Source organism: Heloderma suspectum, chromosome 1 (assembly GCF_057233095.1).
Source record: "Heloderma suspectum isolate Gila_16-S chromosome 1, 16-S_ref, whole genome shotgun sequence".
NCBI lineage: Eukaryota > Metazoa > Chordata > Lepidosauria > Squamata > Helodermatidae > Heloderma > Heloderma suspectum.
The window spans coordinates 257,744,117-257,816,205 of record NC_139458.1 but is presented as its reverse complement, the minus strand read 5'-3'; positions in this window follow the sequence as shown (position 1 = coordinate 257,816,205).

Below are 72,089 nucleotides of genomic sequence, written 5' to 3'. Positions count from 1 at the left end.
GATCTAAAGAATGAGATGGGAAGAAATGAGACAAGAAATTTTCTGGATGAAAAAAATCAGGGGAAGATAAGAGTCAAGGTGAAGACTGAGTCCCATAATGAAAGGGTAGATGATGATGATGAAGAAGAAGAGATCAGTAGGAAGGGAGTGGAAATAGCAGCAAGGTGCATCTTAAAAAGATAAATAGAATGAAATGCAAAAGAAGAAAAAGAAAGGGAAAGAAGAGTAAGAGCCTGGATGTGATACGTGGTAGAAAGAAGAAAACCTACCCTGTCACCAAAGTCAATAAGGTAGGGAAAGTGGGAGAAAAAAAGAAGAGCCGTAGGTAGGGATGACGGAAAAATCCACCACGGACTCCAGTGAGGCTGGATTCTTTAAAATCGGCCCGTGGCGGAATGGACTGCTCCCCCCCCCCGCCACCCTGCGAAGTCTGGTAGGGACGGAACCTACCTGGTGCCAGCCGGTCCGGGTCCATCCGCTGCCGTCCGCAGCCATCCACTGCCAGGCTGCAGATGCAAATGGCATCTGCCATAGCGAGCACGGGCACGATGCGAGCAGGGGTAGGGGCTTGGCGAGCAAGGCTCAGGGGTGCGGGCAGGAGCAGGTCTGTTGGATTCCTGGACTGAATCAGGCGCCTATGCCATCCCTAGGGGGAAAGCCACAAAAGAGGGCCATGAATTAAGAATATCAAAAAAAGCCAGGAGAGTTCACGATGGGTTGAAGTGGTAGAGAAACAGCGGGCCCGTTCACATGTGTCCTGCTCTAGATCGACTCTTGGCTGTTCGCAAGCAAGTACAAGGAGCGATGCAACAGAGTAGTCATGTTGGCAAGCAAATGGTCAAGCACACAAGTTTCAGTCCCAGGAGGTTTAAGCTAAGGCAGGAATGGTCAAAATCCAGGCAGAGGTAAGAATGCAGGCAGGCAACAAGGTGCAGCAGCAGTCAAGATAATAAGCAAGTGGTCAAACATAGTAAATCAGTCAGGTTTGTTACGCAGTCCAGAAGCAGGATTGTTGAGCAGTCCAAAAGGTCAGGAAACAGAGCATCAGTCACAGGGCACGAGACAGGAGGCAAGTACCTAACAGAGGCTGGATGGACCAAGTTGCTCCAATAGTGGCTGGGTTTCTAGTGAAGGCTTTTAAGCCCAAAGCCAGCTAGATCCGACCCAGAGCTCAGCTGCAGCAATCAGAGCTCCCTTTCCAGAGCCTACTCCTGAGGAGTCCCTTTCTCTTGAGGAGACCTCTTCTGGACGTGAGAAGTCCTGCCCCCCGCACCCCCCCCTGGGACGGGACTTACCTTTGCCGAATGTCCCTCCCGGCGGCAGGTCCGGCCGGCGGTTCGGCGGATGTTCATCCGGGGCGGGAGCGGCAGCCGGTCTTTTGAACGGCTGCCGCCGCCGCCATTCCAATCAAAGAAAAAAAAACAAAAATGCCCCCGTGATAGGCTACGTGACAATTAATGTAGCCTATCACGGCTAGATTTGCAAAGTCAGCCGTGATAGGCTACGTTAATCGTCACGTAGCCTATCACGGGTGACTTAAAAAAAAAAAAAAGCGCGTACGGATAATGGTGGCCCCCATAGGGAGCCGCCATTCGCGTTCCTTATTTGGTCGCTGTAGTCTACGTAAAGATTTACGTAGACTACGGCAAAAATAAGGGCAACGCTATTTGCGTTGCCCTTATTTTCGCCGTAGTCTACGTAAATCTTTACGTAGACTACAGCGACCAAATAAGGAACGCGAATGGCGGCTCCCTATGGGGGCCGCCATTTGCGTATGCGCTTTTTTTAAAAAAAAAGTCACCCGTGATAGGCTACGTGACGATTAACGTAGCCTATCACGGCTGACTTTGCAAATCTAGCCGTGATAGGCTACGTTAATCGACACGTAGCCTATCACGGGGGCGTTTATTTTTTTTAAAAAAAACTTTTTAGTTCGCGGCCGGGTGAGGCGAGGTGCCTCCTCCCCGGCCTGAATTTCGGCCGGGCGAGGTGGGAAGCCTCCCCCCCGGCCTGAATTTCGGCCGGGCGAGGCGGGAAGCCTCCCCACCCGGCCTGAACTTCGTGGGGGGAGCAGCGAAGCGCCTCCCCCCCACCGCAAAAAACTTCGAGGACAGGTAAGTGAGTTTCATCCACCCCTAGTGAGCACTCCTTCACACAGGAGCCCTGCTAGCCTGTCACTTGAGGTGATGACGCTCCCGGGGTCAGCGGGTGGCTCAGCCTCTGCCTCGGTGGCAGAGTCCCTCTCTCCTGACAGGGATGGCCCTGCAGCCACTTCCCCTGAGGGTTCAGGCTCCTGTGGGTCTGGTGGCAGTCCCTGGTCTGGGGTACTCTGGGCTTCTGGGGCCTCTAGCTCCTCCTCTGAGAAGGACTCCTCCAGTTGGGGCATGACAACACATCACGATAAGCCACTCTGAAAACAAGCCATGGTGGGTCGGTTAATTGCTCGCTAAGCCACTCTGCTGCTGACAGATGATCAGGTGCTCACCAGCTTTCCATGGTTTGTTTCCCCCTTTGTCCTCCCGCCTGCTCCCAACACGTATCCCAGGGCACTTTGCAGCACAACTTGTCTATAGTCCTGCTGTGATGAGATTCCCTCTCCCATCTATAAGAGGTAATTTCTTCCTCTTATAGCTGGAAGAGAGCAAGAAGGGGCAAGGTGCTGGCGGCAGAGGGAAGAACTTCACTGGATGGTGGTCTTTTGCAGGGCAAAAGGAACAGCATATCTTGTGGTAACATTTCGTATAAAGGAGCAAGTGGTCGAGGTAAGGAGAAATAGAAGACGTAGCAATGCGAACTCCCACACAGGTATCTGCTTGGGAAATACGTGATCAGTAATTACTCCGTTCTCAACTGGATTTTATTACAAGACTCAAATATTATGTATGCAATATTTCACATGCCCCCGAGCTTATTTGCCATCTCCTGAACCACTGTGCCAGCTCAGGCAAGAGAGGCACTGTTGGAAAGCTCAGAGGCAGAGTAATACATGTTTTGGTCTGTCTGCGACCTACTTCTTCATAGCGATCTCCACAAATGCCAGTCCCCCTTTAAAAACTACAGAGAAAGCCACAAGGAGACATGCTGGGGTTAATGCTTCAATGCCTCACAATATACCAATTCCATCTCTCTTCTCATAGGTTTTGCATCATTCCATTCTCTAACAGCTGCATTCTAAAGTTGCCTGCCAACCAACCAGCCGGGATGGCTCACATGTACAGAGGGAAGAGGACTTTGAAAAAGGGACAATCCATTAACATTTCAACCCCTGACTTCTTCTCACTCCCCAGCCTACGATTTGGCCACTTTTGTATCACCAAAGAAATCGGTGGTGCTCATCATTATCATCTCCTCTTAGATTTCTTAGGTGCCTTTCTCAAAAAAGACTCAAGGCAACTTACAACAAAATTAAAACATACAAAATGTAAAATAGTTTAAAACAATTCTCCACAAGATGTTGAAAGGTGAGGGAGAATGAATTAGGGAATACAAAGAACCATGCTTAGGGGTACCCTGGCAAAAGAACAATGATTGCTATGCCTATCAGGGTCTAACTGAGCTTTCCTTCCATTACAAACAGCAGGAGCATGTGGGTGATTGTTCTTTGCTAGCCCCACCACCTTAAGCATCGTGGTCACACAGATGGCATACTCAGGAGGATGTTCACAGTGACATACAGAAGGAGATAATTATACGTAGAGAGATCTGTGCCTTTTATGGCTGCATGGGTCAAAAATCTGTACTTTGAATTAAGATAAAAGGAACTAGTGCAAATAATTGCTTGGCTTCTAAGATAAATTAAGTAAGTTTACAGAAGGAAAGTTTCACATCCCCATCCTCTGTAGCCACCAGTACTCCCTGAAAAGCCTCTCTGGAGGGCTGTGGGCCCTCCTGAATGATGTGGGAGAGGGCATGGGGCCCTGCTGGGGGAGCACAGGTATAATGTTCTGCCTGTAACCCACCCACCCTAAGCAGAAGGTGAGCTACCAAGATCTTTGCCTGGTAAAGGATCCCTGTGGCCAAAGGCAGGGCTGGCATCAAGGGGAGGCATAGTCAGGCACTTGCTGAGGGCCCACATTCCAGCAGGGGCCCACTGACAATAGCCACCTCAAGTTGTTTCTTCTTTTCACCATTGCAACCTGCTTGTGCACCTGCCTCTTACTCTGGCCCAGGCAATGGTGGTGGTGAGGAGGAGCAGCAGATGCCCTTGCCGACTTGCTCGCCAGCTCTCTGCCAGTCAAGCAAGCAAGTGGTAGTGATGATGAAAAAGAAGATGAGGAGCAATAGCAGCTGGTGACAGTGGTGATGAGAAGGCAGACTCACTGAGGGACCAAGGGGCAGCCCCACATACAGCATATTCCACCACTCCAATTTAGAGAATTCAAAGGCAGAAATGATACCCACTAGATCAGAACCTGACAGAAAGGGATGTAGCTTCCTCACTTGTTGGACTGGAGAAAAGCTTGAGAATACATAAAAAAATATTTCACAGAAGCTCAGATACAACCGTTTACCAAATACATATGCAAAAATGGTCAGTTGGGCCTGGAAATCTGCATTTAAGGGCACAATCCTATGCATGTTTAGACAGCATGGCTGGGGCATGCTGGGAGTGGTAGGCCTTTTCTCTGTCTAAACATGCATAGCATTGCATCCTAAATCTTTGTGTATCTAGGACTTAACCCTTCCCTCCTCATATGCTCCCCCCCAAATTCACCCTTCCCCCCAGTGTGGCAATTAGGCTTGAAAAAAAGCCTCCCACTGCCTTTTTCAAGAGTAATTACTCTGGCCTGGTTTGGATGATCACTTCAGCTCACTGTGGCTTATTAGCTATGGTACGTTGCACAGTGCCTGTGGGTGCCAGGTTGACGAATTCCGGAGAACTCTTCATTGGAGTCAATGGGGCCTTTTAAAACTCCTCCATGGGAAGGAGTGGGGAGAGGAATTTTGGAGCAAAAATGGGTAGAGGCAAAGTTTAACACACACACACACACAGCCATCAGAGGGCCACACATGCTTACTTGAGAGGAAGTAAAACTATCATGTAGAGCTACACAGTGTGTGATCAGTTTGGCCCTGTTGCATTCTGGAGACGACTTGGAGATCAAGAAGAGTAAGCTGGAAAGCATAGGAAATGCACATAATGTATTTGGGCAGCCAGCAACTGGCTATAAATACACACACATACACCCCTGTAAAAGAAAAGATCAAAACCTCAACAGATCGAAGGAAAGGGGGCAAACAGAGAGAGCCTCTTGGGCTGGACTGGGGAGCTTCGCAGGCGGAATTAGACCTTTGGACTGAAGGTTCCCCATACCGGAAATATGCCCTGCATTCAGAGACCAAGAAAAGAACTTGAATGTGATCTTCAGGGTAGTCTTAAAAGCCAAAAAACCAAACAGACACCTGGCTAGTGATTAGTGGCTAATGACTAAGCTCAATCTGATGTTTAATCGCCTGTAGCTAATGGAACAGTTTCCTATCCCCTTTCCCCTCTTAGTTTCCTTTCCTCTGAACGAGTCACACACACAAGGAGGGTTGGATGCAGGTGGAATTAAAGCCTCCCACACAAACTGTTTCTCGGTAGACTAATATTTCTTTAGGCACCTGTCTCATTTAGGCAGGTCTCCTTACTTTTCAAGGGAGAACCCTCTGGCAAAGCTACTTCAAATCATTTATACTTGGGCTAGTTTCTGCTTTAACTGCCAAAAACAAACAGAGTTTCATCCTCATGATCTCATTAAAATATTCTACCAGATAGGAAAGTCCAAATATTCAAATGACTGAAATTAAGATGGCTGAAGGCATAACGACAATTTGTGCCAAAAATAAAGACGAACTGGAACTTGGTCAAAGGTTGTGTGCTTGAGTTCTAGTTCTCAACAAGAGAGCTAAGGAACATCAGGCAACAGTAACTTCAGAGCCATTCACCTGGCCCACCCAGGGAAACGCTATTTTGAGACCAAAACAGAAAAACCTAAGCTTCGTGGAGCTAGATGGTCCCTTTAATCTAACATGAATTGGATGCTGCTAAGCCTAATGTTTAATTTGAGAAAACAACCTGAAAATAGCATTAGAGGAAGTAGTGGATTTGTAGAAATCTATACTTTTCCAACGGCGTTTCTGGAAAACACTATGTTTGACCATTGTGCCTTATTCCATGAGGTTACTGAAACTATAGACCCATCACTGGGCTTCCTGAGCGATAAGGCTTGTAATTTGGTCCTTTTGAGGAATGGAGTCTAAACATTATTTGTTTTGTATTATTTAATTCTGTGCATCAAAGTTCCACCCAAGCCTATTCCTTATGATTGTGGCAGATCATTTAAAAACAGAAAATAGATTGTTGTTTTGTATGGCAGAATCAAGTTCTAGTTAAAGAGAATTTATTATTATATAAACTACACCTGGCTGTTAAGAAATAAGAGTAGCGCACCATATTCCATAGTAGCTAAGCTGCAAACCCTGTTCAAATGTAACTTCTGTCACTTCTGCCTTTCGCAAATATTTCAACCTCAGCCCCCCACCTGCAATATTTGGGTTGTATTAGTCTACTTAAGTCCCATTCATTTAAATTTAAGTAGGACTAACATTGGATAACACTCTTTATTTATTTTATCTATATACTTTAATGCAACTCAAGGCAGTGTACATGGGGTTCCCAAGGTTGTCCCCCATCCAGGGACTGATTTATTTATTTGCTTATTTATTTCAAATATCGCTATACCACCTTCAAGACAAAGACTCCTCAAGGTGGTTTACAAGTTTTTTTTTAAACCAACCAACCAACCTAAACTGTAAAATACAATTAGCTAGAACAGGAACACAAACCATTTAAAACAGCAACAGTAAAAACTCCAATTTATAAAATAAAAATGAGCAGCCATTCTTTTCAAAGCATCCAGGTCTTGAAGGCCTGTTGTAGGGTGGCCATGTGTCCTACTTTACAGAGGACAGTCCTCTATTTGAAGATTTCTATTTGAAGGTCTGTCCTGTCCAAGTCTGGTTTAAAGATACAAAACCATAACAAGAGAGAGCGAGTTTAGGAGCCTTGAAATTGCCCACCAACAGGACCTGGACAGCAGATTGAGCAGGTACGCACTGGTCTGTGAAAGTGGTCAATGTTCACAGTCTTCTCCACTATGTTGAGATATACTGTATTTCTATTTAAATTAGGGTGATTATTTATACATTTCTATTTCTATAGTAAATTATTTCTAAATTCCAAATTTGCACATATACACATTAGCTTATGCAAGTTTTATGCAAATTTGCATCCTCTTTTGTTCTCTCTCTCTCTCTCTTTCTCTCTCTCTCTCTCTCTCTCTTAGTGCTGCATTTTCTCTTTTTTGGCAATGTGTAAGTGGCCACCCCATCAGAGAGGGAGCCATGGGCACACCACAGCCAGATTTTCTTAGCCTTAGCAAGGTTCTTCAGACTCTGCCCTTGGGCATACAAGACTGACCTTCATTACAGGGTTGTTGTATGGATTATAATGGGCCAGCACGCATGATTGCTGCAGCCCACCATGGCTTATTTCAGCTACGGTGGGTTGTGGTACATGCTGGTGGCCATTTTGAATACTTACTCCATGGTGGGGAGATGCCATGGTTTGCCATATCATCCGAACCCGAGCGGGAGGGGTTGTTGGAGGGGGAAACAACCCTCAAATAACCCTACAACTGACCATGGGTTATTTGAGGGTTGTTCAACAACCCCTGCTGCCAGGGTTCAGACAACACGGCAAACCATGGCAACTCCCACTGGCGGCTGAATATTCAAAATGGCTGCTGGCATGCACTACAGCCTGCTGTGGCTTAAACAAGCTACGGTGGACTGCGGTGATCGTGCGCACCTGGTCATTGTATGTGAACCACATTGAACAGCCTAAAGTACTGCCCATATGTGAAGTATTACTATTTTAAAAAACTATTTCAGCAAAATTTCACCATTCTGGTAGTACTAACTGTGTGCAAACTGCTCTATGCTGGCCTGTGTTGCAACTGGATGGGCAGCAACATTCTCCTCCAACATTTATTATCTAGAATAAAGTGTCTAGTTATACATTTAGTAAAACACTTCAATAAAACAAATGTGTCAGTAAAATGTTGTCCTTATTCAGGACCAATTTATTTGCCCCTTGTCTTGGGAAGAAACCGGCCTTTCTTCTTATGCGCACATTTGTAATAAATCCATATAGTGTTTATTTCCAACTCCATACGCTGTTTGCAATTTGATGTTAATTTCACTCTTGCAACTATAGCCAGATTTCAATTACAGAATTATATCTAGGCATACATTACTGTTCGCTCAGAAGCCCCCACCCCTTTAAAAACTCTGTTCAACACTTACCTTGATAAAACTTAACATTTAATTGACTGAAATGATACAAGAACAGACAGGCATGCAAACTTTATAATATCCATATTGCAGATAGGGTGAGAGAATTGTGGCTTGCCTTAAGGCCGCCTAGTAATTTGTGGCTGAGGTGAGATTTGAATCACGGACTTCCCATCTCATAGATACTTAGCCATTACACCATAATAGCTCTCTGAGTAAGATTTATATTATACTGAAACTTGGGGATTGTTAAATTAAAAGGCTGGCATGTGAAAAAGAAGAAGAAGGAATGAAATCAGTTTTGCATACTAATTTACCACGAAGTGTAATCCTTGATGAGGGGAAACAATGAAATTGCAGATTTCCAGAACAAAGTCTCAAGAAATACGGCTAATAATAAAGCAATTTAGGGTGCAATCCTATGCATGTTTAGACAGAAAAAAGGCCTACAATTCCCAGCATTCCCCATGGCTGGCTGGGGAATGCTGGGAATTATAGGCCTTTTTTCTGTCTAAACATGCATAGGATTGCACCCATAATGACACTTAAGAAAAGAAAATGGAATAATTGGTGTTGGAAGCCAACAACATAATCCTATGCATGTTTACTCAGAAGTATATCTCACTGTGTTCAATGGGGATTTCTCCCAGGTGGGTGTGCATAAAATTGCAGCCCAAATTCCTTAACTATATAAATGTGTGCGCAGAAGGAAGTGAAACAGATAATTTAGTGCTATATATAGAAACCTGGTTAAAATACTTCTTCATCTTGCTAAATCAAATCTAATTGGCACTGAGACAATCTAAGAGTAACTATTACACTAACAGAGATGAACTGAAAGGAATCTTAATCATTCTCTCCATTTCCAGAGTTCAAAGGTGAGTGGCATTATGTATGTAGCCAAAACAGTGCCATCCACATATGAGGGAATATCAGCAGGCTAAAGTAGACCCCAAGGTTTCCAGACATACAAAAAAAAAAAAAATCATTAGGGAAAAACCCCAATGGGGGACGGACCCCAAAATCAGCCTAGTGAGGACTGGGCACGATCAGTGGCCGCAGCATGCTCATGGACTGTTGTCGGGGGCAACAGACCACGGAAGTTAACTACTACTCTAACAGAGATAAGCTGAAATGAATCTTAACGAAGAATTAATTGGTATGTTAGAAAACTTGTTTTTCAAATAGCTTAGGAGAACCAGCTTCAAACTCATGGCTATGTTATTGAAAGCTGTACTTATTTATTGCCTAACAGTTTAGGAAAATGTGAGAAGTATAATTTTTGAACTGCTGTTTCAGGCACTATACCTTACCTTGGCAAATGTGAGTTCCCAAATTGGGTTTGCCAAGATAACATGAATATGTGAGTGGAAGGGGCATCTGTAAAGGAGAAACTGTGCATGGGAGAAGGGCTAAGACCCCTCTTCCCCCTCCTGCTGGTCCTACTCTGCATACCTGGCCCTGGAGCCTGCATTGGCCTTATGAGGATTAACGATCCGGTGCTTTCCTATTTTGCAGTTCTGCCCTCAGACAAATGAACTGAGGATACAATGGGAGCATCTCTACACCAGCCTAAACTCCTACATTTAAAATGGGGCTTTCTGCTTCCATTTTAAATGCAGGATCACAACGACTCCCTTTTTCATGTGCTTCCTTTCCCCCCTCCCCTATCCACTTCCTTCTCCCCCATATCTGAGTCTTCCATATGTTTCATTGATCTCGCTCCTCTTCTCGCTGCTTCCCCTCATTTCATGGAGGGGACTCAAGTGGAACACAGTGGGGTAATTTGATAGCTCATTATCTGCGATCTATTTAAAAACAGGGAACAAAGGGCATTTAGTGCAGGAGACGCCCTGGAGGTTCATGGCATCGTGTAAGGAGCCAGCAAACTTCTGTGAGAGAGGCAGAGAGCCATCTCAATAGCAGGATAAAAGCTCCGTGTGAAGAAAGATTACAACAGCTGGGATTGTTTAGCCTGGAAAAAAGGAGGGTAAGGGGAGACATGACAGTGGTCTACAAAACTATGCAGGGTGTGCAGAATGTGGATAGGGAGACATTTTTCTCCCTTTCTCAAAATACTAGAACCCAGGGTCATTCCTATAAAGCTGTGGGGGATTCAGGACAGATAAAAGGAAGTACTTCTTCACACAGTGTGTAGTTAAACTATGTACAGTAATTCGCTACCACAGGATGTAGTGATGGCCACCAATTTGGATGGATTTAAAAGGGCGTTGGACAAATTCCTGGAGGAAAAGGCTATCAATGGCTACTAGTCTTGATGGCTATGTGCTACCTCCAGTACCAGAGGCATTGAACCTATGTACGCCAGTTGCTGGGAACATGGGTGGGAGGGTGCTGTTGTGCTCATGTCCTGCTTGTGAGTTCCTGGTTGACAGCTGGTTGTCCACTGTGTGAACAGAATGCTGGACTAGATGGACCCTTGGTCTGATCCAGCAGGGCTCTTCTTATGTTGTTATGTTCTAATGTTCTAAAACAAACCCACAAACCCAAGATATGGTCGAACACTCACTTGCTCCAACCAGGACCATGTCTCCATGACAACGGAAGGAGAAGCAAATGGAGGAGTACCAGACTTTTTTTTTAAAGGAATCAGCTTTGCTGCGATCCATGCAGGGCTCCACAAAGGAGTGCTCTATATCAGTAAAAATCGCTTCACAGAACATGCTTCCTGGTGGGGGTGGGGGTTGGAGTGAACATCATCTGACTGACAGGGGCTGCTCAACCAATAAGAGAGGCTCCCCCCTTCTCCTTTCCCCTGAAGGTCCAGGTGCACCTGCATTTCAGGAGCAAGCCTCACTGAGCACAATGGGAGTTACTTCTGAGTAGACACACATATGCTTGTGCTGGGAAAGATGGGGGGAGACACAGCGATGGGAAACCAGCCCCCTTTCTAACCAAACCGATACTGTGCAGGATCTGTATAATGAAGCTGTGGTTACTTCCTAAGGCAATAAAGCAAACAATGGAGAATTGGAGCCTCGAGATTTTGCTTAATTGCACTTAGGGAGTCGGGCTTTAAACTGTGCCATTTCAATTGAGGGGGATCTCTGTAAGTACTGATGTGGGCAGTCAGAGGGCAAGCCTCATTGCCCACAATGGGAGTTACTTCTGAGGAAACACTAATGGGTTTGTTGTGGGAAAGACAGCAGTAAACACAAAGATGGAAACCAGCCCACTTTTTGACACGCAGGATCTCTATAACGAAGGCTCGAAGTAGTTACTTCCTAAGGCAATAAAGCAAACATCAGAGAATCGGAACCTTGAGGTTGCACTTTACAGCACTGAGGGAATTGGGCTTTAAACTGTGCCATGTCAATTGAGGGGGGTCTCTGTAAATTCTGATATGGGCATTCAAGGGGCAAGCCTCATTGACCACAATGGGAGTTACTTCTCAGTAAACACTAACTGGTTTGTGCAGGGATGGGAAACACCCCTTGACTGGGGTCACTGTGAAAGGCACACCCCTGGGCAGGGCCAGCATACTCGAGGTCAATGTGGGGGTTTGGGCACACAGCAACTATACTGGGGAGAACTGGACTTAAGAAAAAGAATCGGACTTCAAGCAGTCTCAGGAAATCCAGTTTTTCTGTGATAAGCTCTGGGGTGGCTCCGGGATGGCCACAACATCATGTATCCCTAACATCCTCAACATGCAGCCAGCTTGGAGTAAATCACTGCGGGAGACTCCCCCTAGAGTGAATATTGGGCATGTAAACGAACATCATGATAGGTTTGTCTCAGCTTCTAGCATCTGTCCTCTTAAAGGGCTGGGAATCAGAAGGCAGGACAAAGGCCTGTGGCTTTTAGGATTAAGGATGCAACCCACTGTAATTACGGAACATAAATTAAAAACATATTACAAATTTAATATTGAATGTTCTAGTTATGTTCATGTCTTGCATGCTTTGTATTACTCATGGGTTATGGCTGACTGTCATGCTAAGTTAGGGCCCATTAACTTTCTCCACCCCACTTTGAAAATTAGCACAGCAGTGTGAGTCATATTTAAGTTTCTCCATGTGGACCAAAAGGGAACCAGCTGCCAGCTCTTTACTGGACTGAACTAGAAGAAAACTTGCTTCAGGAAACATCAGGTATCTTCAAGGTTTCCCCAAGAAAACAGGAGGAAAAGCTCTCAGGAGAGATCACCATGACCTTCTAGTTCCTTCTCCTTCCAAGTAAGCCAGTATCACGCAGTGGTTAGTCTGTTGGACTGGGACTCAGGAGATCTGGGTTCTAGTCCCCACTCAGCCATGAAGCTCACTGGGTAACTTTGGGTCAGTCATTGACTCTCAGCCTAACCTACCTCATAGGGTTGTTGTGGGGATAAAATGGAAAGGTGGAGGATTATGCATGTTGCCTTGAGCTCCTTGGAAGAAAAGGCAGGATATAAATATAGCAAATAAATACATAAATAAAATAAAACTTGTGAAGGAGTGGAGGAGCCCAGTATCAGGGAGGATTTAAGTGATGTTTCGAGACCTTGTGATCGTCTTTTTCACTGGGCTTAATGTACCTGAGCATGCTTAGGAAAGTTATTTCCAGTTGAGGTTCAAGGGAGTTGTAGTTATGCCTCCCAATAAAGCATAGAAATGAATCCTTGCAGGATAAGGCACACTTGGGCATGGTCTAGCATGTTTAGTCCAGTGAAGGAGAGCCTTGCAAAAACTCTCCAGGGTCCACCAAAAATTCTGTACTGCTGGTCTCCCCAGGGTTTCAGAGGGCTACGTTTGCTTGGAAGGGGAGAGAATGGGCAGAGCTGGCAATGGGGAGAAATGCTATTGCAAGTTGGGCCTAACTCAGTCAGTGGAGGCTGGTGGCTCCTATTTAAGTGGGGTGGTAAATCCATCCTGGGTTACAGTCAGAACTCTAAAGGAGCTATCCAAGGTGCTGAACCCATTTGGGGATAGGTTTCAGCACTTTGGATAGCTCCTTTAGAGTTCTGACTGGTTCTGACTGAGACCCAGAGCAGATTCACTGCCCCACTGAAATAGGAGCCACCAGCCTTCACTGGATTTGGTCCAGCTCGTGATGGGGTGCAGATGAATAAACTGTGGAATATGTATTTGGTAGGGGTGTATAGGAGGCAACATTTCAGTTTCAGTTTAGTTCCAATTTTTACTTTAGGTTTTTAAAAAAATGGCTTGTGTTATTGATTTACTTTAGTTTCCCACTGTTCTCTGAAAGAATAACTACAACCTTTCTCAGGGTGACTCTGCCTACCAGACTGGAAGGCAGTGGGTGGAACTGGAAATAATGGTGAGATATGCTCCCCCTGGAAGACAGCAGGAGTCAGAGGGCAGCCTTCCCACATCTAAAAAGCACCGATGGACAATTAGGGGTCTGCCTGCCTGAGGAGAGGTGAAACCTGCATTTCAGAGAATGCAAGCATAAGGAAGAAAGTTAAGAAAAGCTTGTCTGGTCTGGAATGCAAAGGGCCCCTTTCTTATGCAAGTGATTGGCAACATGTGAGCCCAAGGACCAGCATCTCTCTCTTCTTCAGGCAGGCAGCAATTGTGGGAGGGCCTGGGCTGGCCAGTTGCTCTCTGCTTCAGCTGGACAGCATCAGCGGGAGGTCACAATAGCCAGGCTCTCTCTTTCAGGCAGGCAACATCAGCATAAACTCCCCAGTGGTGAAGTGGACCCAGGGCTCACAGGGTTGAAGCACTGGGACCTTTTGATGAACAGGGATGATGACCTCATCTGCCACCACCACCCTGACTCCCCTGTCCCCTCTGAACATGCAGCGGGGGGAGGGGGCAGAATGGATTTTCCCAGCAATAATATACTGCTGTGAGCTATCCTATGCACACATATAACACACACACACACATATATAGATATGGTTCAACACAGCTAACTGCATTTTTGGCCTCTTCTTGGAGGCATGGCTATGGGGACTGTCATGATGAGCTCCTGCACTTCCAGATTTACTACTACAGCACTGGAACTCACAGTATGGCTTGCCTCTCTCCTTCAGGCAGGCAGCATCAGCATGAGGTCACAGTGGCCAGTCTCTCTCCATTATATGGGCAGCATCAGCATAGTAGGAACATTGGTCAGTTTCTCTTCTTCAGGCAGGCAGCATCAGCAGAGAGAATTTTGCGTTGGTCTCTTTCATTGAAGCAGACAGCAGCAGCAGCAGCGACTTGTGGGCAGCTTGGTGGCCACCTCTCTCTCTCTCTCTCTCTCTCTCTCACTGAAATGGGTGGAAGCATGTGGGCAAAGAAACAGCAAGCAAGGAGAGAAGAGTTGGCAGGCAAGCACCCAGCCATTACAGTGCTTCTACTTACAGCACATACCCCAGGATGATCTGGCACCAAAAGAGATAGAGATAATGGAGAAGGGTACAGGAATTTTGGCAGCACACCAAATATAATAGGGAGACAGCTTTCAGAGTCTGCCAGAAGTGGTTTTACAATGCCATCATAAATAAAACAAGTGGCAACACGCAAGAATGGGTATACTATTCAACTGGATTTTCAGAGAAGTGAGAAATCTACTCAATTTGTTCTCTACGAGAGGATCCTCTGCTTTTGAATGGATGAACGAATGAATTCAGTCAGAAATCACTATTTATGTCTCAAGTTTGTCTCAACAGCACTATGAAGGGGAAAAGAGCACCTAAAGCAAGTCCATCTTGACAACCAATTACTGGTCAGTGAGGTCAGTTGAGCACAACTGAGACTGGAAGGAATTTTGTAGCTGCAACAGTGTAACTAGTAAATTCTTTAAAGGAATCATTAAAGGTGTTAAACCAAACCTGAACCAAAAAAGAGAGTGAACCTTTACTTTATGAATCAGAACAGAACCCTAAAAAGAAATCATAACACTTATTCAGAACAAGGGCTCCACTAACTCCCCCCCCAAAAAAAACACATGATATGGTCAGAAGGCACATAATGCAGCTGCCTTGCTGAAGCGAAGTCTGCCTGGTCAGTGCCTGGATGGGAGATGGTCTGGAAAGTTGAAACCCCAAGTTTGCTGCCTTGAGTTCCATCATGGGTGAAAGGGAGGAGTGAAAGGTAATAAATAAAATGAAATAAACACTCACCCAGTCCTACCAGAATGAATTGTGAATATGTAAATCAAGATCGTTATGGGTTTTTCTCTGCTTCTGTGTCCTGCCCTCTTAAAGGACAAATTAGTTATCACTCCTATTTGACTACAACAGCAGCTATGGTGTTATTGGTTCACTTGGAGGTTCATCAAACTCCCTGTTATATAAAGCTGCCTTATATTGAGTCAGACCATTGGGTCCAGAGTAGCCCAGTACCAGCTACTCTAGCTGGCAGCAGCTCTCCAAGATCTCAAGCACAGGTGCACAACCTGCGGCCCCCAAGGCCTTAACTGCAGCCCCCTGGGCATTCTGATCCCCCACTGCTGAATTTTCCCCCTGCTGATTCCCCACTGATTGTACTATTGCTGCCAGTGTGATACATAATGCTCTTGCCAGTGAGGAAACACTGATCTCTCTGGAGCAGGGAGTGGAGAGCCTTCTGTATCAGGATTGCTGGGAAAGGAGATGGGGAGTAGGCTTTCCACTCCCTCCCCAGAGATCCTCATATGTCTGCATATATGCGTACCCGTGCAGTGTGTGTGCCCACGCAGACGTATGTGGCCCTTGGGGACAAAAAGATTGTGCAACCCTGGTCTAAATGTGGCCTTCCCCAACCTGGTGCCCTTTAGATGTCTTGGGCTCCAACTCCCATCACCCCCAGCCAGCATGACCATTGGGGCTGAGGGTGGCTTAGCAATGGCGGAGAATTCTGCCATGGACTCCAATGAAGCTGGATTATAAAGAATCCATCCCCCCTGGAGTCCATGGCAGAACGGACCACTCACCACACCTCCCCGCTGAATCTGTACGGGTCGGATCCCTCTCGACGTTGATCCTGTGGAGCCGGCCACCTTCTCCGCATCACTGGCCAAAGTCGATACGGCTGGCAGCCATTGCCATGCCGTATCTCTGTATAAGTAAGTCTTCGTCCACTACGCCATTTGCGTCCCTGTTCACATGATAGGCTATGCAAATATTTGCGTAGCCTATCATATCAAAACACAGGGACACAAATGGTGTAGTGGATGCCATTTGTGGCTGTAAAGCCAGTAGATTAACCTAAATGCAGCCGTAAATGGCTGCATTTGAACTAATCTACCAGCTTTATGGCCACAAATGGTGCCCACTAAGCCATTTGCATCCAGAGACTTACTTATACAGAGATACGACACGGCAATGGCTGCTGGACCCCTGTATCGATGAAATTCGCCAGTGATGCAGAGCTGGCGGCCAGCTCCGCAGGATCAATGCAGAGCAGAGCCGGCTTGGACGGATTCCCGGGGGAGGGATGGATCGCCTCCCCCTGCGGGCGGATTCCAATGCGGAACGACAGGTAAGGAATCCACCCATCCCTAGGCTGGCTGGGGCTAGGCAATTGGAGGTGCCAAGAACTAGACTGGAGATTTTGGGGGGTGTAAGTAAGGCAGAATGTACTCTACCACTGAGCAACATTTCTGGAGTGGGAAAAGACTCAAAGGCAAGAGTAATATCCAGCCCATCTTTGCCTCCTACATAACCCTGAAACTGGCAAGTTTCCTCAGCTCTCTGTGCCTGTGTTGAAGGAGTAAAGACAATGTGTCTGCTTTTGGGAGAAACCTGGAAAACAGTTAGTGATACAGAGGCGCAGTACCCATGGGTTACAGCAGCACCTTCACATGTCTGAGTATCTACCACACCCATCCCTTCTTTGGGCAAGATTTGCTCTATTAAAGGTACATCAAACAAGATACATTACTTGCAGCCATTAAAGCAGGCTGGGTACATCAATTTGTCATGAAAACCATCCTGATGAACTAAACTAGTTCATTGCATTATGATTAAACATGCCCCCACCTATGCAAATCCAGCAACACCTAATTCACACTTTGGTATGCAACCACTGGGAGGATGCCATCTTGAAGCACTGATCAAAATGTTTCATTTATGCTAAGTACACGTAATTAAATTGGAGTGGCTATATGTATGGCATTAGAAATGGAAAGGAACCCCCAGCATTACTTAGCCCAAGATTCACTTTGTTCAACTGCTTGCAATACAAGGCTTCTCAAGACTTCAGCATTCCACACACTCACTTAAAGGAACTACAACCATTGCTCAGTTTTTCAACTGGGCAGCATTAGCTGATACCCATCTTAGGTCTGTTCAGTTATAGTTTGAAGCCATTGCTTGTCTGTTTATTCTGCCATGGCCCTGAAACAGTTATGCTTACGCTGATGGCAAATTAACCTCTTAGCTAATTATAAAATGACAGACTTTTTCACAGCTAAACATATTCCAGACCCTTCATTCACCTCTCTTACATTATGTATTACAAATACGATTGCCTTTGTTAAAACTTCTCTGAAATGTTGCTTATTTGGCCTAGAAAATTCCTCCTAACATAGCAACTGAATCCAGACACAATATTGCTACTGAGGCATGACTGCCACCAAGAAAGAGCTACTACAACATCCTGTATCTTGCATGCAGTGTTTATTCTAATATTGCTTGAAATGGCATTTGTCCTGTTTGCACAGCATCCTGCTGAGATCCACTATCAAAACCTTCTGAGCAGTGGTGGAATTCATTTTTCTATGTATACACTTACTGTTCAATCCTATGCATGCTGGCCTGGAAGTACGTCTCACCATATCCAGTGCAGGTTACTCCCAGGTAAGGGTGCATAGAGTTGTGGCCATAGTCTTACAATGTCTTACACTAAAATAAAATACATTTTCTGCAGAAATACGTGAGGCATTGTTTTCAACACAGTATTTTTGGTTATCTGGAACATTTCTAGAAATCTTGTCTGCTATAATACTGGCAACTCCTTGCTTTTCTCTGTCACCAGCATCCTTGATAAGCACATTTTCTAGTTTATTCAAAGGGTATTAAAATGTCCTATAGCCATAGAAAACTCAACAGGCCACTATCAAATGCTTGTTGCATCTTAGCTGCTCGAGAATCATCCACTAATTGCAACTTTTTAAATGAGGCTTTTAACTTCAGTTTGTCACACAGGTTGTATCTCTTAATCCATACATTTCCACTCTGTTTACAAGAAAGTAATGGGCCAGTGTCAAAAAGTCTTGAATTCAAGATGTGCAGCATTAAACTAACCACCATAGTAAGGTTGAACTTGGTACAATTTTGACTCATGTGAAACTACATTACATAGAGCAGAGGTCCCCAACATTTTTGGGTTGGTGGACACATTTGGAATTTTGAGAGTGTTGCGTGTACTCTCACAAAATGGCTGCCATGGTGGGTATGGCCAGTCACAAAATGCTCATTTTCCAGAAGGCAAACTGCTGGGAAGTAACTTCTCCAAGAACCTAAGTACAAGAAAGAGGTGAGGCCTGAGCTCAAGAAGCCCCCAAACAACTCTTTTGAACCCAATAAAGACGGTGCTGGAGGGTAGCCTCCTAAGCCACCCTCCCAATTAAAAAAAGTTAATTTTAAAAAATAAATTATTAATAATAATAATAATAATAATAATAATTTCATTTCTATACCATCCAAAGCCTAGACTCTCTGGGAGATTCAGAACAATTCCAAAAAAATATGCAACATTAAATAATGTAACATGATAATAAAACATAGTCTAAAATATTTAATGTACAAAATTTCAAACCATTTAAATAGCTAAAAACTATTTCAGTAAATGATTTCAGTAACAGACCTGTTCAAGACAGCTGCCCTAGGTGCCCCTTCATATGCCTGGGAGGACAGTCTTAACCTGGCACCAAAAAAGATGACAGTGTTGGCACCAGGCGGGCCTCAGTGGGAAGCTCACCTTCAGGGGGCCACCACTAAGAAGACTCTCTCCCTTGTTGTCACCTTCCAAGCCTTGGAGGAGGGACTCGAAGGAAGACCCCAGATGTTGATTGTAGCATCCAGGTAGGTTCATGCTGGGAGAGGTGTTCCATCAGGTACTGTGGTCCCGAGCCGTGTAAGGCTTTATAAGTTAAAACCAGCACCTTGAATCGGGCTTGGAAACATACAGGCAGCCAATGCAAGTGGGCCAGGATTGGTCTTATGTGCTCACTCAGACCTTTTGGACCCAGTTATTAATCTGGCTGCTGCATTTTGCACAACCTACAGCTTCTGAACAGTCTTCAAGGGCAGCCCCACAGAGCGTTCATTGCAGTAATTTAACTTGGAGATTATCAGAGCATAGATTACTGAGACCAGGTTTTCCCTGTCCAGATAGGGGCACAGCTGGGCCACCAGCCTAAGCTGGTAGAAGGCACTCCACACCACTGAAGCCACCTGAGCCTCAAGTGATAGAGATGGCTCCAGGAGAACCCCCAAGGTACGAACCTGCACCTTCCAGGGGAGTGCAACCTCATTCAGATCAGGTTGAGCACCCTCCATCCAAACAGAAATCCAATAGAAATCAGAAGAGGCAAGGAACCTGGTGGGCACAAAGAGAAGTGTTTGTGAGCACCATGTTAGAGATCTCAGATATACAGAGTCAGACCATCTCAGGACTATCAGCTCTTGCAGCTGCTTTCCAAAATCTCAGTCAGAGAACTTTCCCAGCCCTGTTACCTGAGTTCCTTTTAACTGAACTCCAGCAACTGATCCTGGGCCTTCCTCGTGCAAAGCAGAAGTGCTGTAGTACCACTGAGCTCTAAGGCCTTTCCACTTGATAATATCCCCATGATTGTTAGTAGTCACTCCATTCAGAATTCAATTGTGTCGTGATTTGCTCAAGTAGTTTGCAGAAAGTAGGGGCAGTATCCAAGTCAACACTAGCCCTAACCTAAATCTTGTTGCACTAGTGTAAGTGATCTCTAGTGCTGTGGCAATAACATTTGCTGTTGCAATGGGTTTTCCAGGGAAACTCGTCACACCAGCTAACACTGTTGGGGTTGTGCTAGGGTCACAAACTGTAAGCAATTAATCAGCTAGATTAACTGATCAACAGTGCAATACTATGCATGTTTACTGAGAAGTAAGCCCTACTTTGTTCAGTGGGGCTTACTCCCAGGTAAGTGTATATAAGATTGCGGCCTAAAATACTTTTTAATGGACAAAAAAGGCATCGCCAGTTTATTTATATGTTTTAAATATTTCTTAACCACTCCTCATCAACAAGATTCCAGGGTGGTGTACAAAACTATGAATAAAAGAATTCACTCAAACATGCAAATGAAATATAAGAAAGGGCAACCAACCATGAGAGCCAGTGTGGTGTAGTGGCTAGAGTGTTGGACTGGGAGTCAGGAGATCCGGGTTCTAGTCCCCACTCAGCCATGGAAGCTCACTGGGTGACTTTGGGCCAATCACAGACTCTCAGCCCAGCCTACCTGACAGGGTTGTTGTTGTGATGATAAAATGGAGAGGAGAAGAATTATGTACACCGCCTTGGGTTCCTTACTGAGGAAAAAAGGCAGGATATAAATGTAATTAATTAATTAATAATAATAATAATAAAATACACCAATCAATTAAGCAAAACAAAAACCACAAACAGCCTCAGGGTTTTATCCAATGCTATAATGCTAGCAGAAGTACAAAAAGTTCCATCAGCGGTCAAGAGTTCCGCTACTGGTAGTGGAAGCACTAGCAGACGTAGCACAGTGACCACAAGCAACACATAGCGTAATGAATTCATAGTGCATTGTGAAAAGCCCTTGTACAAGAGCTTGTGCAAGCACTTGTGCAAGCAGAATCAAATTACTGGGTTTGACATTGTGCAAGGACGAAAACTGGCTTTCCACAAGTGTACAAGCTTTGCTCTAGCAGAATGACACCATTAGATAAATGGTTTATTTATCAGTGAGACAGATAAATAAACTGAAAACTCTTTTAAAATATAGTAATTATGTTTAATATAAAAACTTCAGATAAAAGATAACACTCAGCCATGAAGCTTCCTAGGTAACTTTGGGCCAGTCACCGACTCTCAGCCTAACCTACCTCACAGGGTTGTTATGAGGGTTAAATGGAGGGGGAGGGACCATGTAACTAAGCCGACTTGATAAACAAACAAACAGGCATCATCTTAGAAAAGGTCTTCTCTGTCACACATGAGGGAATGCTTCTTATAAGATGCCAATTTATATATATGCTGCAACATATATATGTGCCCTCTAAAAACTAGTGTGCTGTTTGTCCTTCAAACTATTGTTTAAGTCATATGCAAATTTATAGAGATATAATCAAATGAGTTTTAACCAATTAATTAGTCAACTATTATTACTTTAATCAAGCGAAAGCCCTAGCAGAAACAGAAAATTATGTTAAATGATCTGCAGTTGCACAACTTCCCACGGTCCATCTTTTTAAACTATGCACTATGTTTTAGCCTTCTCTTGTGTGGTGAAGCCTCACCTCATCTGTCTCTCTGCTTCTTGACTTCTCAAAGATGGTTGCTTGTGGCTGTGTTTCCACCAGCGATTTACTCCAACCTGGCTGCGCTGCGAAGTCTCTGTGTTTCCATGACGTTGTGGCCATTCAGCCCCAGCGCTGCATTTTATCGCTGAAAAACGGCTTCTTCTGAGACTGCTTATAGTCCAACTTTTCCCACTTATGGCAGCTCCATTACTGACCTGTTTCCACAATCACACTGGGTCCTAGTCCTGCCCATGCGGCACATAACCCAGCCTTTGTGGGTGTGTCGCTCTGACCTCAGTGACCCAACCCTTTCCTTCCCTGTTTTCCAGACGTTTCATCGCTGTTTTGGAGCAGGATGCTGAGGAACCAACTTTTAAAACATCATTGAAAACAAGCGCTGGAACACAGCCCATGACCCCAGTCAGGTGTTTTTTTTCCTCCCATTGTGCTGAATGAGGCTTGCCCTGTCAATGACCACAGAAATAGCAGAGAAGCCCCTCAATGGACAGCGCACATATCAAAGCCCAATTTCTTAAATGCAATTAAGCGCGATCTCAAAGATTCAGTCCATTGCCTTAGGATGTAACTCATTCACAGCTTCCATATAGAGAACTTGTGTGTCAAAATGGGGGCTGGTTTCAGTCTCTTTCCCACAACAAACCCATTCGTGTCTCCTCAAAAGTAACTCCCATTGAAGTGGATGAGGCTGAGATTCCCCCTCAATTGAAATGGCACACATTAAAACCCAATTCCTTAAATGTGTTTAAGCAACCAAGTGAGGCGCCGATGAATTGCCTTAGAAAGAAAGTATTTTGCAGTTATAGCTATCCTGGGGGTTACAATGAGGCTGGATTCCTTCTTTGTCTTTACTACTTTCTTTCCCACAACAAACCCATTAGTGTGAACTCAGAAGTAACTCCCATTGTGGTCAATGAGGTCCTCTGGATTAAAATGGGAGCTAGTTTCCCTCTTTGTGTTCTCTTCCCACCCAATTTCCCAGCACAAGCATATATGTGTCTACTTGGAAGTAACTCTCATTGTGCTCAATGAGGCTTGCTCCTGAAATGCAGGTGCATCTGGACTTTCAGGGGAAAGGAGAAAAGGGGGGGGGCTCTTCACAGCAAAGCTGATTCCTTTTTAAAAATCCTGTACTCCTCCATTATCCTCTCCTTTGTTGTCCTGGAAACATGGCCGAGGAGGCGGGAACATGGATGAGGTAATCAGACCCAACCCAGACTCCACTCAGCCATCAAGACAATAATTTGATTAGAGCTCAGTGGAAACAGCACCGAGCCCCATGCTACCGTGATGATAAGCCTGGACTTTAAGCACTGAAGAAACTGGAAAAGGAGACGATGCAATTGGGGAAACATCGCAACAAAGTTGCAAACAAAGTGAAGCTGATAGCATGGAAACACACCCTATGTCTCTGAAAGAGATGCTTTTCTCCTTGTATGGATTCAAAGTGACCATGGTGGCAGCTATGAACTCACTTTACAGCATCTATAACTGTGTAAAAAACACAGCTCCATGAACTTTGCTTTTAAGTTGGGATTTCCCCCCACCCCACTTGATCTTTCAAATAGTCAAATATTAAGTAGGGACATTTGGAAATTAATAAAAAAATCTCCCACAGGGAAAAGGGAAGCTGCCTGTTTGTTTGTTTTTTTGCCGACACATCTGTGCCACCCATGAGTTGTGTTCGACTCATTATACAACAATGATATATCATTTGTGGAGGCTGGCAAAAAGATGCTCTAATGACTGAAACAGAGTCGTTTGTGTACACTGCTGCTATCCCAGCTACCCTACACACTATGCTCCTCTAATTGGGTGCATAACCTTTCAGATAAATAACCAACAACATAAATGTCAGTGTATTCCCCTTAAATTAAGAGAGCACCAACAGTTCACTGATAGCATTTAAACTGATTTCTCTTTAGACTTCATGAAACAGCTACACAGTAGTTCTAATTTTAATTACATGTCAATCATTTCATTCGTTTTGCAAAACCCCTTGGGAATACGACTGGAGGGCAGTATAAAAATGACTTAGAATAAAGAAATACAGAAATAAAATTATCCAAATCTCTCTCTCTCTCTCCCCCCAATTCAAAATATGACCTGTAGCCAAAGTTTTGGCATTATGGACTGAATCGTTTGGGCAAAGGAAAAAAGGTCTATGTCTCAAGAACCAACTGCTGATGGGATTAGAATTGTCTTGCATAATGAATAACTAGTAATTAAAACACAAGAGCAAGTTCTGAGCTTGGTCATGCATCTGTAATCCAACTACAAACTTTGTGTAAATGAGTGAAGGCATGTGATTTGCATTCAATATGATGAGCTACAAATTCCAATATTAAGTAGTTAGCCCCCAGACTAAACACAGAGTCAAACATAATCAGGTCAGATTGTAAAATGAAGCTTTTACAAACTTCATACTGTTTCACAAAGTATAATTTCTCATCATACTAGAAACCAGGAACATCTTATGAAGCTGAATAGTGAGAGATTCAGGACAGACAAAAGGAAGGACTTCTTCTCACAATGCATAGTCAAATTGTGGAATTTGCTATTGCAAGATGAAGTGAAGACCACCAACATGGATGGCTTCAAAAGTGGATTGGACAAATCCCTGAAGAATAAGTCTACTAATGGCTACTAGTCATGATGGTTATATATTAGCTCCAGTATCAGAGGCAGTATGCCTCTGGAGTGGTATTGTAGTCATGCCCTGCTTGTGGGTTCCCCCTTGGCATTTCGTTTGGCTTTTAAAAAAATAATCTTTTTATTTGCAACACAATAGTAACAACAACAAACAAACCAAAACAAAAGGGGGGGATTCATATCACAAGGCATATCAATATACATTACTCATTAACTATTGGGAAAAGAAAAGAAAAAAGAAAACACAAGGAGGGGAAGAAAAAAGGATTAACATTCCATTCCAAATATATACATTCATATAAAGAGTCCATATATCTAAATAAGCACCCATACGACTTTTGGCAGTTGGAGGAGATATGTTCAAACGTAGCAAGAGCAGTAATATCTTCAGTCCACTGAGTGATAGGTGGTGGGTGTTTTTCCTTCCAAGCTTGGAGTGTAAGTCTCTTTGCAACAGTAAAGGCTCTCAGTATCCACTTTTGCTGTCAATCTGTTAATTCCCACATCACAGGGATGTAGTTTAAAAGTGCATGTACATCCACTATTATCACAGATTTTTCAAGAACAAAATTTCTACGAGCAATGACTTTCCAACCAAAAAGAAGCCACCACAGGACATGTCCACATCATATGCCTCAATGAAGCATTGTCCTCATTACATCGTCAATATATGGCAGAGGTGGCCAGCTTCTTCTTAGCAAGCCCCTGTGGTGTCCAGCATACACAAAGCATTCTGGTTGGCTGCTGTGGGAACAGAATGCTGGATAAGAAAGACTTTTGATCTCATTCAGAAGGGCTCTTCTTATATTGGGGATATTTGCACGTCATGGAAACCCATTGGTTTAGAAAACTGATGGGTTGTTGGGGATATGCAGGTATGCTGCCTGCAGTGCACCTGCCTCTTCCGCATTACAACCCATGATCGGCTCCTGCTAAGCGTGACAATCAACCCAGTGTTCTGGGTTCAGACCACAACAACCCATGGGCTAACCACTGGGATATTTACCCCCTAAACAACCCAGCAGTTTGGGTTTGGACATCATGCTCAGCAGGACGTGATCATGGATTGCTGAGGAAAAGTGAAAGAGGCGCCTGCGCTGCAGGCAGTGCATCCACTCACTCCCACTTGTGCACAGCAACCCGTTTTTTAAATGATAGGTTGTTGTTACGTGCAAACCAGGTCACACTTATGTGTTACTCAGCACCTTCTGGACAAAATGGAGACTCTAAGTCAGGGATGGGAAACCTCCAACTTGCAGGTTGAATCCAGCCTGTGGAAATTTCTCATCTGACCCACGGTGGTTTCCCTCCCAAGGCCCTCTCCCTCCCCCAAGCCCTCCTCTCTGCAGTGATTCCCCTTTGCAGGAATCCCCACTGTTAGGGGCATTGCTAGGCCTAGGCTCATGGGGCCTGGGGCCTGGATCAAGCTCCAAATGTCCATTGATACCAATGGAAGATTTTCTTTTCAGCTTAATTGTACAGGGTGGGGATAATTTTTCTACAGAAGGGAAAGAGAGAGAAGTGGGAGTGGGGAAGGAGATGTGGGGATGGGACAGCAAGAAATAGTGAATTAATTGTAATTAAAGAGGAATTACTGATTTGAGTTGAACTGGGGCGGGGTGCAAATAAGAATTTATTTTATTTGAGCTAACTTGGGTGAGAAATTAATTGGCTGGCTGTGCATTCTGTGAAATTTAAATCAATCCTAGTAATTATTTCTAAATTTGCATATATAGATCAAAATTAGTGGATGTAAATTTGTGTGGTATGGGCCCCAAGTCATTTACGTTCCTAGCAACACCCCTGCTTGTGGTTATATTGGATGACTGATATGAAATAACATGGCAGATTTCCCTTTGTGTGCCACTTGCCATCCCAACTGGGATGGAGAGGATGCATGAAGGAGGTGCCCGACTTAGGGGGTGTCTCCACCAGCGATTTACTCCGAGCCAGCCGCGTGTTGAGGTCATTAGGGATACATGACGTTGTGGCCATCCAGCAACCACCCCAGAGCTTATCAGGGAAAATACCAGATTTCTTGAGACTGCTTGAAGTCCGATTCTTTTCCTTAAGTCTGGTTCTCCCCAGTATAGTTGTTGTGTGCCCCAACCCCCGCATTTAGCTTGGGTATGCTAGCCCTGCCCAGGGGTGTGCCTTTCACCATGGCCCCGGTCAAGGGGGGTTTCCTCCCATTGTGCTGAATGAGGCTTGCCCTCTCAATGACCACAGAAATAACAGAGAAGCCCCTCAATTGACGCCATACATATCAAAGCCCAATTCCTTAGGTGTGATTAAGTGATCAAGCGAGATCTTAAGGCTCCAGTCCATTGCCTTAGGACGTAACTCCTTCACAGCTGATAGAGATCCTGTGTGTTAAAATGGGGGTTGGTTTTGGTCTTGTTCCCACAAAAAATCCATTAGTGTCTCCTCAGAAGTAACCCCCATTGCAGTCAATGAGACTTGTCTTTGAATGCCCACATCAGAACTTGCAGAGATTCCCCTCAATTGAAATGGCACACTTTAAGCCTAATTCCTTAAGAGTGATCAAGTGCGATCTCGAGGCTCCAATCCATTGCCTTAGGAAGTACTTCACAGCTTTGTTATAGAGATCCCCCGGGTTACAATGGGGGCTGGTTTCTGCCTCTGTGTTTACTGGTCTCTTTCCCACAACAAACCCATTACTGTCTCCTCAGAAGTAACTCTCATTATGGTTAATGAGGTCCTGTGGGTTAAAATGGGGGCTGGTTTCCGTCTTTGTGTTCTCCCCCCACTTTCCCAGCACAAGCATATGTGTGTCTACTGAGAAGTAACTCCCATTGTGCTCAATGAGGCTTGCTCCTGAGGTGCAGGTGCATCTGGACTTTCAGGGGAAAGGAGAAAGGGCAGGAGGGGGGAAGCCCCTCTTATTGGTTGAGTAGCCCCTGCCAGTCAGATGACATTCACTCCAACCTCCACCCCCACCAGGGAGTATGTTCTGTGAAGCGATTTTTACTGGTGCAGAGAATCTGCTCGTGGAATCCTGCTCACAGCAAAGCCGATTCCTTTAAAAAAAATCCAGTACTCCTCCATTAGCTTCTCCTTCCGTTGTCGTGGAAACATGGCCTGGAGGAGCCACTCCTCCAAGTGCTGGCCCAATCCCTTTCTCCTTGCAGAGCAAGGCAGAGCTCCATGCCTCTCTTTGCATGGAGAAAGGTAAAATGGGTGGGTGTGGAGGGGGCAGGGCGGCACCTTGGCTCCCCTGAGGCAATCCAGTCTGCCAAATTCAACTGGGGGGAGCAGTCTTGACCCAGGACTAAAAAAAGAAGCTTGTTTTAAGCTGTTTCAGAGCCCAGCTATTCTCTCCTTTAGAGCCTTTGGAATCTTTTGCAGGATTAGCCCCAGCTGCATCACAATTCACAGCACGGGTTGTGCAGTCAGGCCAGATGGACAGACAGTGAAAAAATCAGAAGTCAGTCACAGCATTTCAGAGTCCCTTCCCCATGAATCATTGAAACCCAAACCCATGTTGCCTCCAATAGGTATGATCTTGTTGTGCATCAAATACTATCATTAACAGTTGTTAGCAGCACTGTTGGTTGAAGGTGGAATAAATTTCAACTCTCATAGTCTTTACCTTCCTTTATGCACGTCCTCCCCCCACCCCCATTTTCCCAGCCAGAGAGAACTATGTAACTCCATGCACTCACCAGGATGTTGTTTGTGTGTTTTGTAAACAGGAGGCCCCCATACTACTCTGCAGTATCCCAGAAGAATTTCAAAAGCAGCTTGTCATAAAATATGGGAGCGTGTGCTGCTTCTGCTGAGGTTCTGGATGTGTGCAAGCCCTTGGGTGCACCTAAAGTAAACCTTCTGGGATGTGGCCCCCTGTGTATAGTGTAGTGCTATGATATTCTTGACCAGGCTATTTACAGGCAATACAGGGCAAATCAGGACAGAGTCTGGACCCCGGTTCCAGCGCTTACAGCTGCCTCCCAGCAGGGCAACGCACCGACAGGAGATCCAATGCTTCCTTCTTGTGCTTCCTTGCCTAACCTTCGCTGTATTTATTTTTTCACCCAGTTACCATGACTAACACACCGACAGGGAGCTGGAGATTTAAACAAGCATTTAAGAAGGTCATCTGAGAATTCCCAGAATGCTAATGTGGTAAAGCACACACACTGGGGAGAGGGTGTGGGCTGCTCGCTCAGTACTTCAGCTTGAAAAGTGCTCATCAACACCAAGTCACAGCCAACCACTTAATTAATTATATGCAAAATACTGGCAATGCAAATGAATCTAATGCAGATGAATATTTATCAGTGGGGTATTTGCATTCCATTCCCAGGAACCCCAATGGATAGGAACTGCTGACAATGAATAAAAGCTCTTGGCCTCCTATGCAAGACCAGTGCTAAGACAGACTTTAACTCTAGATTTCATCTCCTTTTAAGATATTCCATGGCAATGATCCTGAGGCAGAAGGCTAGTTCTGCAGACTTGCTCACATAACTGCTTCAGTGACTGGTGGCCTGGCAAATTGGGCTGACCTTTGTGATGCAAGTTAGGCCTTTTGAACATGTCAGCTCAGTGGGAGAACAGCCTTGGTATGTGGCGTCCAATGTAAGCTTCTTGCCATTAATATCACTATCAACTGTCTTTACCTTTGGAGGTGTGTGATCAAGGAATGGTTCCAACCCTAATCACACCCTCAGCTTTCCAAGTAAAATGTTATCAAGGAATGTGGTAAAATAAGCAGTAGTTTTGAAGATTTAGAAACAGTTAGGTGGGGGGTGGGGGAAAAATGCTGCATAGAGAAACCACAACACGTAATTATAAATGGTGCTTGGTGTATGCAAATGGTACATGCAATACTGCATCCCATCCATCCATCCATCCATCCATCCATCTCTATACTGCCCAACACCAAAGCTCTCTGGGCATTTTAGAAGGATTAAAACTTTAAAAAGACAATACAATAACATGGGGTAGTATCCAATGTTAATTCTACATAGAGTAGACCCATTGATATAGTTGTGACTAACAAGTCTCATTCATTTCAATGGGTCTACTCTACACAGGAATAACACTGGATACTACCCATGATATAAAACCAACGTACAAAAACGTAACAATTTAAAACAATCAGCAGTAAATCCCAAGGCCCATTAAAAACCTTATCATATGCTATCAAATGCCTGAGAGTAAAAGAAAGTCTTAACCTGGCACTGAAAAGATGACAATGTTGGCACCGGGTGGCCCTTACTAGGAAGAGCGCTCAATAATTACCTGAAGGTTACCTGAAGGATCGCCTCCTCCCATATGTGCCTGCCCGGACCTTAAGATCATCATCAGCGGCCCTTCTCCGTGAGCCCCTGCCAAAGGAAGTGAGGCGGGTGGCTACTAGGAGGAGGGCTTTTTCTGTTGTGGCACCCCGGCTCTGGAATGAGCTCCCTAGTGAGGTTCGCCTGGCGCCTACATTGTTTTCCTTTCGGCGCCAGGTGAAGACCTTTTTATTTTCCCAGGCATTTTAGCATTTTAGCTTTCTAAATTTTTATCTTTGCTGTTTTAAATCTGTATTTTAAACTCCTGCACTGCTGCTAGGTTTTATTGTGGTTGTATTGTTATATTGTGGTTTTAATGTTTTGTATATTTTAAATTGTTTTATTGTGTGTTGTTTGGATTTAATTTTTATGAACCGCCCAGAGAGCTTCGGCTATTGGGCGGTATAGAAATGAAATGAAATAAATAAATAAATAAATAATTGAGGGCCACTACCCAGAAGAACCTCTCCCTTGTTGCCATTAGGGACACTGGAAAAATCCGCAATGGAACCAAATGACTTCAGATTTTTATGAATCCAACCCATGGATTCTGCAGCGGACTGGCTTCTCCCCTGTCGGGTGACTTGTGGACCGTTTTTTAACTTTCTGGAATTTTACGCCAATTTCGTCATAGAAAAATATGCAAAAATTAAAAAACTGTCCCAAAATGCATGTTTCCCCCATAGGCTAAAGCATAAAAATGTGCATTTGGGGGGATTTGCACATTTGGGGGGAATTTGTGCATTTTTGCATGTGCAGATTTGCGCAAACTCAGAAACTAAAACAAATTCTGATTCCATCGATAGGCAGATGATGGAACAAAAGGTGCTTGACAATCTGCAAAACACAGACAGAATGGATTTTACACAACCCATACATCCCTAGTTGCCATCCTCCGAGCATCCCTCTGAGCACAGTGGAGTATTGCAGTTCAGAGAATAGATAACAAGTATGTTTAGTGAAACAGTAATATTTAGAAACATTACATGTCTTTTTGAAACATTTGCCATGAACAATATTTCAGAGCCAAAATACTGTTACTGGCACTTGTGTTCCTGAACTGCACGGTTGTTCCTGAGGTGCACACAGGTTGCTTCCCTGCAGTCGTGAGAGAGGCAAAGGTGGAGAGGCAACACCATCTTCCTGGCCTTCTGTAACAACTTTCTGTGCTGCTGAGTTATGTTCACCTCCTACCTGGTTGAAGATGTGATGCTCTATATATGAACTCACCCCCAAACCCACTCTCAAATGGTTTTGCAGGAATCTACTATACAGAGTGGAGAACTTTTTTTCACCCCAAGGGTCACATTCCCTTGTGGGTAACTTGGGGGATGCATACCAGGGGCTGCTGGAGCCAGAGCCAAAAGTAGGCAAGGCCAAAACCATACCCATTCCCCATTCCCCCCCCCGTCTCTCTCTCTCTCTCTCTCTCTCTCTCTCACACACACACACACACACACACACACACGTCCCTTCACCCAGCAATTAAGCTCTTCAAAAGGCTAGCATTGGAACCAAGTGTTTTTCAAGCCTAGTTACAGCATAGGTGTGATTTGGCCTGCAGCTCCAACGGGTTGGCTTTTTAAACCCTCACTGTTGCAGCTGTGGGGCCACGGAGAGGACGCAGGCCACATCTGGCCCATGGGCCTCCAGCTTCCCATCCCTCTCCTATAGACATGTACTACAAACTCTGGGTCACTTTTCTTAATGGACAGGCACCTTATCATGCAGGGGTTCTACCTGTGTTGGTCACTGGACACCTTTAATAGAGTAAGACTTTTGAGATGCATAATATATTAAAATGTATACCCAAGAAAATAGTTCAGATCTCCCACGACCACTTAATTAGCACAAATGCAAATTGTGTTGGACTTACTATGCCAGTTACGAACCTACATTTCAATTACACTGGAATAAGCTGCTTGCCCTACCCATCACATGACCACCTCTGCAGGTCACAAAAGGGAAGGAGCTTGTGCAACAACTAGGAAAAAACAAATACCTCACTTTAGAAGAGTGATGAATACAGCACTGAAAGTGATTCATTCAGCATTAATGCTACAGTTGTTCGCTTGTTGTGCTCATTGTAAACCTGACTCCTTATCTTAAGCTCTCTTTTTAATGGTTTTATTGATTTTGTCGGGCTTAACCATCTTGTTTCCAAAATACTTCAGTGTGTGTGTGTGATATAATCTGCAAACACACATCTTTCAATACACGCACACACGCACACTTAAACTTTTGTTTTGTTGCCACAGTTGCTTATGGTAGGACTTTTTGTCCTACCATAATATAAATGAATAGAATGACATTTTGACAGGTTTTGGCCTGCATTAGGACTATTCAGTCCCAGAAAAAGCATCCAAGAAAATTGCTTCACATCTACCTGCCTCATGCAACTTTTAACCTGATGAATTTCCATCATCATTTCCCAAAGTTAAAATGACGCAGATCTGGAGAGCTTGGAGCATTCCTATTTTTAGCCATTACTAGTTTAGCTCCTCTTAGGTGTTATATCAGCCTTTGATTTTTAAAGGGAGAGTGGCCCTTGCTTTTTGTCCTGGTATACTTTGCGGCAACCTGTGACCTTTTGCAGTCTATACAAGCTAGCCTAATGCAAAAATGTAGCCTGAGGCTATATTCCTATACACCAGGGCTGCAGAACCTCAGGTCTGGGGGCCAAATCCAGGCCTCTGAGATTCCTCAGATGGCCATGCCCCCTTCCCCATGACCCATCCCCTTTTCCCCAACCTATGTTCATTTGGTAGTTTCCTAGCTTTATTGCAGTTTCCCTCCATTCTAAATGGTTTAAATGCCTCTCCTAAGGCTTACTTACTGGCAGTAAAAAGCTTTCAGCTAAAATATGCTGGTATTTTTGGCCTTCACTTCTTTTGCCTTTGGCCCTACCCATCATTGGAATGGGGCCACTGAGAGCTTCTCCAAAATGGAATTTGGACCTTGGGCTGAAAGAGGTTTAGCATTTGCTATAGACACTTCCCTGGGTGTAAGTCCCACTGAACTCAGCAGGACTTACTTCTGAGCAGATGTACATAGGATTGCACTGGGAATCACCATCTTAAGACTGCAGCATGGTATAGTGCAGACCGGGCTTCTACCATGCCCTCAAGCCAGCAACATCTTTTTTTCTCCCTCCCCATCATTTTTGTTGGTGTGTATTATTATTACTACCACTACTACATTTCTCCTCTTGCAAGGAACCAAAAGTGGCTTACATTTCTCCTCCTCTCCATTTTATCCTCACAACATGCCTGTGAATAGGTTAGGCTGAGAGTTAATGACTGGCCCAAAGTCATCCAGTGAGCTTCATGGCTGAGCGGGAACTAGAAGTAGAACCTGAGTCTCCCAAATACTAGTCCAACACTCTAACCACTACACAACACTGGCTGTTGTTTAACTTTGAACCTGAGGGAGGCTTCTCTAAGAAAAACTAGCTCAGTAACTTTTTACTGGTCCTAAGAAAGGCATTCCTGTGTTGATTTTCCCTCTCCCCTCTGATTGGACCAACATGGCCACCTGCATTATTTTTTTTAATCAGCTTTTTTGCACGCAATTGTCCTGTGTCAGGAATAATGTGTTTGCTGGATTCAGCTCAATCTTTTGGTTGGGTTTCTTCCATTTTTTCAGCACTATTCTCTAGTAGGATTGTATTCATGGACATTCCCCAACACATCTGCAGATAAGTGCTGAGGAATTAAACACCAGACTGTTGCTAAGGACTGGCTCCTGTGATTCAGTTTCTGTAACTTAAGGATTTGAAGGCACAAGCACAACTTCAAGTAAAATGCAACAGTATGTTATGTTGGGGCGGGGGGGTGTGTGTGGAGGAAGCGGTTCTGTAAGATGTATGTGCCAGAGAGACTTGCCTCTTGCAGAATCCGTACTCTTATCTTAATTCAAGTTCAGACACCACAATACTGGAACTGGTCCTAGGGTTCTTGAATCCTTGCTATCTTCCCCTTACCAGTTAAAAGGGAAATCTATGCTCTCTACAAGCGATTCATCTTGTTATCAGATGTGAAGGAACAGCATGGGCTACACAAGTGTAGGGTTATAGCCAAGGTTAGTTCTACTTAGAGTAGACTCATTGAAATAAATGGGACTTAAGTCAGACTAAGATTGGTTACAACCCATAAGCAGCATGCTTTCGCACTCCTCTATGGTTGTTTTCCTCCTAAGTGAATAGGACCAATTTTTCAACTGATTGTATTCTATTTGTAAAAAGTATGCCCCACACCCTAGTCCAAAATGCTAAAGAAAACAAAAGCTCTCTATACTGTACAAAATATCATCAACAGTAACAATACTGCTTTCAATACAAATGTACCAAATTACACCAGTAGAGTTTCTGGCCCAGTTCTGTCCACACCTGCGGTATATTGGAGCTTGAAAGTATGGAAAAAATCTGAAGCTTTGCAAAAGCCATTTCCTTCAATGTACTAAATGCCAAAAGGGAAACAAAGAAGAACACCTATATAAACAAAGAATTGCACAGACAGTGCAGGGACATATATGGAAACCTTTGAACAAAACCAAGCCAGTTGAGTGTTCTGGCATGTTTGATGCTCAGCCATAACATGCAGTGAGGCGTGTGGCAGATTCATTAGGCGCTGTGGATTTTCAAATGGCTTAGAATCACAAGAGCAGCCGAACTCAATTATGCACTTACAGATGAAAATTCCCATTGATCATCAGTTCTTGTATGCTTCATATTGCTCTTAGGGGAAGGGGATTTCTCATCATCAAGTTTCAGGATAGCAAGTACCTCCTTTCTCCCCCACTACCCAACTACTACAATTTTGATAATGGCAAGATATTGCCAGGGTTAGCATCAAGGTTAGGCATAGTCAGGCACCTGCCATGGGCCCACACCCCAACTTGGGCCCACGGACAAGCATCCCCTGACCTTGCTCCTCCTCTCCTTTTCATCATTGCAACCTGCTTGTTCACCTGCCCCTCGCTCTGGCCCAAACAATGGTGGCTGTGAGGAGGAAGAGCAGTAGATATTACTGCCTGCTTGCTCACTTGCTCTCCACCCATCAAGCAACCAAGTGGTAGCAATGATGAGAAAGAGGATGCAGAACAATAGCTGCTGGTAACAACGGTGATGACTAGGTAGACTCACTCATGGAAGGGGCCCAAGGGCCCTCCAAAACCTACAGCCATCACTGGATACTGCAATCTATCCTGTAGCCATCCAGCAGGTATGCTGTTCTACCACAAAGGTAACAACAGAATCCAAAGCACTGCCCTGGACTCATTGCTGATATTGTGCCAAATGAAATGATTGGACTGAGCATATTAACTACTTTACTTAAACCTTTGCACAGAAGAACACGTTGACATATGCAACACCGTCTCCATCACCAAACTGTACTTACGAATATCTCAGTTAATGCCCTCTACAGTCCTTCATGGTAACTACCTAAGATACTTCACCGTCTACATTTTTTCATTGTGTATTGATGGGGTTGAGGACCTTCCTTATTATTTGTTCAATTGTTCTTTGACTTGCTAAAAAAATGTAACAAACCCATCAGTTTGCCAGAAGATAGACTTCTTGGGTTTCAATAAGGATATAAGGAGTTTTCTACTCTCCAGAGCAATCTTATGGCTGCTAGACAGTGGCTAGACAGCCATAGGATTTGTCGTTTTCTGGGAACTGACCTCGGAGCCCGCACTCTGAGATTGGTTCCTGGAAAACTGACCTCCCCCCAATTCTGTGCTGCCTCGGAGGCAGCGCGGAACAGTCCCGTCCTCCGCAGTCTCAAAAGGAAGCGTGGAGCGGCCAAAAAGGGGTGTGGCTGGGGGCGTTCTGGGGCGGGGAGAGCATAGCTGCCTGTACAATACATCCAGTGTGTCATACAGCAGCCTCCCTCCCCACTCCATGCTCCTGTGGCTAGGCATAGCAGAAAAAGCAGGGCAGGAGAGGCGTGGAGGGAACAATCCCCTCTGTGCTTCTCCTGCCCTGCTTTGGATAGGTAGTCACCTCCAAGTTTGGAGGCAGCTGCCTATCTTGATAGGATTGTGCCCTAACAGTGTTAGCTAAGGCCCATGCCAGAATATATAACACAGAAGTAAAGGGTTGCATCGGAGAAGTTTGATTGTTTGTTTGTTTATTTATTTTAATCTCGTATGTTTTATCCTTGGTTTGGTTAACAGACACTTTTCTAAAAATTAGAAATCAGTATTATGGAATTTTATCTTTAGGTTAAGTTTGTTCTGGATTATTAATCATTTTATTTGATCTATGTTTAATTTGTCCACTTTTGCTTTCATAATATATTGGCTACTTTTTGTGTTATATTGTGATGAACTAGAGTTATTAACAATAAAACTGAGCTGAATCTGCAAATGTTTAAAACTGAGTGCCTCATACCTTGGGCTCTTGGTCCTATAGTAATATCACGCGTGTATGACTTTGAAGCCATGTGAAGGTGGAACTGCATGAAGCTTTTGAGCCAACAGGAACTCAGTCTGTTGTGGAGGCCCTTCTGATCAAATCTGCCTATATCCTCATGTCACACGACACTGAAATTGCCAGTGAAATTTGGTCATGTGTGGAGGCAACTTGCCAGCTTTTAAATGCTGGCTTAATGTATGCATTGAAGCAGCTGCTATTTGAAAGCCGCCCCCCCCCCCCCCGTAGGGATACAAAGGTTTCCCAAGTGCACTTTACACTGCAGAACTTGCGCAGAAGTAGAACATAGTCCACAGTACAATAATAATCCTCTAAAGATGAGACTGTTATCTTCTGTCACTTGCACAATGTCCAAAAAATGTCAGCCTCTTACCACTTCCTGTTTTCTTTCTGGAAAAATCCCCATCACGGGGCAAAAAATATCCTCAGAACCTATTGATTTTGCCATTGGGGTGTTTTTATGTCCCCAAATGAAGCAACATTTTGGGAGTATAAAGAGTGTTCCAAGGAAAACTCATCTAAGGAAGCAGGATTAAGTGGATGTCAGTAGGTTGGCATAAACAATGGAATTTCACTGAGGAACATTTACTTCACCAGAGCCAGATTTGTTATGGGGGGGAGAAATACTGCACAAGACCGAAAGTGTGAGTTCTTAATAATAATAACGTGTTACCTTGACGGTTATGATACTTTTCTAATATTTTGAGTTTTAAAGATTCTGCCTCTCACACCACGGGCACATTTCCGGTTGTGGGGCATTTTACCATCCCAAGATACACTGGAAAATGGCTTGGGCTTAGTAAAATGGTTAATAGTTCCTTTTCACAACCAACATAGTGAAAACAAGCTAGTCAGTCAAGAAAAAACTATTTGTTGGGCCAGCTACTATGAGCAAATCTTCACAAGCGTCCAATTCTTCAAGAGCTTTTTTTCTTATCAGTTAACTTGATCCTTAATAAATTTGCATAGTGTCCAGTTTTCTTGATGGGTTACTGTTTGGAATATACCTAAACATGTATTCAATGCAATTCCCTCCCACAGTGACTGGAACTCCCACCCATAACACTTACATGACAGTCACCCGCCCCCATTCTCCCTTCAAATTCCCCCCCCCAAACCCACCTTCACAAAACCTGCTTAGTCCTCATTCCCTATTGAAACGAAGTCTAAGTGTATATAACTAAATACACATTCTTCCCCTGTTTACTCTTCCCTCCATCTTCCTCCCCTCTCTCTACTTAGTCTGTGTCAAATTTTAGATTGTAAGCTCCTCGGGACAAGGACCAATGCTGTTTCTGATAGTCTGTAAAGCACTGCACACATTGATGTCACAATATAAATGGCAGACAACAACAATAATAAAAAATACTAATGGCTTTTAGAGACCACAAGTGGGAGCTGCAACAAAATGTTGCAGTGCAGAGTGCTCCTGTTTAGTGTTCCATTCAGTTCAGCCACACCTTCCTCCATGATACTCCATTCCGTTCCCCTTTCCACCCTGGTTTTCCATCTCTGTATTAACAGTCAGTCAGCATTCTGTGGCCACTGAGCATGCTCAGTTCTTGCTGGAATGCTCTTGGGATTCTTTTTATTTTAGAGATTCTATGAATTTCTGCAAACCTTCGGGTTCCTCTAAGCCAGCTGATACCTCCCTGTTTTGGCTACATAAGGCCCTTCTGAACTTTGGAAATAGAGGGAATGCTCAGCTGCTATGCCCATTCCCCCCCTCCCATTTTTATTTTTACAGTGCTGACAATAGTATATAAAAATATACAACAAATAATAATTCCAAATATTAGCAACTATTTAAACAATATAGAGTATAATCAAATTTATCAACAAAACCAGGAAATATCACAAAGTTCCCAATTACACAAAAGGCTGTACATCCTCTTGATTCTTGTTACACCAATACATTACAAATAAAGACCACTTTTCTGTAAATCTATTATTTTGCTGTCTTCCCTCTCTAACCCTTACTATGTTAGTTAACTTAACCATATATATTATTTCCCATATTTTAATAATCCAATCATCAACTGTGGGGGCTCTTGTTTTTTTTCCAGTTTGCCGGTATCAGCATTCTGGTGCCTGTGAATAAATGCACTATCATCTCTATGTCATCAGATAGAACAACTTTCTTGACATAACCAAAATGAATAACTATTGGATCCAAAGGTAGTCTGTATCCTGATACAATCTCAATTTAATCTATTATGTTTAACCAATAGTCCTTAATCATTGGGCAAAACCAAAAAAACATGGGCCATATCTGCGTTAGGCATTTTACATCTCCAGCACCTGTTATCACCCTTGTGATAAATGTGGTTAAGCCTTGCAGGCGTTAAATACCAGTGGAACATAAATTTGAGAAAAAAAAATTCTTGCAGGTTTGTACTAATAGTCTGCTGTGATACATTATTCCAGATCCAAGTCCAGGCGCTTACTGGAATCAGACAAGTTAGTTCTCTTTCCCATCAAGTCAGAAAAGTTAGTATCAGCTTTTCTGATAGTTATTAATTGTAAGATCTAAATCTGATAGAACTTTATAGAGCTTACTTAATAGGTTTTCCTGATTTTGTATCATCAAATTTTCAAAGGTGTTTTTTCCCCAAAGAGGTCCAGATTTCCTTAGTAATCTTAAGGCTGTACTTCTGTGCTGTAGATGCTGAAAAAATAAAGGTTGGGAATATTGCATTTCATTCTGTATTTGTTCATATAATTTAAATGTTTCCTTATCTATAAGTGTGGTTATTAGCCCATGATTGTATCATAAAGATAGATTGCCTAATTGCGTTTCATCTGTCATCTCGTCGTTATATGTAATAGCTGTTAATGGAGATAAACCTGGACTTAATACTTTTTAAAGTTTCAACCAGTTGTTAAACAGGGTTTTGGTACATGGGTTTATTCTTAACATATTTCTATCAAATTTATTATAGAACCATAGAGTATTTTTCAACTCTGTTGAGACATTATAATGTTCTAATTCAGTTGCTTTATCTGGATTAAACCATGTCTTCAAATGCATAAGCAGAGCCTCAGCGTAATAATTTTTTATGGTCGGGAAGGCTAATCCACCATTCTTTGTTGGTTTTATTAAAAGTTTGGGGTTTTTTTTTTGCTACTTTTGGTTTTTTCCCATTCCAGACAAAATCTAAGAACACTGTTTGCCAGTTTCCAAGTATCTTTTGTGAGACCTTTAATGGTATATTTGAGAACAAAAATAATTTTTTGGAAGTACCACCATTTTTAAGGCAGATATCCTACCCATCCAAGAAATATGAAGCTGGTTCCAGCGAGCCAAGTTTACTTCAAGCATGACCTTACAATGATTATATTCTGTTAAGATATCAAGATTGTGTGTATTGGATTTTTAATGCATAATCCTTTGGTTACAATATGTGCAAACTGTTTCTAGGGAATTTCAGTTTGAGAATCTTCTTTAGGGATGGGAAAATGGATGATGTTTGAGCTCATCGAGGTTCTGTTTTCTACCTCAGTGCTCATTTCGCCTTGTTTTCGCTCCTAAACATGAGGATATTTCCCCCCCTGCCCAAACAGGAAAAGTGTGCATTTTTCAAACATGAAAAATGCACACTTTTCCAAGCATACAACCCAAATGTGCACTGACACACGCACACCACTACAGGCTAAAGCACGAAAATGCGTTTTGGCAGCCAGGTGTGTGTGCGTAATTTGCATCTTTGGAAGTGAGCATTAGTGCAAGTGCACACTTTTGAACGCACACACAACCTTGGGAAATGGCAAACATTTCCTGAGACTTGTGTGCCTGCTCATGTTCGTGTTTGTGGGTGTGAACGGGACATGTTCACATGATTTGAGAACAGGAATGAAATTCTTGTTCCTGGAAGTAGGCATGTTCCTGAGATTTGGGTGTGCATGATCCTATTCTCAAGAGCAAACATATGAAAATGCAGTATACACATGTTCACACACCTGACAAATTATCCTAAACATTAAGACACTACATTTGCAAGAACTTGGAATTAAAAGCACACATATCAAAATAAGACACAGAGCTGGCTGGCCGATCTTTATGAAAGACTTTCTGCAGGGAAGAAACCGCATAATATATTCAAGATGTCAGAGGTTAGCCATAGTGCACGTGAATCACACTGTGCCTGCCTCACCTTTCACTTTTACTGCTGTAATTAGATTACAAAGTTTTTATTGCCATTTTAAATTCTTCCTTTATAGGTTGCTACCCAGCTATGGCCTTTTCTACATCACACTAAGAGCTCAATGTGTTTAATTTTTTGCTCCTACAATGCTGGATTAACTTTGAAGGATTGTTGAAGTCACAAGTCAGTCACCCTTGCCCTCCTAATGGGATCTCACTGCTGGGACATGACCTTGAAGTGTAATATATACAATCAGCTATATTTATTGGTGGTGGGAGTAAGGCGGGAAGTAAGAGCAGCTGGATTGCATAAACTTTGAGGGCATTTGTCCTGCCTACAGTAGCCATGACATGTTTAGACTAGTGTGACACAGTCCAGCAAAACCTTCTTCCTACTAGTGGTATGTGATGAACTGATAAGGAGATGGTACCTATGAAAACCCAAAAGGTTATGAGAGAGAAGACAATTAGTTGCCAGATCGTTTGAATGAAAGGGAGGATCTGTGGCTAAAGATTTGGGGACAGTCTTACTATGTAAGTGAGGGTCTCTCAAAGAGGCTCTGGAACCTTATACTGAGTCAGAACCCTTTTTCCTGCCCTACCTGGAGATGCTGGGGGTTGAGCCAGGATCCTTATGTGGCAAAGCATGTGCTCCACCATTGATTTATGGCCCTCCCCACTTCAGGAACTTTGCAAAACAGGAACTAGAGCAGGGATGGGAAACATGCAGCCTGCTTCCAGCCCCCTAGTCTTCTTCCCACCAAAACTACCTGCTAGGGATGTACAGATTGTGTGAAATCTGGTCCATTTGTGTTTCGTGGATTGTCAGGCACCTTTCTTTCCGTCGCCCACCTATTGACAGAATCTAATTTTTTTTTGTTCCCAAATTTCTGCAAATCCGCATTTGTGCAAATATGCAACTGCACATGCACAAATTCTCCAAAATGCACCTTTTCATGCTTTAGCCTATGGGGGAAATGCAGATTTTTGGCCAGGGTTTTTTATTTCGCATATTTTTCTATGACAAAATTTGCGCAAAATTCAGTAAGTTAGAAAATCGGTCCACAAGTCCACAGAATCCACCCAACAGGGGGAAAGGCCACTGTGGAATCCACAGGTCAGAGCCATGAAAATCTGAACTGACTTGGTTCTGTTGCAGAGTTCTCCAACACCCCTACTGCCTGCATCACGTGGCAGCAAATTAAAAAAAAATTGGTGCCAAACTACGACAGATCCTTAAAAAGGGCAAATTTAGCTAGAGTGTGGCCTGCAAGGGGGGCAACCGAGGGGGAACAGCCCCCTGGCCCTCCCCACAAGTTGCTCACCTTGAACTACAGAATATCAGCACTACTTAATAGGCTTATCTCTTGCTTCAGGGAATAAACTATTCTACTCCCATGTGTACATATTCCCATAGGCACAACTGAAATCGCCCACTGCTAAAAATTAATACCACCCTTGAACGTAACTAGTGGGCAGCCATAACTAGCAACTCCCCAAAATCTATGAAGACTAGTTCAAAATATCTGGCAGGTCAGATATCAATGGTTACAGAAACTCATTTAATCTCATAAAGTAATAAACTCAATCACACTGTCATTTTAATAGCTTGGGGCTAAATCTAATGTTATGTGTTATGTGAGCAAAACAAGATTTCCCTTCCCCTCCTCCCTGCTACAGCCCCCCCCCCAATCTGTTCCAGAGGGTCCCCCATCCCTCCAGAGCAGATTTGGGGTGGGGGTGGGAGGCTGCAGGAGTGAGGGAGAATTTGATCCATCAGTGGTGTCCGTTCCACTGGTGGAAGGACTCCATTGGATACAACCCATAACTGCAAAACAATATTAGCTACTATTTCCTAGCAACTCTGAAACAATGCCAATGCAGTGAGATGCTGCTGAGGCAATATCCAGAGATATTGGATGATTGCAGCCACTGTCTTATTGTCCCTGAGCTTCCATGTACTGGGAACCAGCAGGCACCAAGTAACTAATGACAGAGTTTCAAATACAAAATGTTTATCTTACCCTTCCCCAACCCGGAACCCTACAGATATGCTGGAATACAACTCCCATTGTCTCCAGCAAGCAGGCAGGGGTGATGGGAACTGTAGTCCAACAACTAAGGGGGGATTATGGCAATTGTAGCCCAACACCTCTGGAGGGCACCACTTTGGGGAAGGCTGATCTATCCTATCGAAGAGGCCAGAGAAGGCAAATAGCTTGTGTCCATTTTCTACTTTCTAATGATATCTCAAAGTGACCTGTGTTTCTTACATAATCCAAGTGCATCTACGGGATGATCCACACATGTTTTGAGCCTAGTGTGGCTGCTCCAGTTGAAACTATTTTTTAAGGATTTAGACAACCACGAAACTGAATGATCTGAAATAATTGTAGCCAAACAAGTGCATGCAAATGTGCTCAAATGTTCAGTCAGAGGCAACCATGAAATTCACCACGTTAGCTGCTCTCATTGTTGGTGGTGTCTGAATCTGTCAGTGACTCATGAGCACTGGCTTCTGGAGAAAACTAGGCACGTTCTTTTGTCTGAACAGAACCTTCCCATCTGGAATGTGTGGTGATTAAGATAAAGAATTTCACATGGCCACAGAATAACTGAGAGTCCCGGGCTTGTAAAATACACCATTTCCTCCATTAATTGCGTCCACGTGGAGTTGTAACCAAGTAGCTGGAACAAATAAACCTAAAGCAATATTGTTTCCCTTTTAAAAATATTTCACTTAATTTGTGTAAGAGGTTTGAACTCATTAAAAATAGACCATCTCCCAGGAGAGTTTTTGTTCACCTTCCTGACTGCATCACCCTCCTTCTCCGCGACAGCGAGCATATATTAGTCTATTAAATGCTTACTATTAAACCTCAGTGTGACCAGAGCTCCTGAAAGACTGCCCATAAGACACAGCTCTATGTGTCTCCCCCCCACCCCGCTTCCTCTACAAAACGTATGGGAAAAGAAAACAGAAGAAAGTGGAATTCAGTACCTAACTAGATCCAATTCTCAACACACTGATTTACTCAAATATGTGGGCAGCACCTTTGACCCATCACATCCCTCTTCGCACCACATTTCCCCTAATGAGGATAGATAGAAGAATGCCATATAATAAACAGATGAGGAAAGCTTCTATTTGGGACAGGGCATGGCTCAGTGGAAGAGCACATGCCTCGTGTGCAACAGGTTTCCAGGTTCAATCCCCGACACCTCCACAGAAAGAATATCAGGTGCAAAATATTATCTCCCAAGATCCTGCAGAGACCCTGCAAGTCAGAATAGACCAGCCTTCCCCAACCTGGTGCCCTCCAGATATTTCAGACAATAATTCCCATCAGCCCCAGCCAGTATGACCAAAAGGCAGAGCTGATGGGACTTATAGTCCAAAATACCCGAAGAGCACCAGGTTGTGTAAAGCTGGAATAGACAAAAGTGGGGTAGATGTACAGATAGTCCCACCCAATATGGCAGCTATTTTATATTCATGTGACTCTCAGGAGGACCTTTTGATTAGGGCTATCCCTGAAGCCCGAGTTCCGAGTTGGTGGGGTGGTTTGGGCCGCTTTGGGCTGCCTCAGAGTTGAGGTGGAGGGGACACAAAGTGGCCTGAAGCGAATCAGGTCACTCCGAAGCGCTTTGGTGTTATCCAGAGGCCCAGCTGCCATGCTGCCACCCAGTCCCCAGCTCCTTACCTGGGTCCTCTGGACATGCGCTGGCACCCATCTTATTGTTCCAGGGCGGGGGGAGCCAGTTTAAAAATGCGAGCTGCTGCCACTGGCCTAACTCAGGTCTCATGGGCATCTCACAAGCAAGGAACCCATAAGGTCTTGAGTAGAGGCGGAGTCATCCTCCAACTGGGCTCCCTCCCCTCCTTGCAAGGAAGGGAGAGGGTGCAGTTGGGGGGCGACTCCTGCCCTCGTGCCTGTCCAATGTGCATGGTCTCCATCTGTGCAAGGAAGGAGGCCATGCAGGCTTGACAGGCAGCCAGTGCCTCCCACCAATCGCCTGTTCTGCCCTCCTTGCAAAGAGGGCAGAACAGGCGGCTGGAGGACCGCAACGGGCAGTGCCAGCAGCACCTTCCCAAGTGGCGGCTCCCCTGGTGGTACCAGCAGCAGCGGCAGCTCCCCTGGTGGCGGTGGCGCCCCCCCCGGAACAAGGGCCCAGGTAAAGAGCTGGGGGCTGGGCAGCATGTTGGGAGGCCCAAAGCAGGGTTCGGATATCTGAATCCCTCTTTGGCTTCATAGGCTGAGGTGAGTACCCCCTCCCGAATCAGCCCAAGTGGAATCGGGCCTGCCTTGGAAGCCCTGAAGTGGCTTCCGAGTCGGATCAGGGGGTCCATGCACAGCCCTACTTTTGACTGCCTTTCAGTTTGTATTCTAGAAAAATGCCCTCTATGGTTATTTCAGAAACATTAATATTAAAATTATGGTAATGATTTTAATTATGGTAATGATACCATAAAATTATGGTATCAAGCTCTGGAGTACTGTTGCATTTTTCTGCCTGTGTGTTATGGTGATGACTGCTCATCTGTAATAATAATTTCCTTTCTGCTTAGTTATGGGAAAGGCTACTGAAAGACATTTACTCTTCAGTGAAGGCAGAAGGAAGAGTAAAAAGGAGCATATTGTGCCCGTAAAACTCAATTGTATGGCCCTCTGAACATTTTTCACTCCTCCCTTGTGTTCAGTAATGAAGCTGATGCCAATGTTTCTGGGCACTGCACCAGAACTGTTGTGGAAAGTGTCCCGCCAAAATGATGTAGAAGAATTCATTCTCCTCCGGTACTAGGTCACTGCAGTTATTTTCCCGCAGTTTTAGTGCTTGAGACGTCACATCTGGAAAAAACCTTGCTTCACCAGTGAGTGAAACCAATGACAACTGATATGTTGCCTTGTAAGTTAAGATCAGAACGTATCTATTGAAATCATAATATTATGTAATCGAAGGGCCAAACTAGATTTTACTTGTCGTTCCTACCCAACATCTGTAGAGGTAACAGGGATGTGAGAGAGGATCACCAGGAGGGATGAGGATTAATGCTTTTGTCCCTCAATGAATGTGGGAGTTGTAGTCTAAAACATCTGGAGGGCACCAGGTTAGGGAAAGTTTAAGCTAGTAGCTCTCCAATCCACTGAATCTTCTTGATCAAGGATAGCAGCAAAGAGCGAGCTCCTAATTAAGCATCTGAGTAATGCAGCACAGAGCCACTCTGCAACACAAATGGAACAACAGGTCATATTTTCCACCCAATGAGCACTCTGAAGTGCTGAGAAGGGAAAAAAGGTTAAGTATATCTAGGGATGTTAGAGAATTCCGCCACAGACTCCAGTGAGGCCGGATTCTAAAGAATCCAGCCCCCCGGAGTCCGTGGCAGAATGGAGCAATCCCCCCCGCCACCCTGCGGAATCCCCCTGGGATGGAGCCTACCTTTGTCAGCCATCCGCTGCCCCGCAAATGGCTGCCCTGGTCTGCGGCTGCCATTGCCATTCCACTTTAGCCATGTGATAGGCTATGTAAGTATTTACGTAAGTATTTACATAGCTAATGCAGGGATGCCATTTGCGTCCCTGTGGTAGCCATGATAGGCTACGTAAATATATACGTAGTCTATCACGGCAAAAGGCAGGGACGCAAATGGTGTAGTGGCCGCCATTTGTGTTCCTGCCTTTTGCCACGATAGGCTACGTAAATATATATGTAACCTATTACTGCTACCGCAGGGACGCATATAGCGGCCGCTAGGGCGGCAGCCATTTGCGGCCGCAGCCCAGCAGCGGATGGAAGTCCAGCTGCAGGTGGCCCTGGCTGGCGGCTCTGCGGGCTCCACGTGGAGTGGAGCTGGCCGGGGAAGATTCTGGGGGGGAGGGACAGATCGCCCCCCCCAGTGGACAGCCCCAGCAGAACGGGGTAAGTCATTCGTACACCCCAAAGTATATCCTTCTGACCTCTGATTCTCCTCTGGAGGTGCTTATTCCCCAACAATGAACATTACAGGAAAACCCAGAGTTGGGAACCCCGTGTTCTTCACATAAGAACATCAGAAGAGCCCTGCTGGATCAAGACCAAGGGTCCATCTAGTCCAGCATTCTCTTCCCACAGTGCCCAATGAGCTGCCCATGGGAAACCCACAAGCAGGACATGAGTGCAACAGCACCCTCCCACCCATGTTCTCCAGCAAGTGGTGTACACAGGCATACTGCCCCTGATACTGGAAGTAGCATATAGTCATCAGGACTAGTAGCTATCGATGTCCTTATCCTCAATGAATTTGTCCAATCTCCTTTAAAGCTATCCAAACTGTATTTTTTAATTAATTAATTAATTTATTCATTATTTCATTTCATTTCTATACCGCCCAATAGCCAAAGCTCTCTGGGCGGTTCACATAAAATTGGTGGCCATCACTACTTCTTGTGCAAGTGAATTCCATAGTTTAACTATATACTATGTGAAGAAGTCCTTCCTTTTATCTGTCCTGAATCTCCCACCAATCAGCTTCATGGGATGACCCCATTGGGTTCTAGTATTATGAGAGAGGAAGAAAAATGTCTCCCTATCCACTTTCTCCACACCATGCATAATTCTGTACACCTCTATCATGTCCCCACTCACTCGCCTTTTTTCTAAGCTAAACAATCCCAGCTGCTGTAACCTTTCCTCATAGGGGAGTTCCTGTAACCCCTTGATCTTCTTCACTTTTTCCAACTTTACAATATCCTTTTTTAGGTGCGGTGACCAGAACTGTACACAGTATTCTAAGTATGGCAACACAATAGATTTGTATAAAAGAAGTATGATCTTGGCAGTTTTATTTTCAATTCCTTTTCTAATTATACGTAACATGGAATTTGCCTTTTTTACAGCTGCCGCACACTGGGTTGACATTTGTATCGAGCTGTCCACCACAAGCCCAAGGTCTCTTTCTTGGTCAGTTACCGCTAGTTCAGATCCCATCAGCTTGTACCTGGAAGGTGGGATTTTTTTGCGCCAATGTGCACTTGGCCACTTCAATGCCCACTCCTAACTCCAGATTATTTATGAATAAGTTGAAAAGCATTGGTCATAATACAGATCCCTCCATTGAGAGAATTTATCATTTACTCCTTTCTGCTCTTTAACCAGTGATCCATAACAGGACCTTTCTTCTTATTCCAGGACTGCTAAGTTTGCTCAGGAGTCTTTGGTGAGGGACTTTGTCAAAAGCCTTTTGGAAGTCCAAGTAAACAATGTCTACTGGATCACCCCGTCCACATGTTTATTGACACTTTCAGAGAACTCTAATAGGTTAGTGAGACAGGACTTCCTTTTGCAGAAGCCACATTGATTCTTTTTCAGCAGAGCTTGTCCTTCTATATGCTTACTAATTTTATCTTTAATAATGCTTTCAATCAATTTACTTGAAACAGGCATTAAGCAAATCGGCCTGTAATTTCTGGGATCCCCCCTGGATGCCTTTTGAAAAATTGGTGTTACATTGGCTATTCTCCAGTCCTCAGGTATAGAGGCTGATCTTAGGGTCATGTTACATACTTTTGTTAGAAGATCAGCAATTTCATATTTGAGTTCTTTAAGAACTCTAGGATGGATACCATCTAGGCCCAGTGATTTATTTTAGTTTGTCAATAAGATTGAGAACTTCATCTTTTGTCACCACTTTTTGCCTCAGTTCCTCAGACTCCCTTCCTGAAAATATCAGTTCAGGCGCAGGTATCTGTCCTATATCTTCCACAGTGAAGACAGATGAAAAGAATTCATTCAGCTTTTGAGCAATCTCCTTATTCTCCTTTAGTACTCCTTTAACCCCATTATCATCCAATGGTCCAACTGCCTCCCTAGCTGGTTTCCTGCTTCTGATATATTTAAAGAATTATTTATTGTTGGCCTTGATGTTGGCCAATATGCTCCTCAAAATGTTTTTTTGCATCTCTTATTGTCTGCTTGCATCACCTTTGTGCAAGCTTATGCTCCCTTTTGTTTTCCTCATTTGGACAAGACTTCCATTTTCTGAAGGAAGCCTACCCACTCAGTATATGCAGTTTGTCACTTTAGTCTGTCACTACCAATGTGCATTTATGATTAAGGAGCACAAATGTATATTTATGAGAATGAAGAAGTAAAGCAAATCCTTTCCATTCATTTCAGATAACAGTAGCACACGGATCTAATAAGCAAGTAACCTAATAATGTTTTTAAAATATATTTCTGTTTTCCCTGTGCTTTATTAACATACTTTGCTTTTGCAAATCTTACTATCTAAAGTCATTCCAGTATTCATATTCTATATTAATTTATAAATTTTATTTCTTTTTTTTAAAACAACAACAACCACCCTGAAATCTTTGGTCTTTGAAAGCTTTACAGAAACACTAATGGTGCCCAAAAGCAGAGCTAGCTCCAGGTTTTGAGGGCCTTTGGGCAAGACACCTGCAATGGGCCCCTGCCTTCCATGAATCTTACCTTCTCACCATCATTGTCAACAGCTTGCTCCTCATCCTCTTTCCCATCATTGCTATCACTTGCTTGCTTGACAGGCAGAGAGCCAGTGAGCAAGGCAGCAGGGGCAACTACTGCTCCTCCTTATGGCTGCCACCACTATCTGGGCCAGAGCAAGAGGCGGGTGAACAAGCGCATTGCGATGAGTAAGAGGAGGAGCAAGTTGAAGGGGATCTTGGCAGTGGGCCACTACTGGAATGAGGGCCCTTGGCAGGTGCCCAGTCATGCTTACCATTAACACCAACCCTGCCCAGAAAAATGAGCTGACTATAGTAACATTACTCAGGAAATCCAACATCAGTGGACACAATACAGTACTTTTATATCTCGCTGATTTGAATAGGAAAGCTAAGCATACACTTAAGCTTCACTCACTGAAATCAATGGGACTTTAAAGTGCCTTAACTTTGGATGGATTGTTCCTCATGTTTTCTATGAAAATCTCTAAAGTTTTGTATATATTATTTAATTCAAAGCTCTTTAAGATGTATATATTACATTCTATGTTGCTGAAGGGCACCCTAAGCAGTATACAATCTATGCCCTCATTAACAGCTTAAGGGTAGTAATGTGTTGAGTTTCCTGTCCCTAAATAATTCCATTTTGTCCTAATCTGGGTACTAACCTCTTACTATGCAAGGGATCTCATGAGCAACAACAAAGGGAAGCCTCTCTCTAGATGCACTGGTACGCATCCCACAATGACTAGGCAAGTGAGAGGTAAATATGTTTTGATGCAAGGCATCCTGCTGCAATGTAACAAAAGTATTTCTTAGAACGTTCTTCTTTAAAATCCAACCAGTTTTTCCAGCCAGGATCTCCAGAAAATAAATATCCATCCCCAGAAAAGGGCATGAATTTTATACTGTTCCAAAACCACAGATTCTGCTTTCGAGGCTTCATTAAGATTTCTTGTTATTACTACCATTACAGAGACCTCATCATGACAGAGCACAGCAATCATTAGGTAATCTCTGTAGTAAGCAACAACAGGAAAGTTGTTATTTCCCCACTTCAGAGAGAAAGTGAGGCTTAAATCCCCATTTAAGGCCACAGGAAATTATCTCTATATTCTGCATTTCAGAACTTTGCTCTTAGCCACTGGCTCTTAACTATAGGTCACAAATTCCTGAAATAAATCTAAGTATCTTTCCACACTTGGTTTTTTAAGTGATTTTTTTTTTGCTCAATAGATGCTCAGCTGTTAATGCATTGCAAAGGATCTTCTAAATATCTTTTCAAAAGGAAGCAGTTCTGATTGTGTGGGTATGGGCAACTCTTGAGCACTCAAAAAGCAGCCTCCTGTCTCATGGAAAGTGAAAATCTGACTTCAGATATTGTGACTGCTATTGAGCTGGCCCTCTGGATTGTGGTTCTCTATGTGTGTGAGAGGTAGGCACTTATTTGATGTTTATCAGAACAAATGACAAGTCTTTTCCCCCACCCATGTCACTTTGTGACTTTGGCTATGATCATTGTTAACCTTTTAAGGCAGGCATGGGCAACAGGTTGCCCCTCAGATCTTGTTGGACTGCAGCTCCCATGATCCCTCAACATTGGCTATGCTGGCTAGGGCTGATGGGAGTTGCAGTCCAACAACATTTGGAGGGCTACAAGTTGCCCACCCCTGCTTTAGGGGCTGAATGCTTGCCTACAGAATTGCTTGCATGAAAAACGCTTCATGTAGTTTTGTTTTAAAAAAGAGTAATGATCATCACCAAACTAGTGTCATCATCCCCACTAACTAATGCCAGTGGTCTGATTCGCATATAACACTAACCTGTGGTATGGGCTGTTGCATTCTGGATCATTGTGATGTGTGAATGCGGCTGTGCTAACAAACCATGGTTTGTTAAACACAAACAATCCAGAAGGAGAACTCGTGAACCCAGTTTGCATGTAACAATGGCAAATTGTGCGGTAATTAATTTATTAATTAACCAATAATTTGCTGGTCATGTGCCACTACTGTTTTGAGTATGCAACCTCCAATCATAGGTTGCTCTGTGATGTGCAAACCGAGACAGTATGGGTTATTTGTGGGTTAAACAACCCAAAGTTAAGAACTAATCACAGGATAACTTTGGGTTGTTTAACCCATGAATGGTTCACATGTAATGACAAATCATGATTTAATTAACCATGGTTTGCTGAATAGTGATTGTTGTTATGTGTGAACCTGGAACTATGGGTCAACTATGGGTTGCAAACCATGAACAACCGATGAAGACAACCCATGGTTTGTTCTTGAGTTGTGAACAATGGTTGTTTAAACCATGGATTGCATTACATGTGAACCCAGAATTGTGAATTGTTCATGGGTTGTTTCGCCAGGCCACAGAGGCAGTGGACAAGAATGGTCAAAAGACCCAGCCTCTTTACATGCCAATACTGTACTGCTGCAAAGGCATTTGGGATACAGGGAGGAAGTGGGCAAAGGTGGAGGAAGTGGGCAAAGGAGGAGGAAAACAAACCATGGTTTGTTCAGTCATCTGCCAGAAAAATCCTGGGTAACAAACCATGGATTTAAATAAACCATGGGTTAGGATTACTTGTGAAACAGGCCAATGGCCTGGTTCGCATGTAACGACAACCCAGAGTATGGGTTGAGTATGGGTTGTCGCTGAATTGTGGGTTGTCATTGAATTGTGGGTTGTCATTATGTGTGAACCCTGCACTATGGTTTAATTATGGGTTGTTAACCACAAACAATCCAGGAAGAGAAGCCATTTATTGTTGGGTTGTGAACTCTGGGTTGTTTGTAGTTAACAATAGGGTTTGCACATAACAACAACCCATGATTCAACCACCACCCATGATTCAATGACAACTCATACTCAACCTGTACTCTGGATTGTCATTATCTACAAACCAGTATTCAAAACATCAGCAGCATGTGCACAGCATGCAACCCAGCCATTATATGCAAACGGACACATGGTTTGTGTTGGGTTGTGAACCACGGGATGTTTAATGCATGGGTTGTTGTTATGTGCAAACCCAGAATCATGGGTTGTTTCACCAGGTTACAGAGGCAGCAGGCAGGAGCAGTCAAAAAACACAGCCTCTTTACATGCCAGTACTTTACTGCTGTAAAATCATTGGGGATACAGGGAGGGAGTGGGTGGAGGGAAACAAACAACCCAGTACTGAGAAAACAAACTGTGGTTTGTTTGATTGCCAGAAAAAACTCAGGTAGGGTAACAATCCATGATTGAAATAAGCCATGGGTTAGTGAACCGGGACTAGTTTTTTTTGTGGCGTCAACCTGTGTCTGGACTGTCCCACTTTGGATTGTAGTTGGGGGTTTATATGATAGAATGGTTCTTCATGAAACAAAGATTTCCTTCAAATAGAATCTAGATGACAGAGAGAAGAGTTCTAGATTAGAAGTTAATCCTTCTGTCTGACATGCTCATTTTCTATGTGCAGGGAATTTTTCTGGAGGAGCATTTCATCACATGTGTCACTCTCTATAATCTGAAGTGGTACAGCCCAGACACAGGTTAACTACCTCAGTGAGAACTAGGCTATAAACATTCCTGAACTGAATCACTGACGGCTTGAATATGGGTTGTTCACTAGATCAAAACGGTACAATTATATTTTGGATAATCACATGTAATGTTGCATGTCATATGCAGAGTCTTTCTTGGGAGAGGTTTTTTTTTTAAAAATCTGTGTATTACAGGACAAAAATCAACCTAATCTTAGAATATCCTCCTTTAATAACAGAACTCAGAATGGCATTTTTTTTTCAACCAGGAAAGAGGAATACAAACAGGAAGAAACATGCACTAAGAAATGGATCCTTTTTTTTGTTTGTTTGAATAAAGTTTAAATGGAATAATTAAATTTGCCATAATCAGTAAAATGTGTGACACAGATTTATTGGAGCAGCAATTTCCCATTGCATAATGTCCCTTGTGGACTTTCAGTTTTAATTTAAAAAAGAGTGAACACATAATTTTATATATTCCAGCATGTGTGTGAGGTTAAAGAAAGCATAAGACTACATGGGGAAATCAAAGTACGGCTTACCACTAGTCTGACACTAAACACAAGGGCTGGGTATGTTCTTCAACCATAATAAAATCAGAGAGCACTGTGCAGAGCTTGTGCAGTCAGAGGAACAGTAATAAGGTAATCCAAGCCATTCAGAGGTTCAAATTCAGTGCAAACTGGGAATGACCTAAAGATGTACGTATGTATGTATGTACGTGTTGTTTTTTTAAGCCAGTGGATTGTGCCACTGATCCCTTTTCTCCTCCCCCCGCCCTTTCTCACCAAGGTGTTCACCTTGCCAAATGTATATGCTTCTTTTTCTGGTTTCCTTATGTTAACTTTTATTCTTTTACCATAATTTAAATGCGGTGAACAGATTTATTGACACTCATGGGCCAAAATGATCGAGTAGTAGTGTCTGAAAAGGCTGGTAAGCCACTGAACCAAAGCAAAGAAAGAGAAAACAGTTTATTAGAATTACTGAATATGTTTGTAAATACAAAACTGAATTATACGCAGGATATAACGCTGTATAATCTTATTACTGAATTTTGAAAGCTGCTCCAGGAGCCCGGGGGGGGGGGGGATAGGATAAAATGCTTTAAATTTTTAAAAAAGGCTATAACATTGTTATATTAGGAGAGAATCATTGGGCATATGGAGAAAGCAGGACAACACTTTTTAAATGCAAAAATGAAACTAAGTGCCATAGATGTTATGAGCACACAAGTATCCACTTTTGACTACTTTTTGGAACATCCAGGGAATGTGCGCATCTTGTCAACACAGAGGTGCACACACCACATGCAACTGGAGCACGTGCATTTCCTTGAAGTGAAGATGTGCAGCCTCCAGTGCATGCAGAGAGATAATACAGAGCCAGGACTTCTTCACATGGAGCTTTTATCCTGCGATTGAGATTGCTCTTCACGGAAGTTTGCGGGCTCTTTGCATGATGCCATGAACCTCCAAGGCGTCTCCTGTGCTAAATGCCCTTTGTTCCATTTTTAAATAGATCGCAGATAATGAGCTATCAAATTACCCCCATTGTGTTCCACTTCAGTTCCCTCTGTGAAAAGAGGAAAAGTGGGAAGAAGAGGAGCGAGATCAATGAAAGATAATAGAAGACTCGGATATGGGGAGAAGGAGGGGGAAGGGGAGGGGGGAAAGGAAGCAAGTGAAAAAGGGAGTCGTTGTGATCCTGCATTTAAAACAGAAGCAGAAAGCCCCATTTTAAATGCAGGATTTTAGACTGGTGTAGAGATGCCCCCAGTGTGGTATAGTGACTAGAGTGCTGGACTGGGACTCGATTCGGGAGACCTGAGTAGAGTTCTAGTCCCCGCTTGGCCATGAAGCTCACTGAGTAACTTTGGGCCAGTTACTGACTCTCAGTCTAAACTACCTCACAGGGTTGTTGAAAGGATAAAATAGAAAGAAAAGAATAGAAAGAAGGAGGATCATGTAAGTCACTTTGGGTTCCTTGGAAGAGGAAATAAGGCAGGGTATAAATGTAATAATAAATATATCTCCTCATTGGGCAATGAGCTCCAGCTTCTGCTTTCTGCCACTTCTTGTTCATGAGAAGCAGCTTTAAGTTGCCAGTTAAAATGCCTTACAGCTCAATATATATGTCTACATGGAAGCAAGTCCCATCGAGTTAAAGGTCAGTGGGTATAATACCCAGGTAAGTGGGTATAATAGTCTTTACTGTGTGTTCAGGATGACGTTCAGCAATCAAAGAGCAACAGAACTACATTTACCATGCACCCACACGCACATGGACACATACATACATATATACTTATACACCTTTAAATTCACAGAGCTATTAAAACCTACAGGCAAAGTATGACAGCATGATCTTTAAAAGCTTAAAAAACCCATATTATCATCACCTACAGGGGGGTGGGCAATGTCTGGGGATTGGGGGGGCAGATTACTCCCAGTCCCCACTGTTTTGGTTGAAAAGAAGGTACACACTCCCTGTGCACCTAAATCATCAGCGTGGCAGTGGCAGGAGTCAGTGGGGAACTCATAAAAGGCCAGGGGACACATGCAGCCTGGTTGTTGCTGCCCACCCCTGATCTACTGGGAGGCAGGTGCCTGGTGGTTCTGGCAAGGGGGGCTGTTAGCATAGGTCCCCTGAGAATGTTCTACACCGTGAACTTTAGGAGGTGACACACTGCACAAGGCTTCTCATGCAGACTTGAAGGTACAGAAATGCTTGCATGGAAGAAGGCACTTTCTAAAGGAGAAGTGGGCAGACTTCAGACTTGTGTGATGTGCTTTGTTTTTGACCAGAACCCCAAGATTCACTAACTGGAGCAAGGGGAATTTGGGGGCTCAGACAAGCAAACAGATACTAAGAATTAAGGAGCAGAGTGCCTCTGAGCACATGATCAGCTCAGGAATTTGTGATCGGTACCAGAAACGAGCTCACAACTCCTTTCACACAAAACTCCACTCCTGGTTTCCTCTTAAGCATTCTGTTTCAGTAACCATGTGTGTGTGTGTGTGTGTGTAGCTTTTTAGCTGTTGCTATTGGTAGACAGTTGGGAGTCAGAAAGCCTTGCCGACTTATTGCCAATCACCCAGAGGATCTACCAAGTAGATCCCAATCTATCTTCTGCCCACCTCTGTTCTTAAGCATGTTGAGCTCCAAGCCTTCATAGGGAGTTAAAGGTGATAATAAGGACCTTGAACTGTTAGCAGTGTAGTGTTGGCAGGTTGCACCGGGGCTTTGCTCTGGCACTTTTTTTGAAGCCAGTCCCCAGCTAGGTCACAGTCTGCTAGGGAAGGTGGAGGGAGCAGAGGGAGTGCGGGTGGCTGCCTCTTGGCTGCCTCTCATTTGCGCAGAGCTGGGCAGACAAAGGGAGCGAATGAGAGAAGGAGCCTGAGGGTGCTCTGCAGCCTCCTCTGCCCGCCCTTCTCCTCCTCAGCTCTTGGCTTCTCTACCCATCCCTGCTCCGGGCCTGCACGCCCGCTCTGCCCTCGTCTCCTTCAACACCGGCCACCCATTCAGGGCTGCTGCTGGCCACGGCAGCAGCGGGGGCGTGGGGGCGCTGCCACCATCATTTACTTAACGGGGCAGGGCAGGTGGCTGGTTTGTGCCAGTTTTTAGGATTTATCACACCATCCTATGCATGTTTACTCAGACGTCAGTCCCACTATGTTCAGTGGCCAATTGGGCTTTCTCCCAGGTAATTGTGCATAGGACTGCAGCCTTAGCTGCCTTCTCAAGGTCTCTGTAAATTTAATTCAAAATAAACACCCATTGGATTGCACTGTTAATTCTTGAACATTAATTTCTACAGTAAGCGGAATTGCCAAATGCAACCTGCTCTGTCAGCTACACTTTTTGGTACAAGGTTGGCATGTATTGGGGCAAACAAACCCTGGTGGAGGGGAGGGAAACAGAAAAAAAATCAGTTGTGGGGAGAGGAGAAAGAAGGTAGGTGTGTGTGTGTGTGTGTGTGGTTCAATCCAGTTGGGTGTGTGGACGTTTCTGTGGCGGGATGGGAGAGATATAATGAAGGAGCTTAGGAAAGGCTAATGAGTAATGCTGGGGCGCTAAGGGAGTGTGCCAGCCAGGGGGCTGTTCAAATGAGAATGGATCTGCCCATGAGGACTGAGTTGAGAGGGTAAAGCTTCCATAGAGTATCATTTGAAAATCTAAAATGTTTGTGTTTGAGCGAATGAGTGAGTGAGTGAAAAAGATTTTAACACCCCTGCATTTTTTCTCAGACGTCCGATTGAAATACCCCTGCCTTACTCTTAGCTGCACTGTTTTTGGATCCCAGTTGAAGGCTGTATAACTTAGGAGGTTGTACAGTCTTAGAAGGGGGCGTGACTGTGAGGGGGCGTGGCTGTGACTGTCACGAAGGGACCCTGCACTTCTGAATGTGCCACTACACTAGTGTGAACTGTGCCAAGTGATTTGCTTTAATCAATTAATGAATATTAGGAATGTACCCATTGCCTACTAAATAATGTAGACACTAATCAGTATTTGAATTTTAGCTTACACTTGTCATTTTGCTTTCATTTTGAGTGACTCAAGATAGAATGCAGTCTTCTTTTAATAGGCTTTGGATGTACTCCTAATGACATCATTCTGCAGATATAACCTCCCAAGATCTATGGTTACAATCTTCAGATCTTGAACAGTGAAATAGTCTCAGATATTTAAACACAATTGCTCTGGATTAACTGATTTCTGGGTTGTGACCTATTTCCTCCCCTTCCCATTATATTTTGTAAATGGACTCTAGTATGTTAATAGAACTGTTTGCCATCCAATTGTGGCAGAATTTATTATGGTCCAAGTTGAAGAGTCTTAAGGACAATTTGTCCATTGCCCTCTACACATCTGGGTTGATGTTCTTGGATGAATTTGTACCACACTGTTCTTCACTTGGCCACATTTTGGCCTCATTGATTTCCCTCCATGGCAGCTACAGTGACATCTGTTTACTTACTTGGGAACTCATGGAACTGATATATTGGCGCTAGTCACAAATTAGTGAAATTCTTTCCAGATGCAGATGTCTTTAAGTATTCAAACAACAAGCCAAAAATCACTAAACTGTTTTGGCTATTTTGTCTCTTTACTGGTATCTCTCTCAGATGATGTAAACACAATTACCGGGGCAATGACCAGAACACTTAAGACATGTTGCTGTAGCTTGGCCTGGGGTGGAAGGGATCAAGTTGACAGCTCCCTTTACAGAGCTGAAGCCAAATCCTGACAGCCCATAAAGGAAAGTAAAAGAAAAATTGACTTACGTTAAAAGCAAGCAGGTGTTTCTTCCAGCCAGCTCCAAGTCAAGCCAAAAGGCATTCTGAATGGTGGTTGGCACAGAACAGATGACTAGGGTACTTCCAGATTTTACAAATGGCAACCTCCCAAGTAGCAAGTGCTCTCTCCTGTTCTGCTTTTGCAAGTAGCAACGCAGATGCTCAGCTCCGTTTTTTGCTCTCATACGAAGAGTATAAAAATGCTAGGCAATCATGTTGTCCAATATAAGCCAACCCTGAATTATTGCACAATCTTTTCACAGACTCATGAAGCTGAAACAACTCAATGGGCCATCCACCCTATAGTCCATACCAGTCCAGCTTGGAATTGTTACCGTCTAAGGCAGAGAATTCAGCAACAACCTGAACTGTGTTGAGAATGGTTTAGACAGAACTTCCTCTTTCCTGTGTAACCTCATTGTATATGCTTATCAAGAGGCTATATGATGGTGAGCGCTAGGTGGGGATCCATTCATCCTTTCAGCTTTGCCCTGAGGGACAATTCACAAAACTGCACTGCCATGCTGAAACAGGGCATGTCAGACAAACACGGACTTGAGTTATGTTCATGATGAAGTGGACATGTGCTTGCCTTTCACAACCCTAAAACTCGGCTGACGGTTACTATGCTATTCCTCAGTCTGCTTTCTCGGTATCTTTGCAATGGTGTGGTACTCCTGGATTGAGTCTGAGAGTTTTGTGTCTGACAATGCAATCACATGCCCAAATTTGTTCAACAGCCACATTCTCACATCACTTGGTTAGGGGAATAGGTCTAATCCATGCTGTGTATTTGGTGTTAGGCTGGCTTTGCCCATTTTACATCAACCAGGGAATTTCAAGCTGCCGTGGCAGCTGTGATCCCTCCAGGGCTCTGCATTTAATCCCCAACGAATCCTACTTTCCCAGACATGAATTAACATTGCACATTAGCTGAAATAGCACTGGGGCGATCCATGCAGGACGCAGACAATCTGCGTGTGAACAAAAATGTTAGACCTGAAGAGCTATTCCTTCAGCTGCAGGAAATGACAAGGGGGAAAAGCCATAGGCGCAGTCAGCCGTTCACTGGGGAATAAGCTGCCCTACGTTTTTCAAGCTGGTATTCTTCCTCAGGGGCACAACAACATCTGGGAAAATATTCCCTCTCAAACTCTGTAGTAAACAGAGGAAACTCTTGCAGCAAGACTTTGTAGTACAGCCTTCCCCAATCTGGTGCCCTCCAGATATTTTGGACTTGAACTCCCATCAGCCCCAGTGAGCATGTCCACTAAAGTTTTCCCACATAAAGAGATAGCCCAATATCCTTGCCACCCAATTAAAGAGGGAAAACCCAAATTGTACACTTTGTGTTCATCTTTGAACGCCAGCAAGCAAATGAGAGCTACATGGGTATATCCAGGTGGCAGTGATGGCTTCAGATTTTGGAGGGCCCTTGGGCAAGGCACCCTCAATGGACCCCCTCCCTCAGTGAGTCCACCTTCCCACCACCATTGTCACTAGCTACTATTGCTCCTTACCCTCTTTCTTGGCATTGCTACCACTTGCTTGCTGGATGGGGGGAACAACAGGGGGCTCTTGTCAGTGGCCTCTGCTGGTTTGTGGGCCCTCAGCCAGTGTCCAACCGTGCCTACCCTTGATGCCGGCCCTGCCAGAAAGCAAGGACAGTGGTCTCCCAGCAGCTCTGATGAAACTAATTCAAGCATGGTTGAGCAGCTAGAAAATATGTTCTGTTCTCTAGTTGCTTTTAGTGAAATGAGGTTACCTTTGCGACAACACAGAATGGAAAAACTCAAAGGTCATGATCTAATAGGAGGACATAAACACTTTTTTTAAAAAAACAAGCTAATAAAAAATCCGTGAGCAAAAGGGACATCTGCAGGGAAAGACAGAACCAAATTCCTCCCCCCCTCCTCCTCTCCCCCCTCCCCACTGCCATTTTGGGATTTGTGGTTTCAAGCAAAGGAGGTTGGCAGGAGCCCTCCTTATTACGTTTTCATTTAATGAAATCATGTGGCTGTAAATCAAATAGAAATAGGAATAACCAAAGTCACCACATCCTCCAAGAAAGTTCATATTGACTCTTGACTAGAACTGCCTGGGTGATGAATTATCAGTTGTCAAGTATAAAAAGGTCACCCAAACTTGCCCAGCTTTTCCATAGCCACAAACATTCTCAATTCCAAAATTTAACCCAAGACCAGTTGAAAAATGAGCATTTCATTCCACAAATCGCTGCTAAAAACCAACACCAACTTCTTTGGCCAAAATACCTGCATGTTATCTAAAACAACTTGTGCCTATTAAGAAGGATTCTGCCACAGCAGACCGCCGAGAAACATATGGAAAGATATGGCCCCTGCCCAAAACACTAGCTTTAAATGAACATAGCAAAGGAGCATTGGGAAAATGAGGCACGAGCAGTGATGGATGGACTGCCTGGAGTCCAATTAATGAGTCCATTAAAGAATGATTAAGAGGTGTCCCACTGGAAGTCCAGCATCAATCAATTTAAAAGATCAGTAGTGAAGTGGTAAAGTGTCTATGCCTCAGCATGCTCCCAATGACATCACTGGGAGTGCAGTAGAATCATAGAATCATAGAATAGTAGGGTTGGAAGGGGCCTACAAGGCCATCGAGTCCAACCCCCTGCTCAATGCAGGAATCCAAGTCAGAGCATCCCTGACAGATGGCTGTCCAGCCTCGTCTTGAATGCCTCCAGTGTGGGAGAGCCCACCACCTCCCTACGTAATTGGTTCCATTGTCGTATTGCTCTAACAGTCAGGAAGTTTTTCCTGATGTTCAGCCGGAATCTGGCTTCTGTAAGGACTAAAAGCCTCTCAGCTTGACACATTTCTCCCAGCATGGATGGGGACATCATCAGAAGGCAGTGGCAGCAACGACAGACCAGGACATGCTAGGAAGTCGCAGCAAACTCAAAGACCTCTTGATTCTGTTGTCATAAGGAGAGTACTTAGTGACTTCACTGGTTTGTTATTGATGTTAAATGGCCTCACCTCAGACACCCAATGGATTACTAGTTTTACTGAGAGCTAGCAAACAAGGAGATAGGAAATAGAATGATTCTTGCCCGCATTGGCCACTGTTGTAACATGAAAGGGAAAATTTCTTTATCTTGGATCATTTCTGTGACCCTGCCTTATAAGAACATAAAAAGTGCCATCCATGCTGGATCAGACCCAAGACCTATCTACTTTACCATTCTGATCCATGGTAGCCAACCAGAAGTCTATGGGAAGCCTGCAAGCACATGAGGACAACAGGACCCACCTGCTCATGTTCCCCATCAGCTGGTACTCAGAGGCATACTGCGTCTGATACTGAAGGTAATATATAGCCATCAGGACTAATACCCATTGATAGCCTTATCCTCCGTGTATTTTTCAAATCCCCTTTTAAAACTGTCCAAGTTGGCGGCCATCACTACATCCTGTGGTAGCGAATTTGATAATTTAACCATGTTCTGTACAAGACGTACTTACTTTTGTCTGATCTCAATCTCCTTCCTTTTAGCTTTGTTGTATGACCCCAAGTTGTAGTATTATGAGAGAGCCCTGTATCCTCTTTACATTTTCTACACACTTTTAATATAGGTTAGTCATAACTGCTCTTGGAGTTCAAAGTTAAGGCATATTATAAATGATAATGTGGACCCTATTAATTTATCTTCAAAGCTTTCAATTTGTTACTCCTAGGGAATGAGAGAATCCAAAATGGGTTCAAATCCACCCACCAGATGTTGGGGCTGCTCAGGTTTTTTGGGCTGTATAAGGTTTGGGCTTCCAGTTATCATCATTCTACATTCAGAATGCATTCAGGGCATATTCCTAAAACACACATTAAAGAAGGAAACACTAAGAAGTTACATCATGTTGTGCTTTAAGAACAATTTCGATTCTTTAGGATTATGAATTCAGAACTAGACATCGCTTGCAAGGTTTGGTCACAACACCTTAAAGCTGAACAATCCAGCAGTTCAGATTGTTCAGTGCTCCTTAATTAAATTCCAAAGGAGCTGAGGTCTTGTCAGGAGTTCTGTTTTGAAATAGCACAGGGATAGGGAACTTCTTTCAGCCTGAGGGCTGAATTCCATTTCAGAGAAGCTCTCGGGGCTGCATTCCAGTGGTGGGTGTGGCCAAAGGCAAAGTGAGCGGGGCCAAAATACAAAAAATAAATAAATAAACATATGGCAGCTTAAAGCCCTTCCTGCCAGTAACTAAGCTTTAGAAGAGGCAATTTAACCTTTTAGAATGGGGGGAAAACTGCAAAAAAGCTGGAACCTTCCCAATGCTCAGTGGTTGGGGAAAAGAGGGTGGGTCTTTGGCCAGAGGGCCAAATTTTGCCCTAGGACTGAGGTTCCCCACCCCTGATCTAGCAGCCCAGGTTCTGCAATGGTGTGTAAATCAGCACTGAGCCTGCTAGTAGGGAAGTGTGAACCCACCCCCGTCTGGGTTCTCTGGGTACCCGCCCAGCCCCTGCCCCTGCCCGCTGGTCCCCAGACTGCACTTGATCCCTTCCCCCGCTTGGTGAGCAGGCTGCACTCACCCCAGCAGCTTCGTCAGGCTCCGCGGTTGCCATTTTTTCAAAAATAAAATGGTGATCACAAAAATGAACATATTTTCACATAAAAAGGCAATCCACTGAAAATGCACATTTCACACATATGCAAAAATGCACATTTGCAAAAATGTGCATTTTCACACATATGCAAATATGTGCATTTCTGCGAATGCCATTTTATTTTTCAAAAAATAGTGACCCAGAGCTTGACGAGGCTGCCGGGGTGAGTGCAGACTGCTCCCTGAGCATGGGCAGGGGACGAGCACGGGCAGGGGCTCATTGAACAGGGCTCGGGGGTGCTGGCAGGAGGGTTTCCGTCAGATTCCTGGACGGAATTGGGTGCCTGCACCATCCCTACTCGCTAGCAATCAATATACAGCAGCTCAGAGCTCTGACCTTGCAACAAAATGGGCTGTGTTGTAACATCTTGTTCATTCTAGCTGGCTAAACCCTCGGACAGCTTGCCATAATTGTGAACGCCATGTCTAGAACTTGAGTACATTAAAAAAAAAATTGATTGAAATTCAAAGTAGAAGTAAGGGATATCAGCTCTCAGATTAGATTTGCTAAATGATTGTGTGGGGGGGAGGGAATTGTCCCCCTGGTTTTTGGCTTTCTGGCCATTTGCCAATAAACCTAGGAGCAAAACTGTTTTTCTCCTAGTCAAAAAATATTTTATTTTATTTTAAAACTGAAAAGTTTTTTATTATTATGCATACAATGCAGATGAGGGAAGTAGATGAGGGAAGCGGGTTCTGGGTGCCGCTGCCCCACCCAGCTGGCCTCTGTCCACTTTCCAGCATAGTTTGGGCAAGCTCAGCCGTGGCTACCTATACTTGTAATTATTCAGACTGGAAGAGGTGGTGGACCAGCCTCAGTTCCTTTTGGAGCTGGCTATGGTGTATAATGAAACGTCCCACTTCACCATAAATAATGCAAGAAACAGTCTCTTTGTTCAAAGGAGTGAACCTATTTTATGCACACTCCTAAACATGTTTGCTTGGCACTATTCCTGCATTACACAGTGGGTGGATTTCTGCTTTGGACACTGATTTATTAATAACATGCTACAGGCATGCACCTGAGCAAAGGCAACAGGGTATTATTAATTTGATTACCATTTCTCACTGTGTCCTACAAACAAATCAATGACATTAAAACAAAGCTTCATTTACACATTAGATTGCTGCAAGGGATGGGAGGAGTGAGCTAAAACATTTCCTGCCCTCATTCTGGGTCATTGTTAGTTGCTCGGCGAGCATTTATTAAAGGAAAATTTGGAACTGCACAGTGGTATGTGCTTGTAATTTGCATGCATGGTTTAAGAACATGGGAACATAAGAAGATCCATGCTGAATCAGACCAAGGGTCCATCTAGTCCAGCATTCTGTTCTCACAGTGGCCAACCAGCTGCTGACCAGGAACCCACAAGCAGGGCATAAACGCAACAGCACCCTCCCACCCATGTTCCCCAGCAACTGGTGTACATAGACATATTGTCTCTCGTACTGGAGGTAGCACATAGCCCTCAAGCCTAATAGCCAGTGATAGACTTCTTCTCCAGGAATTTGTCTAAGCCCCCTTTAAAGTCATCCAAATTGATGGCCATCACTACATCCTGTGGTAGCGAATTCCATAGTTTGACTACGCGCTGTGTGAAGAAGTACTTCCTTTTATCTGTCCTGAATCTCCCACCAATCAGCTTCATGGGATGACCCCAGGTTCTAGTATTTTGAGAGGGAGAAAAATGTCTCCCTCTCCACATTCTCCACACCATGCATAATTTTGTACACCTCTATCATGTCTCCCCTTACCCTCCTTTTTTACAAGCTAAACAATCCCAACTGTTGTAACCGTCTCTCATAGGGGAGATGCTCCAGTCCCTTGATCATCTGAGTTGCCCCTTTCTGCACTTTTTCCAGCTCTACAATATCTTTTTTTAGGTGTGGTGACCAGAACTGGACACAGTATTCCAACTGTGGCTGCACCATAGATTTGTATAAGGGCAATATGAGTTTGGCAGTTTTATTCTTATTAGTTTGCCCTGCTACAACACACTTGTGCAATTTCCTTGGGTACGTGCACATGCTTTGTTGCTTAGAGTCACCATTGATGACAATTCAAGTTTTGTTGTTTAGAGTCACAGTCCATGACAACTGCACAAACGGTGGTTTGGAAGTGCATGTCCCCCCCGCCCCCGGGAAATGCACATTTTGTTGCACATTTTTAAAAGCCCAGTTCCTCAGAATTATAGACAGTTCCAATATTTTACTGCATTCTTATCTTTCCTGAATTGTAACTTTTGTTAGCTACACCCCCGTCTTTTTATCCAAAATAGTATGGAAGGTGGGCTGCAGGGGGATGGGGGAACTGGCAAGAATCACCTCCCACTCTCTTCCATTAGTGGAATTTTTTGCTTGGTCAATGACTCTTCCACAAATGCAAGGATTCCTACTGTTTGTGGAAGGACACCATGGGATACAACCCAGTGTAATTACATGAGCATATACTGTAATGGTCCCTATTTACCAAGGACAGATCCAATTATATAGTTCTTGGTAAATCTTTGTCCCCATTTTGCCTTTTGAAGAGGTTTAAGTGTTGTGATTTCAAAATGTCATGAGTGTGGGATGCCAGAGTTGCCATTCTTTAACTTTCAGTCCCCTCCCCCAGGTGTCTAGAAGTTACATCAGAGGTCAAAGGAAAATGTGAGTGCAGCTTGATAGTAGTGCATCTGTATGCAAATACATGAGCATAAACAGGAAGGCACTATATAATGCACCCTTCCCCAGCCTGGCGCCCTCCAGATGTGTTGGAGCACAATTCCCATCATCCCCAGCCAGCATGGCCAAGGGTTTGGGAGAAGGCTGATGTAACACATAATGTCTGCCATTGCATAGATGAGCGTTGGTGAGGTTCACTTAGCGATGTTGCTAACACATTACAGGACAATTGTGTTAATCTAGCACGTACTCTTCTTTGCTTTTAAATAGTGCACGACAGGCTGTCACAGTTTGTACGTGAAGATAGCATACTAGGGATCAAGAAGAGCTTTTGACAGGGGAATGGGGCTCAGGCCATGACCCTTGGTGTGAGAGTAGGGGTGTTACAGATATTCAAGAGATTTTCGTCTGTTGAACCTTGGAGGGTATTGATGCACAAGTACATGGCACACAAGAAAAGTGTATGATTAAGTCTTTGTGCTTGCGATGTATGGCCAAATCCACCAAAGGGCAAAGGTCACATGGGTCAATTTCCTCACACAATCATGCCCTGGCTAGTGCTAGGAGTCCTCCTGCCATACACATAATAAATAACAGACTTAACTTGTATGACAAATGAGAATGTGGTGGTTTTACAGCTAGTGGTGGAAATCTTTTGTCATACATCTTTGCTGTAGCAGACATACAGCTGTTGGCTGAGCTGTAGCTACTTTTTCTCCAGGCTTTGTTTGTACAGATGGTTTTGTCCAGGCCTGTCATCAAATCAGTGGGTGACATTCAGGAGGGGGGAGAAAAAGTGAAGTGACCAACAAATTGAAGAAATTGCTAATAAATCTGGCACTCACTTAGCCAACACAAATAAGGTGTTGAGCTTGTACTTTTCAGGTTTAGTTTGAGGCTCACATAAATTCTAAACTATTTTTAATGCCACCTTTAGTGGAGGGAAGGCACAGAGAAGCGCACAGAGGCAAAAGTTAGATTTTCACTATGTCGCACAATACACGTGTCCTTGCACTGCTTATTTTGTTCCATTTTTTATTGGCAAAAATGCGTCTTCAGAGTTACCAAAACTGTTTTTGCCATCTTGGAAACAAGGAAAGACATTGAAATGTGAGGTTGATTATTTATGCTGTATTGAATTGTAATATTGCCAATGTTATAGGTATAATTTTGAAGTGGAATGGGATTTGAAGTTCCTGTGTAGTGGAGTTTAAATTTAATCCCTTTTAAATAATTATTTATGTATATATATATATATATATATGTGTGTGTGTGTGTGTGTGTATATATATATATATATATATATATATATATATTTCCTTCCTTCTCTTTTTTCTGTTTTCTTCTTTTCTTTTTTCCTTTTTTTCTTATGCTCTTCTGTTATTGCTGTGTCCTTCTAAGAATACTGTATTGCTCGGAAATTGTAGTTATTGATTAGGTTGTTGGTATTGTTTATTTCATTCATAAAGATAAAAAATAGAATAAAAATATGTTCAAAAAGAAAGGAAACAAGGAAAACGAAGTAAAACCAAGCAGACAGCACTTGACAGGGGCATGCAAACATAGCCAGTACAGGGAAAGGGGAATTTGTTGCAGCCATATGTACTGTCCACTCCAGTAGATCCTCTTCTAGTCCTCTGCTTTTATAATTAATCTGCTTCCCACCTACACAGAATTAAAAATCATTCAGCCAAAACAGCAGAACGTTAATCAGAGAGTGGTGTGTGTACAGTGTTTTGATTATACATATACTAAGGAACCCAGACCTGGGAGGAGACCTTGGACTTACTCTGCCCTCTTTACCGAAAGAGAGCTCTCCAAAGCAACTCTTAGTTCCAAACATGACACAGACTCTTAATGGAGTATCTGGCCAGTCCCTTTGACCAAATCCTCCACAGGCAGGAAGGCAGCTGGATGGCACTACTGTTGTTATGGGAAGTGCATGGATAGGTTTGGAGAGTTTTGACTCGTAGTTCTCTGCTTCAGTTTCCACACTGCTGCTTCCCTCCCTGGAATACCTTTGTATACCTTGCTGCCTTCGCTCAGCACCTCCTCCTCCTCCATTGTGGGCACTATTGTTTGGGTCTCATCCTACTATGTCTACTTCTCTGAGTCAAAGCCTTAGCTCACCCGCACCATGGTCCCATCTGCTTTCTATTAGTCTTCTACCATTCTGCCGAGCACCTCCTTTTGAAACCTACAGAATGGGACTGGCATACTCTGTGACAAGTTCATTCTGCTCCTTGTCACATAATACATCTCCCTCACCAAATCCCTTCTTCTTGCCATTTTTCCCTCTCTCCTTCTCCATGTAGTCCTTGGCATATTTGTTGAACTTTTGATCTCTCCCTTCTCTGTCACTCAGAAGAGCTCACTATCTTCAAGGAGACAACAACGTGGTTCTCATGCCTACAGACCTTTCCCCCTCTTCTCCTTTTCCCTTTTTCCAACTTCAACGCGGCCCTTCTCTCTAGCTTCTTACTTGACCTCATCCTCTCAAAATTCTTTGCCATCCTCTCACACTTCTCCAGTTCTTTCCTCTCTTCTTTCAGGCACACAGAAATCGACCACATTCTTATAAATGTGGCTCTCCCACTACTGTATCTCTTGCTCCAGCTGCCAACCCATCATTCTTCTTCCTATCACTTCCAAGCTTATTGAGTCTAAAATGCTGGAATGTATCCTGGGGTCCCTCAGACAGCCCTTACCCCTCTCTGTATGCTGACACCCTGAGGGGTCACAAGGAAAGGCAATGCTAACTGGGCATCTGAGTGTCACTGAATGTAAACCTGCAATAAAGTAACTCAACAGATGATTTAGCTACCACCACCTACTGAATATATATGAGCCTTCCCCAACCTGGTGCCATCCAGATGTGTCTGGAGTTCTAAGGAGTTGTTGTCCAAGTAGAGATGTATGAGAATTTCATTTTTGCTCGCAAAACATGCGAGCATCCCCTGTTCGAAGTCCTGAAAGCAATCGCGAGCACACGTCTGCCAAAAATGTTCGTAAATTGCTGGACATGTACTTGTGTTCGATTTGCACAATTTTCTCAATTCAATTTTGCACATATTTCCTAATTTGTACAAACTTCCCCTGCAGACTGAAAGCTCCATTTTAGTCCATGAAGGAAAGTTGCACAAATTAGGAAATTTGCACAAATTCAGGGAAATCTGCACAAGTTTCATGCTCAATTGCTGCTCAACTTGCACAATTTTCCCATTTGTGCAGAATAAGCAGCAATCACAAACTTGAACAAGAATTGGGCACAAGATGAGTGGCGATATGACATTCAAAGAATCCTAGAGATCTCAAACACTGCTCATTCGCCCATCCCTAAGTCAAATACATCTGGATGGCACCAGGTTGGGGAAGGCTGGTATAGAGTCCTAGGACTCTCGAGAATCAAATTTGTTTGTTCTCTAATTCCCAACATACCCAGCGGCCTTCCCCAACCTGGTGCCCTACAGATACTTTGGACTTCAATTCCCATCAGCCCCAGCCAGCATGGCCAATGCTCAGGAATGCTGGGAGTTGTAGTCTAAAACATCTGGAGGGCACCAAGTTGGGGGAGGTTGATCTAGATGTATATCAAATTCTGCAACTTCATGGATGATAAGGTTATCAATGCCTACTAGCCATGATGGCTATTGCTATCTCCAGGACCAGACAATCTGCCTCTGAACACCGTTCCTGGGGAACAGAAATGGGAGAGGGCTCTTGCCCTCATGCCCCATTTGTAGGCTTCCCAGAGGCAACAGGTTGCTCACTGTGGGAACAGGATTCTGGATGAGGTAGGCCTTTGGTCTGATCAAGAAGGGCAGCTTCCAATCAATCGCGACAAGTGACTGCTTCTGATACTGTCTGAATAGATTCTGAATTAATGTCTATGTCTGAATCAGCCTGAATATGAGAAACTCAAAGCTCAATCCTGGCTGGCTGAGGCATGCTGGGTGTTGTAGGACTTTCTTCTGTTTAAACATGCATAGAATTGTGCCATTAATCAGCAAAGAATCTAGTAAAGGCAGTAAACAGCAGGTGGTTCACCTTCTGGGATTCCAATCTGGGATCCAGCAAATCCCTTACTATCTAAGAAGAGCATTTTTTGTAACTGTCATACTGGACTTTTAAATAAATAAATATAGGCTCCTACTCCCACTTGGTGCATCCACTTGTGAACAATTCTGAGGGAAGCCCTTCCTCCCCTCCCCATAGATAGAGAAATATAGATAGAGAAATATTGATAGATATTTCTCTAGATAGAGAAATAGAGAAATATTGGCCCCTTTCATAGCATCCCTCTCAGCAGAAGCTGGGCTATTTAGTGTTAGGAGCAGGGTATGCTTCTACTGCAGCAGTCCCACATACGCAGACCTTTATTTGTTGTCACACACACACCCGCCACCGCCCCCAGTTTGTTAAATTCCACACCATTAGAGCAAAAGGCAGCTTGAACTCCCCGGCTACATTATTCTGCAGCTCCTGCAGCACATCAAAAGCCTCCTTTTCAGTACAACTTAATTGTGTTGCCTCCTCTTTCACCAGTCATGGGGAATTTATGTGGCCTTTTCCTGGATCATTTCCCTCATAAGAAGGGAAGCTTACAGCTGTTTGGCAGCAATTGATTTATAAATTTCAAGATTGAAGAAAGATGGATGAAAAGCAGGAAGCAGCATAGGACATGCTGTCATCATGACCAACTAAGTTCCAGCCCTGTAAGTCAATTGAAACAGTTCAAAAGTGCTGTTCTGAAGACCGTCTACTTGCATTTCTGGGATCAGCTTTAATCTACTTATAGGGGCTCTAACACGCAGCTTCTTAGCTCTTGCATTTCTTCATCCTATCAAACTCCATATATTCTATGTGATTTCTTGAGCTAGTAGGGTGTCCAGATCAGGGATAGACAAAAGGGATTTGGTTTGTTTATTTTTCTCTGTAAACTACCTAAGCATCATCCCTCGGATAACACGTTTCCTTGGCTACAGGAAGTGTCAAGTTACTAGGATACCAATGGTAGGGGCAACCTAGCTTCCTACATCAAGCCTAGAAGCTTTCCCCCTCACCCCCATTAAATTCATCCAACATAATAACTTATACTCAGGACAGGAAAGAAGGATATCCCTGGAAGGTGAAATGTTTTAAACTCCTGGCTCTCAGAACTGAGCTTTGGGGTTTCGAAAGCAGGACAGGATGATGGCCTTCCCAGCCAACACAATATACAAGACTTTTGCCTCTTTTCAAGGTGGTGAGTGTGTGCAGTCACCACATCTGGGGTGTTTATTTTTTTTATTTATTATTTGCATTTCTATACCGCCCAATAGCCAAAGCCCTCTGGGCAGTTCACAACAATTAAAACCATACAGTACAAAATGATAAGATACAATATAACAATTTAAAACTTTTAAACTACAGTATAAAAATAACAAAATAACAAAAGTGAACCAAGCTGCAGTGCAAAGATTTAAAATACAATACCAGATTTAAAACAGAAATTGAAAAACTAAAATGTTTAAAAGCAGTTGCATCTCTGGGGTGAGGCCCAAGACCAGGAGCTTACAGACATGCCAAAATCCATCATTTCCAGATGCCTAATGGGGTACATACACTAGGCCAGGGGAGGGCAACCTCCGCCTCCCAGGCCAAATGCGACCTGAGGTTGCCTATCCGGCCTGTGGAGTCTTCCAGGATTCCTCCAGGGCGGCGGGCTTGTCCGCCTGGAGGAATCCCACTGTTATTTCTGACCATAGACTGGGTTCACAGATCAAGTGCTGTGTGGGGAAATCCCCACTGTTATCTCCGATCACAGATTGGGGCCATCCCCCCACCCACATTTGGTTAACCTTCCCCATGTTAGGGCATGTTGCTTCTCAGGGGGCATCACTAACGTGTTTGGGAAGATGTTGCCTTTGCAGCAGTGGTGGGGGGCAGTTACACCCATGTAGAGCATACACAGGGCAGCTAAATGATATTCATACACACCCCCTTAGAAAACATCATAAAGCAAGTATCTCCTCCTTGGCTGAAGCTGCATATAGCTAGGGATGGCGGAGAATTCCGCCACGGACTCCGCGGTGGAATGCGGATCCCTGGGGTCCGCGGTGGAATGAAAGATTCACCTCTGCCACCCAGGGGAATCCGCATTGGCCGGATCCTACCTGCTGCCGTCCGTCCGCTGCTGCCCGCTGCTGCCTGTCATTGGACGCAAATAGCATCTGCTACACCATTTGCATCCCTGCTCTTTGCCGTGATAGGCTACGTAAAGATTTCTATGCCGGACGCCATTTGTGTGGCAGCAGCTGGAAGTCCGGCTATGGATGGGCCTGGCCGGCAGCTCTGTGGACTCACTGCAGAGCGGAGCCGGCCGGGGAGGATTCCGGGGGGAGGGACAGATCGCCTCCCCCCTGCGGACCCCACCAGGGGACTGGTGAGTGTGTTTCATACACCCCTACATATAGCAGAGAGTGGGGCCCATATTGACTGGGTACGGATGACATGCACCGGCTCGTTGTGGGTTATTTATTGCCTATGCAGTCTGCTACGGCACCAGACTGCATATGCAACCCCTGCTCGGGGGTTTTCTGTGTTGTGTGAACCCAGCGAGCATGGTTTATGCAAGGATTAACCAACCCTAAAACAGACCATGGGTTATGCCGGGGTAGTTTAACCCTCACATAACCCACGCTCACTGAGTTTGCATGACACAACAATGCTCAAGTGTTGCATATTCAAATTGGTGGCTGCATGTGCCACAGCCTCACCGTGAGTTCAATAATCCACAGTGGGCTGTCATGTTGTGTGAATGGCCCCACTGTCTATGAACTCCTGGTTAGGGGATCCTCCATAGGAATGCAGCTGCCTTTATACATGCCAAATTAGGTGACTGCCTCCCCCTGCCATCTGGTCTATTCAGAGAGAACCACAGGGCTCTATAACCACCTTTATTTGAAAGATTTTTCTTCCTTGAAAAATCTTCCTAGAAACAAGGAAAGGGCAAGAAAATAAAAATGTTGGCTTTAAGTGCTGTGTGTGTGTGTGTGTGTGTGTGAGAGAGAGAGAGAGAGAGAGAGACAGAGAGACAGAGAGACAGAGACAGAGAGAGCACTCACTATGAGCTCCAGCAAAATTATGTTTACCTGCTACATAGGCAGGGTTGCTCTGGAAGAAAGGTAACTCCTCC